The 57,471-nt window shown below is 40.4% G+C and overlaps 4 protein-coding genes across 4 annotated transcripts; all 4 read left to right on the top strand.

Moving 5' to 3' along the window:
- Window positions 1-1,251: 1,251 nt before the first annotated feature.
- Window positions 1,252-8,169, top strand: marcksa (myristoylated alanine-rich protein kinase C substrate a). The gene is made up of 2 exons (XM_063001750.1): window positions 1,252-1,558; window positions 5,644-8,169. Exons 1-2 carry the CDS (start codon window positions 1,460-1,462, stop codon window positions 6,415-6,417), a joined length of 873 nt encoding a protein of 290 aa, XP_062857820.1. The 5' UTR covers window positions 1,252-1,459; the 3' UTR covers window positions 6,418-8,169.
- Window positions 8,170-10,904: 2,735 nt separating this feature from the next.
- pkib (protein kinase (cAMP-dependent, catalytic) inhibitor beta) lies at window positions 10,905-22,295 on the top strand. Its single transcript, XM_063001031.1, has 3 exons — window positions 10,905-10,987; window positions 19,991-20,163; window positions 20,989-22,295. The coding sequence occupies exons 2-3, from the start codon at window positions 20,019-20,021 to the stop codon at window positions 21,075-21,077; spliced, it is 234 nt and encodes a 77-aa protein (XP_062857101.1). The 5' UTR covers window positions 10,905-10,987; window positions 19,991-20,018; the 3' UTR covers window positions 21,078-22,295.
- A 636-nt stretch (window positions 22,296-22,931) lies between these two features.
- On the top strand, window positions 22,932-32,642 carry smpdl3a (sphingomyelin phosphodiesterase acid like 3A). The gene is made up of 8 exons (XM_063001028.1): window positions 22,932-23,061; window positions 25,753-25,966; window positions 26,861-27,005; window positions 27,456-27,552; window positions 28,485-28,648; window positions 28,989-29,169; window positions 29,430-29,554; window positions 30,850-32,642. Exons 1-8 carry the CDS (start codon window positions 22,959-22,961, stop codon window positions 31,204-31,206), a joined length of 1,386 nt encoding a protein of 461 aa, XP_062857098.1. The 5' UTR covers window positions 22,932-22,958; the 3' UTR covers window positions 31,207-32,642.
- Window positions 32,643-38,828: 6,186 nt separating this feature from the next.
- On the top strand, window positions 38,829-57,028 carry clvs2 (clavesin 2). The gene is made up of 5 exons (XM_063001030.1): window positions 38,829-39,367; window positions 42,374-42,548; window positions 52,625-52,735; window positions 52,883-53,103; window positions 56,694-57,028. Exons 1-5 carry the CDS (start codon window positions 38,979-38,981, stop codon window positions 56,785-56,787), a joined length of 990 nt encoding a protein of 329 aa, XP_062857100.1. The 5' UTR covers window positions 38,829-38,978; the 3' UTR covers window positions 56,788-57,028.
- The last annotated feature ends 443 nt before the right edge of the window (window positions 57,029-57,471 follow it).

The following is a 57,471-nucleotide window of genomic DNA, read 5'->3' as shown; positions in this document are numbered from 1 at the left end:
CATAAAGCAATTAACAGAGTTCGTCAACTCTGTCAACATCAGGTCCTAACTTTGTGATGAGCTTCACAAAAGTGCAATTTGATGTAGCGTTGACACATAAGTCTCTCTTTATTAAATAGTGACATGCAAAGATGCATACATTTTTGTAAAGGGCACAACATCTGGATCCGTAAGCAGTGGTGAAATGAGTATGTAAAGTGGAAGATGCACTGTGGCATCTGATTGAAATCATTAAAGCAACAAATATGAGAAAAGTTTCCACACAAAGGTGCCCCTTATGGTGCAAATCGTCTTTTCTAATACAGTTTTAATATTCCATAATGATAACGGCTACAGTCAGGTCAATTAAAGCTACTAAAATTGCCCTAGGTGTGTGTGTGTGCCCTGTGATGAACTGGTGACCTGTTCAGGATGTTTCCTGTCTTTTGCCCAATAGATTGGACACACTGCAACCCTGACCAGGTTGTTTGTTTGTTTGTTTATTAGGGTTTTAACGTCATGTTTGCACATATGGTTACATTCATGACAGAAACGGTAGTTACTCATTACACAAGATTCATCAGTTCACAAGGTTACATCAAACACAGCCATGGACAATTTAGTGTCTCCAATTCACCTCACTTGCACGGCTTTGGACTGTGGGAGGAAACCGGAGCACCCGGAGGAGAACATGCAAACTCCACACAGAAAGGACCCGGACCACTCCACCTGGGGATCAAACCCAGGACCTTCTTTGCCCCTGACCAAGATGAAGCAGTGGTAAAAAGGACAATGAATGAATGAAAATATACAGAATTATTATTATTATCATTAAATTTGTGAAGAATAGCTGATCCATGTTTGTATCCTGCATTAAGACAAATTAAATCAAATAAACACAAACAACAGAATTAATTCATTTTGGAAAATGGATAAATAAATAAATAAAACGTTGCAATTGAGCAGTTACATTGTGAGGAACATTGTGAGGAATATTGTGAAGAACAGTATGATGGACGTTGTGAAGAACAGTGTGATGAACACTGAGATGAACATTGTGGTAAACGTTGAGAACAGTGTTGGGATCTATTGTTTCTCTTGTATGTTTAAACCCCGCCCCTGATGCGAGGCGTGATTCTGATTGGTTGGTTTGTGGAATTTCAGTTGGAGGCTAACTGGTGATTGGCTGGTTTGTTCTGATGACGCCAGTGGCGCTTTCACTGGGCGTTGGACTCGCATCTTCATCTCAGTCTTGGTGATTTCTCCATTTTTCGTTGCGCGCTCTTGTCGGATTTTATTTCACCACACTGCTCCTCTGCTGGTGTACCTGTGAGCGAGTGTTTATTGCTCTCATCCTGACCGTAATTAGGAGGACTAAGACTTTTGGAGATTGTGTGTGTGTGTGAGCGTGTGCGGGAGCAACGGGGATCTGCGGCAGTTTCTTTGTGTGAGTTGGTGCGTGTGTCTGACCGAGCGCGCAATGGGAGCGCAATTCTCCAAAACTGAGAAAGCAGGAGAAGCTGCAACAGCTACGGCAGCTTCAGAAGCAGCAGGTTCTCCATCCAAAACCAACGGGCAGGTAAGAAAGAACTCACCTGTATCGTCTCGACAACGTGTTATTGTAATAATTACAGGCGCGCACTGGAGGGGGTGGGGGTGTGATCTCCCAGCATCCCACTGTCTTCTCACCATTCACCCAAAACTGAGCTCTGTGGGTCAACCATATTGCCTTGGAGGTTCTTTAGTTGGCTCACAGTTCTGTATTGCACAGGTTGTGCGTAAAACCCTTCTGAGATTTAAATGCGCTCTGAATTGTTCTTGTGCTATAAATGGATTTAACAGATGAAGCTTTTCTCTGTAGAATCTACAGGTTGGCCATTGTTCCAGATGATCGTGTCAGACAGGCGGTCCCTGCACCCACCCCCCCAAAAGAAACAAAACAATTCAGTAGAATGGTTAATCTCAGAACCCTTATTTTAGTATTTATTGAACTATATGACACCATTGTGTAGTTGTGCAGGTTTTGTACCAGAGTTACAAATATAGAACATATTCTAAGTCATTTGGACCAGATAAAGTTCTTTATTAGGAAGAACGTTATTGTTCCAGAAGGTTTTTTCCCCTCTCTACTAGATTTTCTAATCTAGGACAATACAATACATCTAGAACTAAAATACATCTAGAAGATTTGGAGATGCTCCAAACTGTTGCAACTACATGCATAGTCCTTTTAATGGCTTTAATTCTTGGAGGAATATTTGCAAATTTGCACATGGAACTATTGCACTATTTACACCAGCACAACAATAATGTATATATTGTATATATCTGCTATACTTATATACTCTACTTTATTTATTCTCTACATTACTCATTCTTTTAGCCACTTTTATTCACCTTTCATTAATAATAATATTACAATTAATATAATCTGTACAATCAACATTACCTGTTTAATATTCTTTAACTTGGTCACTTCTGCACTTTTACTGTATTATATGTAAATAATCTCTATATCTTGCACTTCTGGTTAGATGCTACTGCATTTCATTGGCTCTGTTCTTGTACTTCTGCACAATGACAATAAAGTTGAATCTAGCCTAATCTAATCTAACTGAAGATCTAATTGAAGGACTATTTGAACATAGTAACTGTGTGCTGAACCTAAAAATGATTTTGTTCAAGGCTTCTAATCGGCTGTTTGGTTCACCATGAAACCCAAAGATAAACAAAGATAAAATTCTTTATTCGAAAGAACGTTATTGTTTCAGAAGGTTTTTTACCCCTCTCTACTAGATTTTCTAATCTAGGACTAAAACTACAATACATCTAGAACTAAAATACATCTAGAAGATTTGGAGATGCTCCAAACTGTTACAACTACATGCATAGTCCTTTTAATGGCTTTAATTCTTGGAAGAATATTTGCAAATTTGCACATGGTACTATTGCACTATTTACACCAGCACAACAATACTTTATATTGTATCTGCTATGCTTATAAACTCTACTTTATTTATTATCATTCATTACACTTTTATTAACCACTCTGTAATTATATACTAGTGTATACTCTCTACAATCAACATTACCTATTTAATATTCTTCAACTTGGTCACTTCTGCACTTTAACTGTATTATATGTAAATAATCTCTATATCTTGCACTTCTGGTTAGATGCTACTGCATTTCATTGGCTTTGTTGTACTTCTGCACAATGACGGTGAAGTTGAATCTAATCTAAGTAGACTATTTGAACATAGTAACTGTGCTGAATCTAAAATGATTTTGTTCAAGGCTTTTGTTCAGCTGTTTGGTTCATCATGAAACCCAAAGATAAACAAACAGATTAGATTATGAAGACTCTGTGATGTAGCATCCAATGGACATAATTAATGGTAGAAAACGTTTTCCAGCCCTGAGAAAACATCTGTTATAGTCTCAAACTGTAACATATCAAGAAAAAGTTGTACATCCATACTAATTGTTCTTCAACAGACTTTTGGAGGGTCAGTCATTTTAGGAAAATCTAATTTACTTTAAGGAACCCCTGAAAGATTTGAAGCTGGTGGTGGTCCTGGGGATGGTGGTGCTGTGGGTGGTGGTGCTGGGGGTCGTTGTTTGATGTTTGTTAAAGAGAATGATGAATAAAAACAGCTGCATGACTAGATTTTGGAGGAATGTTTCTTTTTTTTTTTTTCTCAAAGTTTTTTTTTTTTTTTTTTTTTTTTTCAAAGAAAAAAATTTGAATGTTTCCCCTCCTGGGGTTCTCTCTCTCACTCACGGTATGACGTCACTCCTCTGACGTGATCGCTTTGATGATGCCGCATCGTTACCTCAGTTTGGAGTCCCAACCGCAATTGTTTGGTGTAACACTGATGCTGCAGCTCCTCATGCAGGTCATTATGAGTCACTGCAGCGTCCAATATTATTCAAAGGCAGAAAATCTTCAACCCTTCAGAAAATCAATGAAGCAGCTCTCTATTGCAGTGGCAAACATTATTAACCTGTTTAGTTAAAGTTCTACATCCATGCTAATGGCTCTTTAGTAGACTTTTGGAGGGTCAGTCATTTTAGAGAAATCATATCCTCTTTAAGGACCCCCTAAATATTTGAAGTTTTATTTTTAAATCAGGGAACTGGTGCTGGTACTGTGTTTGGTGCTGTTAGTAGTAAGGGTGGTGCTGGGAGTTCTGGTGCAGTTGCTGTGGGTGGTGCTGGTGGTGCTACTGGAAATGGGGGTGCTGGTACTGTGGGGGGTGTTGGGGTGCTGGTACTGTGATTGGTGGGAATGCTGGTGCTGGTACTGTGGGTGGTGTTGCTGGTGGTGGGGGTACTGGTAATGTGGCTAGTGGTCCTGAGGGTGTTGGTGCTGGTACTGTGGGTGGTGCTGCTGTTGATACTGGTACTGGGGGTGCTGGTACTGTGGGTGGTGGTCCTGATGGTGATGCTGGAGGTGGTTTGATGTTAAAAACAGCTGCATTATCACTGTAGATTTTGGAGGAATGTTTCCCCTCATGGGGTTCTCCCTCTCTCACGGCATGACGTCACTCCTCTGATGTGATCGCTTTGATGATGCCGCATCGTTACCTCAGTTTGGAGTCCCGACCGCAATTATTTGGCGTAACACTGATGCAGCAGCGCCTATTGGAGGGCATTATTAGTCACTGCAGCATCACAACGTTAAACATGTTGATTATTTACTATTTATTTAATTTTAATGATTTTGTGAATCCAATGAGAAAGTGATAGTGTGTAGTGGAGTTAATAATCAGTTCCTGGGCACTTGGGTGGCATCACTGGTTTAGACTGGACTTCTGTACAGAATCTACTGTGTGCATCATTTTATTCAGCAGTCGAATATCAGGACAATTCTTACACCCTGTAGAAATGAGCTGAATAATCGCTGGCACTCCTCATTTGTTAAAAACATTAATACTGAAACTTTTCTCAGCTCAGTAAACCTTCAACATTGTTTTGTAATTTTATTCAAATTTCTTTTATTCAAAGTTTTTGTTTAATTCAAGTTTTTACACTCATTTCAAATGTATATCAAATTGGCGGCTGGGAACAACTGCAATACTAAACAAGTCTGAAAAGCAACTTGGCTTTACTGATCTACATCAGTACAGTTGATCCACTGTGTTACTGGTGTTACTATTTGGGTGGTAACTGGAGTTTTGGCTGCTCCTTACTGTAAAATTGGGAATCCTAGTGAAGTTTAAAATAATCCTAACATTTGGTCTTTTCCAAAACTTTTTGCTTATCCTAATCAGGGTTGTGGGGGATGCTGGAGCCTATTCCAGCTCTCAATGGGTGCAAGGCACACAGAAACATTCTGGACAGGTCATCACTTCATTGCAGGGCAGTGCAAAATCAACAATAATAAATTATATTGGTTAATACACTCTGTGTCTGACTAAAACTGTAAGAAATGCTGGATTTTGATTATGTTTTAGGTTTGTTTTCCTGTTGGAATTTCCAACCAGCACTCATAGATTCTTAAACTAGGCAAACATAATTAAAAATGTTTTGCTTCTCTTACCATCCTCCTCACTGTGCTGTGGTTTTAAACTCACGTGTTACACTAATAACATCAGTGTTTGTAATAAGGGAGCAATATAGAATTTCTCATATGTTAACATTGTGTTTTACTTCCTGCAGGAGAACGGCCATGTGAAAGTGAATGGCGATGCAGCGGAGGTAAAGGAGGAGGTGCAGGCAAATGGCAGTGCAGCAGCTGAAGGAGAACAGGAGGAGAAAAAAGAGGAGACCAAAGAGGAACAGAATGAGGAAGCAGATAAAGCTGAAGCAGCTCCTGCAGACACAGAGGGAGAGAAAGAAAAAGAGGCTGCTGGAGAATCTGCCAGTCCAGCTCCGGCTGATGAGGAGAAACCTTCCACCAGTGAAGAGACACCCAAGAAGAAAAAGAAACGCTTCTCCTTCAAGAAGTCCTTCAAAATGAGCGGCTTCTCCTTCAAAAAGAGCAAGAAGGAAACAGCAGAAGGAGGAGACGGGGAGGAAAAGAAGAAAGAAGGAGAGGAAAATGAAACTCAAGAGGAGGAGAAGAAGGAGGAAGGAGCAGAAGCAGCAGCAGCAGAGGAAGCCAAAGCCGAAACAACAGAGGAAGTAAAGACTGATGAGAAGAAAGAGGAGACAAAGGAGGAGGAAAAAACAGAGGAGGTCAAGGAGGAGGCACCCAAACCAGAAGAGGCGGCACCAGCAGAGGAGAAGAAACCACAAGAAGAAACTAAACCAGTGGAGGAGGTGAAAACAGAGGAGAAGAACACAGAGGAAGTGGAGAAAGCAGCAGAGACAGAGGAGGAGGAACCAGCTGAAGTTCCTCCTCCCAAGCAAGAGGAGGCACCAAGCGCAGAAGAACCAGCTCCAGCTGAACAGGGAACACCTGCACCTGCTGAAACTGCTGCGGAAGAGTAACACACACACACACACACACACACACACACTCTCTCTCTCTCTCTCTCTCTCTCTCGGCACAGCTTAATTTCACTGAGTAAGGGGCGTGTCTTCATTCCATAGGCGGAACTTAAGTTAAATCTAATCAGCCAATTAGAAACTAGACATCATTACTGAGTCTTCATGTTAGATTTTGGTTGGTTTGAATGATAGTGATTGAGGTAAAAGTTATATGGATTGAGCTAAACTAATTCCGTGACAAGTTTTGCTATCTGACTCACTAATAATACTATTATAACTAGTATGATAAAATGTGGTGGGCGGAGCTTAAGTCTGATCAGTTGCATACAATACATAGATGTGCCCAGGTGTAACCATAATGCTGGCGTAATGTTAGCAATGTGTTGGCTTTAGATAGCTAAAGATGACCATTATGTAATTTAACTCACACACAGAGTAACGTTATCTAGGCAAATAGTGAACGTGACTAATATCAGAAACCTACCGAGATAATATTATTTAGGCTGTATTGCGAATGTTAGAATGTTAGCTCAGCTCTGCAATTAGTTAGATAGATAGTTGGGTACCTAAACTATGCCAAACTAAAATAATGTGCCGGTCTTACAGTTTACATTACTACAACATTGAGATTAGAAAGGCTAACTTGCCCTCTGGCTAACTTTGGTGTTAGTGTTATAATAGCTGACTAGTTTCGAGCTGACCTTACGTACCTTACCTAACAATGTATCAGGCTAACATTAGTGCAGTTCAGCATTTTGACAGCTGGCTAACTTTAAACTTTTGTATTGTTTCGTTGTTGTAAGTATTCAATGCGACTAGAAGAAAGGTTATACATGCTGGTTATGACATGCATATATGACCCAGTTTGTGATTGTCTGATCAGATTTAACTTAAGTCTAGCTTAGCATGAGCCAGGAATGCCAATCTCTCAGCAACATCAGAATGTGCCAGCGGAAAACATTCCGAACTGACTTTTTCCTGGTCAGAATTTGTCTGTAGCTGGAAGATTTTGACTTTTTTGATAAATTTCCTCCTGATTTTTAAAACTTTAGCTAGGTAACAAGTGGGCGGGGCCAAATTAGATAACAAATTACACCTTTTTCAATTCAGTATTAATTTTATTATTTTTATAAGCTGTTTTATACAAACAACAAAAGTGAAGATTAAACAGAATTGGTGGAGGATATGAAAGTGGGGGGCTGGGATGCAAACGATGGGGTGGAGTTACTGAATGAGACTAAGTTGTGTATTTTGTCTAAATAAAAGTCACCAATAAACACTAAATTTTGTACCAGGTGAATCTTTTAGCTGGTTGTTTTTAGTGTCAGGCTGGGGTGCATTCAACGTCAGCCTGAATTTACTGTGTAATTATGTATAGGAGGGGCGCATTGAACTGTGATTATTGTACAAATAATAAAATCAATCTTCAATCTCAGACCAAACACATTCAGTTTTTACAACCAGGCTCATTTTTGTAAGATAAATGAAATTTTAAATTCATTCTAAAGTGATTTTTGAACTTGACTTCAAGCTGTGACTCTTTCTACTGTGGTATGATCTTTCTAAACTTTTACGAAGTTCTCAATCCTGTCGCTCTGGCAGTTTCTCGTAGCATTTTCCTGTCTTTTTTTTTTTTTTTTTTTTTCACTTTGTAAATACTGGAGAAGTTTTTCTACCGGTTTGATTTTGAGATTAAATGTAACTTTTTGGAAATGTTCAGGTGTCTGTCAGCACAATAAAGAAAAAATAAATGTGAATAAAATTTCAAACAAACTGCTGTTTGATTTGTTTTTTTTATTTAAGTCGTTTACTTGATGAAGGTTAGACTGGTAGAAAATTCCTGTTGGTTTTAAATTTCATGAGTGTGAGGAGAAAATGAACATCAGGAGAACCTGGACAATTCCTCTTACAGTAAAACAGAGCGAGAAAACCATCCAACAATCACATGAAGCTTCATCCATGTAACTTATAAGTGACTTTCTGTAACAGCTTTTTTGTTTATGATTATTATATAACTGGTGTTCACGTTTGTCTGTTCTTTAAAGCAAATTATAGACATACATTGCACAATTTACTTACAATGTTAAAAAAACAATATAAATAATATATTGTGACATAAAGGCAATTAAGTCGTTTTAATGTAACGACTGTTTGGCTAAAATGTAATAATAATTACAGACCTACAGCGACTTTATAAAAAAATAGTTTCTGTGATTTGAGGTCTAGTGATTTGTTTTTGATAACTGAATTGAACTTGAAATTCAACACTCCAGCAGATTTTTCCAATACTTTCCTACAGTATACACACACACACACACACACACACACTTGCACATACGTCGTATTATTGTGGTTAAGCTGTGAAGTATCAGGTTTTCCTACTGACTGGGAAATATAAGAACTATCTCTCTCTCTCTCTCACACACACACACACACACACTTGCACATACGTCGTATTATTATGGTTAAGCTGTGAAGTATCAGGTTTTCCTACTGACTGGGAAATATAAGAACTATCTCTCTCTCTCTCACACACACACACAGTGTTACGTACAATAATTGGCGCCCCCTGCTGGACTTGCTGTATCACCACTAGCCAAAGACAATAGAGTCTCAGCTCAAACGTAGCTTTCTTTATTGACATGACACATAAGAACATTCGCATTGCCAAAGCATAGTTACATAATTAGGAAAAATCCTAAAAAGAAAATAATAACAAAAATAATAATATCTAAACAATAGTTACAGATATACATAAAAATTTAAGAAAAACAGTGCGACTAGTAACAACATCAACAATGACAGTAATAATACTAAAGGTAATCAGTAATAAGAATATACATTTGTGTGTGTGTGTTTGTGTGAGAGGCATAATCACCCACTGTCCCTCACCTGGTGGCAGACCTGTGTATAGTGTTCTCTCTGTGCTCCCCCAGCAGGTGGGGCAGTTTGTCAAGGTCTGGTAGTAAGTTAAAGCTGGGGATGATGGTCTCTCTCTTGGGATGATGGGCTCTCTTTTCAGTGTACATTGAGTTAATCAATAACCAACAAGTGAATCGATTATTTGATTAATGCTGATGGTTGAAAATGTCATTTAAACTCATTTTCTATCAGCTGACATTTGTTTTCAACCGATAGAGAAGTTTCAGTCAGTACAGCGCAAGAACACTGATTCGAAACACATTCTTACCCAACCTCAGTGCACATGAGTCAGCTTTGTGTACCGCCGTATTAATAGTTTCTATTCTGAGCTTTTTATGCATTTATGTCAGTTACATAATGAACAGTGTAACTTCACACAATAAAGTAGTTATACACAAAGTAAAGTAAGTTTGTGTCTGTGTTGAGGTGAACACATGGATCTGTGTGGAATGATGTGATTTTGCATCATGTTCTAGTATACAGGTAAAAACTCTTGTTAGCATTATATATATACAGTATATATATATATATATATATATATATATATATATATATATATATACAGTATATATATATATATATATATATAAATAAGCATGATAATGATTCACAAAGGTTGCATCTCTATTGTATTGTTTTTAATATGAAAATGTAGATTTCCTATTTGCTTTAAACTGCTAAGAGACGTGTACAGCCTTATACCTTATATAACCTTGTATAGTGTTGATTTTACAGATGTAAAGACCACACACAGTTCAGTCATTATAAAGTGTGTGTGTAGATGAGTTATGTTAGTGTGTGTGCTTGAAACATATTAAATGCACGCTTATTATAAGTTGCTAATCAGAGTTTCTACCTTTATACTGGAACATGATGTAAAATCTCCACATCATCACACAGCTCCACATGTGCAGACTCTAACAAGCAGTCTGACTCCATACCGACGCAAACTGGCCTCGCTGTTTGTGATTTTTTTTTAATTGTGTGAAGTTACACTGTTCATTGTGTAACTGACATAAATGCATAAAAAGGCTCAGAACAGGAACTGTAAATACTGTGGTACACAGCTGACTCATGTGCACTGAGGTTGGGTAAGAGTATGTTTCGAATCAGAGTTCTTGCTCTGTACAGACTGAAACTGATTCTCTAGGTTGAAAATGAAGCTCAGCTACTAGAAAAGTAATTTAAATGACACTGCCCCCTCCACACACACACACACACACACACACACACACACACACACACACACACACACACACACATCAGCACTAAGGGCAGTAAGATACAGTGTTTTTAAGTGGACACTAAAACATGTGCATGGTGAATGACATAACTACGGCTTGCTACTGATTGGAGGAGTCTGCAGTATACCAACTTAACCCGGTCTCCCCTCTCTGGCTCTGGATACCAGGCTTGGCATTACATGGCATCCTTGTTTACAGTTCGCATGGCAAACGTGTGAGGTCGCGCGCATCGAGGCACCTCCACACGTGCACGCGCGCTTAGATGAAACGCTGGAGCGCACCGCGGACTCGGAGACGATCAGACGAGGAGGAACGATGTTCTGATGTTCTGATGGTCTGATAACGATCACTTTCTCTTCGTTTGGATGATCCAGAACTGCAGAAGCGTGACACACGTTCCATAGGTAAGTTCAGATCTTTCTTTGTCTGCTGCGGGTTTGTTCGGTGTGAGATGGGTAATGTTGGCATGACCATACAATTGGCAGAGAATGGAAACTACTGTACTGTGATGACCAGTGGAAACACACGTGTTTTTTTGGGCATTCAGGCAATGCCAATGTACGTCCTGCGTCCAGCCATTCATTTCTAATAAAGCACGTACACACACCGCACCACACAGCCTGGCATGGACTGAATTCTTATTGATCTTCCACAGCATTTTATTTCACCTTACTCCACTAATTAACACGACTGGATACACATGACAAAAACGTAGGTGTGTCATAGAGGTAAAATCGGGCGCACATGCCGGGTGACCCTAGAAGAGCCTAAATGCGGGCTTATTTAGTCAGCAGGGCAAGTCGTCCCGTCCTAATCTATAAATAGACTTAATGTGCTTAATGGACACAGCCTGGTTTCTATTTGTGACAGAAAACACTGCACATCGCACTGACCTTGAACCGTCAGCCAGAGTAAATGCATCATTACTGCGTTTTACTTTGTACCATTAGAACCATTATATTACACTAATGATGTACCGTTTGTTGGTTCTTACCACAATATAAGGGTCCAAATGACTGATATCACAGAAAGCACATATTCATTCATTCATGTGTCCATTCATGTATCTCTTTATCCATCCAGTTTATCCTGGCTAGGGTTGCAGTGGGTCTGAAGCATGTCCCAGAAACATTTACAACACCCCTTAGCAACAGAAGGTAGATGAGACATTAAGTACCTGTAGATGTACATCTTACAACCACCTAAGTGTTTAATAACCACATCAGGGTTATTATGGTGTGAAAGCAATCAAGCCATGTAACCATTCGGTACTTTATTCACTCATTCGTTTTCTTTTACGGGCGGCACGGTGGCTAAGTGGGTAGCACTGTCGCCTCACAGCAAGAAGGTCCTGGGTTCGATTCCCAGGTGGGGCGGTCCGGGTCCTTTCTGTGTGGGGTTTGCATGTTCTCCCTGTGTCCGCGTGGGTTTCCTCTGGGTGCTCCGGTTTCCTCCCACAGTCCAAGGACATGCAAGTGAGGTGAATTGGAGACTAAATCGCCCACGACTGTGTTCTATATAACCTTGTGAACTGATGAATCTTGTGTAATGAGTGACTACCGTTCCTGTCATTAATTTAACCAAAAGTGTGAAACATGACGTTAAAATCCTAATAAATAAATAAATTTTCTTTTACCTTGTCATCCTGGTTAGGTCTGGAGGGTTTTGATACAACTCTTTAAATGTTAATAACCATGATTATTATTATTATTATTCATTTCAATCAACCACTTTATCCTGGTCAGGGTGGCGGCAGGTCCAGTTCCACGTGGTGGAAAGTTCGAAATACCCTGGGCAAGGTGCCATCCTATCAAAAGGCTCTGGCTTTAGTAAATGTTTTACTTTGTGGTTTATTTTGTTTTAATGTGTGAACTAAAGCCACCTTGGTGCAGCTGACAGAGTGGGTGTCACACTAACATAGTTTTTTAGGACCCGGCGCAGTGCAGTGGGTGTTTTGAATTGCCACTGAAGTGTAAATGTGTGATGCCCTATATGTGTCTGGGTAGCACGTAAACACTTGGACCCTGACCAATGAGTAAAAATGAGTGAGAATTAATGAATTAGCTCTAGGGTTTAATCCTGAGTGTAGTTACACTCTCTTTTTAATTTGGCATGTTCTTTTTAGTGTCTGCATGTACTTTTTCCAGATACTCCAATTTCCCCCTACGTATAAAAATAGGCCAGTGTGTGGAATTGATATTTTAAATTGCCCCTAGGAGTGAGAGAGTTCAACATAGCATTGTCCTATTTCCACATTGATTTGTGATGTCATCATGACCTATACTAACCTATACTTTGATATCATAATATGTTATTGTGGCACAGTGGCAAGCGGATGCCACACAGCAACATGGGTCTTGGGGACCTGGGTTTGATTCTAGGCTTAAGTTATTTACTGCCAGGAGTTTGGCAGGTTCTTCTTATGTCTGTGTGTTTTTTCCCCACCTCCTAATACACCAATAGAAGATGGCTACGCTGCTCTAAATTACCCGTAGGTGTAAGTGAAAGTAAATGTGCGAGTGTGTGGCCATGTGGCACCAGATCCACTGTGACCCTAATCAGGTTTAATTGGATGTTGAATATAAATACATGAATGATGTACTCATAGAAGAATTACAGATATACTGGTACATCTTTCATCAGATTTTAAAGTGTAATTATATTGTGTTGTCTTAGCGCATGAGCCACGGTCCCCTTATCAGTCTCTGCCCCAGTGGGGGAGTGTGTGCTTTTGCTGTGCCACCCAGGAAAAGCTAGATTTTAATTGGCCTTGCTGATCATAACAGAAACGTTGAAACTATGAGCACCTGCTAGCAAAATTAATTGTGCCCAGGAGACTAAATAGTTAAAATCGGTCTGGTTTATTCTGGCCCTGTTTTCACACTTACTTTATACTTTATGTTTTCAGTACTATGGTATGGTGTAACTGTGTGCACAGCTGGGGTCGAAGCACATTATATTCCCAAAAGGTGTTTGTGTGTGTCTGCCCTGTGATGGAGTGGCGACCTGTCCAAGGTGTTTCCTGCTTTTCACTCAATGAATCAGACCTTGGCCAAGAAAATGACCCTGACCAGGATAAAGCAAAATGAATGAATTAACAAAATGCTTACTAGGGTTTGTAATGTATCTGTTTACACCTTATGGCTTATCTGATGTTTTCTCCACTGATTTACACCATCTGGAGCTGCCAGCCGGCGTCTGTTGTTTGCAGAGGTGCGTGCAGATAAATAGGCTGAGCTTTTGTGTACGACCTCCGAGACCTGGTCGTAACTCACATATTCCTTCACTTAATCAGATGGGAAATATCTCAGTCGTGCTGGTGCTTCTGAGCGATGAGATTGTGTCCCCTTGGATATGTTACTTTGCACAGACATGGTTCCGGTTTCCTTAATAAAGATGTATGACTATTTATCAGGATATTAAAACTGTATCAAAAACTGTATATACACTATATTGCCAAAAGTATTCGCTCGTCTGCATTCACACGCATATAAACTTGAGTGACGTCCCATTCTTAATCCATAGGATTTAATATGATGTCGGCCCACCCTTTGCAGCTATAACAGCTTCAACTCTTCTGAGAAGGCTTTCCACAAGGTTTAGGAGTGTGTTTATGGGAATTTTTGACCATTCTTCCAAAAGCGCATTTGTGAGGTCAGACACTGATGTTGGACGAGAAGGCCTGGCTCGCTCTAATTCATCCCAAACGTGTTCTATCAGGTTGAGGTCAGGACTCCACCACTCAAGTTCTTCCACACCAAACTCGACTGGACTTGTTGCACAGGTGGCATCCTATCACGGTACCGCGCTGGAATTCACTGAGCTCCTGAGAGCGACCCATTCTTTCACTAATGCTTGTAGAAGCAGTCTGCATGCCGAGGTGCTTGGTTTTATACACCTGTGGCCATGGAAGTGATTGGAACACCTGAATTTAATGATCTGGATGGGTGAGTGAATACTTTTGGCAACATGGTGTATGTATAAAAAACAGGGCTGCTTCAGAACATCCCTCTGGATAAAGACAATAGAGGAAACCCAGGTCCCGAAGGAGGGATTAAATCACACAGTTACATTGAGAATGCCTAGAGCTTCCCCAGCAGGATCTGAGGTTTGTCGATGGGGATCTTTTTAGTCGACAAAATATGAAATCGGTTGAGATAAAACTGAATAAAAAGAGATTAAATTACATTAAACATCAGACTAATGTATAAACGTGTTTCAGTGAAGGGTACAAAATACGAAGGTAATGCTTTTTTCTGTTTACATTTATTTACTTACAGTAATCCACCATTTATAATTTCAATTATTTGACTTGTGCTAAGATTTTTATATCAACAAAGGCCAAATCCCAAATCACTATGTATGCTTTTATTTATTTATATTTATTTATTAGGATTTTAACGTCATGTTTTACACTTTGGTTACATTCATGACAGAAACGGTAGTTACTCATTACACCAGTCGTGGGCAATTTTGTATCTGCAATTCATCACACTTGCATGTTTTTGGACTGTGGGAGGAAACCCACACAGACATGGGGAGAACATGCAAACTTCACAAAGAAAGGACCCAGACCGCGTCACTCCATGCTTTTTAAATACAGTATAACACTATGTTGAGGTAGAATGTACATAGTGGACTATATGCATAATAAACCACCACCTTTATTTCTCTCAGAATTCAGTCATTACCAATTCCCAATTGCTGATTCTTCTCTATCACATGACATCTACCAATCTGGTATTCTTCCAATTATGGCTAGCACATGTTTCCTCTGAGACATGTAAAGCCAGTCACTGCTTGTTTTTAATTCACAGCTTATGTGTCATTATAGGGCTGGTCAGTCACTTGAATGACCAGAATGACTGTAATTAGGAGCAAACCCCCTTTGCCACTATGACACCCACTGATCTTCTGAAAAAACCTTTTAAATTGTCTTTAAGAATTTTTGCCCATTTAATTAATAAAAACAGAGGGTGACCTAATACTTTTCACCATTTGTACAACTAAATCTTCTTTCTTTATGAAAATATATAATAATAGAAGTTTAAGACATTGACAGAGTAACTATATAATTTTTTACTGTGTATTAATTGGGCTCATTCATTTGATTATTAGGCTGTTTTGTGTGTGTGTGTGTTGGCGGCAGTTTGAAAAGGCCATTGGGCTGTTTTTCTTTACCCAGACCTTGTAAAACTGACCTTTCAAGCATAGTTGCTTTATTGATCACTAGCGCTTTGCACTGCAGTGTAAAGTAAAATTGCCTCATGCAAACTGCTTCTGGATATTTTCACTTTATTCTTAAGATTGTTATTATTTCCTTATTATTCTCATTATTTTTGTTATTTATGAGAAAAAATGTTGTAATACCACATGCTTTGTTCATTGATGCCACATGTTACACTTTCTGTTTTCTTCTAATTTAGTTTCTAATTTCCAACAGTATAAATATAGTTGTGCTATTTGTCATAGACAAAAATTCTCGTTCTTAAGTTACATTTGTTTATGCCTGGAAATTTATATGGACACATGTGAAGTTACTTGTTTCTTCTTTACACCAGCCAGCGATGGATTTTCACAGGCATCCTGTGTATAGAGTCATGTTATGCCCCACGTGTACCTCCAGTGTCCAAAGGGCTCCAACGAGTCTTGTTGCAGCAGTGAGGAGAAAGTTTATCTAACCATCCCTTCCTCTGCCATGTCTAGACCACTAACTCTCCATGTTGATACAGAACTCTACAAGTTAATGAATTCCCTATTTTCTCTTTTTTCTGTTTTGATACACTGGTTTCCTTTGGTTCTCTTTATCATTCCATAAACAAACCTGTAGGTGAATTGTCTACTCTTTGTCATTGGTGCTTAGTGTCCTGCCATATATTGCCACCCTGTTTATGCTGTACTGTATTTCTGCTTTGAAAACACCATTACCCAGATAAGAATGTAGCCTTTACTAAAGCTGAATGATTGACTATTTTACTTACAGCCTAGATTTTAATGACAACACTGGAAGCATCATTGGGTTTAGAAAGTAAAAGATCAACCTAGCTATTTTTTACCCTACCCACTGTTGCACTCTACCCGAGTCATTAATAAGCAAAATATGAGTATTTATTTACTTATGCCTGGAAATTTACTGGTGAAAATGGTTTTTCACCTCTGTGTCCACTTCTTTGTCGTGCAGTGCCTGGTTTACAGTTTGGAACCTTATACAGACCAGTTAGGTGTGCAGAATGTACACAGAAACTCTAGTTTGACCTCATAATGATCCTGAATGTTCTCACTGTTTACTGATCATTTGGGATACAAAACTTGTAAAATTCTAGTCAAATATTAACATTTATTAACATGTTGTTACAAAACCTTCCAACACATAAAATACATTGCCTGAAGCTTCCTACAATCCATATGAAAATCTTTAACATAGATTGTTGTGATTATACTGGTGTATCTCTTCATCTAAAAACACGGTCTAGATGATCTGTGTTCATATACCGTGGAACACAACCAGCTTGAGTTTTCCCCACAGGCCTTAATAAATCATTTATCGCCACAGCCGGTGAGAAATCCTGAATGAGATCAATCAAAGGCTTGCCATGATTGCTATCCCTGCTCTTCTATTGCCATCCATCTTGTCACAGACTATTATCAGTGTAAACAGAGAGATTATTACAACACTGTGTGTCTTCTGATCAGCTTCACTTCCTCAACATCTGTTTATCTGAACATAAATCGTGCCATGTCTTGTGCCATGAAATAGTCCACACACAAAATGTCTTGTTGATGTTCAGCAGCACATTAAAAACGCCCCACAGCCCCAGGTGTGGTTTATTTTTAGCTCTGGTGATGACATGCTCAGATCAGGAGATTTATGACAGCGCAGCAGGTTGTCTGTGAGGCTTTGACCTTAAACAACCCTTGATATTGTAGATTAGCATCAGGTTTTATCATTTTAGCGTTCTTTAACCCTCACTACTCTGAAGGATATGGTTTCATTTGAACAGTCGGTACACTAAATGTCTGAAATCCTGGTCCTTAAGCCAGACCTACTGCCAACAGGTGTATAACATTCACTGTAACCATGAGGATGAAATGAATAAATGAATGAGTTATCGAATGGCCAAAATGCACCATTGTTTTATTCAGCATGACTTGCACCTCTGGCTCATTTTTTGTAAAATGATCATTAGAGGAGAACCTTGAACCTCCATTAAAAGCATTCAAGGCTAGATATGGCACAGATATGGCACTGATATTCAGAAGTGTTTTATAAATAAAAGTCCTATGAATAGAAGTCCCTATATAGCAAACTGTCATTTACACACAGATATAGAGATTTTAATGGTAAATGCATTTTTTGCATAAAGCAATACAATTTAATCAAATTAAAGACTAGATTCTGGTGCCTATACCACCATAGTGGTATGGTGTGCAAAAAGGAGTTAAACATTTCAGCTTGATTTTGGTATCAACAGTAAAAAAGAGACTCACAAAAATGATGAACAAGGTGTTTTACATTGTATAGTTGTATTTTAATTTTTGCATGTGGGATATACCGTATACCAGTGTTTTAAGACATCTGTAAATAATATTAATAAGAATAAATACCTAACTAGTTTTTGGAAGGTTGCTGGTTCAAGCTCTTCCACTGCCAGGGTGTAAATGTTGGGTTTAATTGCTTAGATTGTGTTCAGTCACAAATGTAAATCACTTTCCATAAAAAAGAGCTGGAGCAGAGCTTCTTAAAGCCTGGAAAGCAAGGACAAGAGTTTTGAACTTTGATCCTGGTGGTGACAGGAGGCCAATGGATTTTAGTAAATAGAGGTTTGGTAGGTTGTGAATCAGACAAGAAGCAACACAAATGCTCTTTAACGGAGATGTGGAACTGATATGAAGGCTGATCAGCAAGTGAAAAAATTATGTATGCAAGAGCCTGCATGGGAATCTGAGTGGTTTCTATGACCAGATCAGGATGCATGTTTCTAAAATTGTAATAAACAAATCTGCACCATCTGATCTTTTAGTGAACTGGTTTGTAACTACAGCTTCACAAACCTTCTGTATCAGTACTGATACAAGAATGTATAAAAGGATTCATGTTCTTGTGTTCTCTTTAATAGTAGGGCATACTGAACAAATCCTGTATTGACTGATTTAAGATTTCTAGGCAACACTTTGTATTGCATGAACATGATACATCCTGGTGTAACTGATGGGCCTGGGTACCACCCTGCTGGTGGTGAAGGGTGGCAGCTCCTCAGACAGTATGAAGAAGCATCTTGGAAAACAACCAAGAGCATACAACTGAGTTTGCCAAACCATGATTACACTTTGTCTTAAATGTAGACATAATTTCTCATTTCCAAAAGCTCTCAGTAAATCCTCCATTGAGCCTTTAATCTGCTGTGCTTTAGTGTAAAGCACCCATGGTAGTTGGCATCAGCTGAGATGTGGCAGGATAGATTTGGTTATGGCTTTGCTGCATTAAGGCCATTGTACAGAGAGTTCACTTACAGTTACATAAAATCATCAGCCAATTTCGACCACTGCTGATCAGTTAAAGTCTCGTATCAAGCAAGTATGGACACACATTTCACTTGCAAAACAGCAACAATTAATGAATTGAGTTTCCAAACCATTAAAAGTCCATCAAAGGACCATTAAAAGTGATGGAACCGTAGTAAACGTACCTCTGTCCCAACTTTTGGAGTATGTCGCAGGCATCAAATTTAAAATTTTAAGATGATCAATGAAAACATCGGAAATCTTGATGATATGCTGCATGTATTCCATTGCAGCCTTCTCGATACGACATACCAGCTCCTGTAGTGTGCGTCTTTCAACGAATCCTGAAACTATTCATTCATTCATTCCAATTAGGGTTGCAGGAAGGGGGGGGGGGGTGCTGGAGCCTATCCCAGCTTTTCAATGGGCGCAAGGCACACAGTAACACCCTGGATGGGATGCCAGTCCATCGCAGGGCACACACACACACACACACACACACTTTCACCTATAGAGCAGTTCAGTGTCTCCAATTAACCTGACTGCATGTTTTGGACTGTGGGAGGAAACCGGAGCTCCCGGAGGAAACCCACGGAGGAAAAGACACGGGGAGAACATGCAAACTCCGTGCCACCCCTGAAACTAGTAATATAAAATAAATAATAATAATAGTTTGTGGTTTCTGTTTCTGGTCTCTGTGCCCTGTTCCTTGCTTGTTGTTTTGTTGATCCCCCGGTGTCTCACCTGTGTCTGTCTACTGCTTATGATTATGGATTTTCCTTAAATGACCTTGTCTGCATATGAACTGACCATCGTTTCTGTCTCGCCTCTTCTTGGTCTAACAGGACTCAACTGTTAGCATTATGAATGAGTTTTTTAATGATTAAATATCTGATCTCCTGCAGATTATGATATGAGGAAAAACATCCAGAGATGACTGAAGTGGAGGCTGTTGTCACTGACTTTGCTGCCACGGGACGGACTGGTCGACGAAATGCCCTGCCAGATATTTTAGATTCTACTGCCGGTCCTGAAGCAGCAGACCTGCCAAACAAACTAGCAGACCTTACTGTAGGAGGTATGCTAACCACGTAGCATTTGATCAATGTAGTTTGTCATGTCATTGAGTGAGATTCTGTATCAGGAACCACCTTAAACTAGTACCCCTTATTAACCTGTATTTTAGCTAGCCTGTCAGCTGATTTTGCAGATGATGTGACATTACTTTTCATAATTCACTGACTCCAGGCATGAACAAATGTAACTTAAGAATGAGAATTTTTATCTATGACAAATAGCACGACTATATTTATACTGAAGAACAACAGGTCTACACTGGACAATGTGCTTACTTCAGCAGTGTAAAGGCAAGACGTGGCAGTAAAAAGTAATACATAAAAGTGTTTAGACACCAGTTATTTTTATTGGCAGGGCTTTGTTACAAATCCTTAGTTGGCAATTACAGTGTTGAGGTGTCTAAGATAAGGAAAATGAGGTTTTGTAGCAGTTGCTCTTGGCAAATTGTCTTCAATTCTTCGAAGAAACAAAAGTACATCCAATGGACTAGACTTTTTTTCAATCATTCAAGTCAGGAGACTATTAGGAGACAGAGTTATTCTGTCATCTTGTTGAAATGACTAGATTTAGATTTATTTTCAGGACAGTGAACCCCCAAATTAAATTCTCCTTTTGCATCTCCTGCACACAAACTGATCATACAAACATGTCTTGATGGGCCGTGCCTTGTGCAGTTGCAGATTTTGTGCAACTGATTTGAGAGACATTAGTTATGAATTTGGCTAAAATACATAATCTCAAAAGTTATGGTGGTTTCTGAATACTTTTTGCTTCATAGTGTCTATAAAGTTCACTCACCATGTCCTTTGGTATCTACTCTTTACAGACAATGCCAAGCAAGAAGGAGAAGGGCCATCATCAGCTGACCCAGACAGGGACCCTTCAGAAGGAAAGGACCAGGCAGAGGGCACATAATTTAAACCATTACTGCTTAAAATAGGACTAAAAAGAGGAGCAGAGACAGTACCAGAGTACCTCCTCCTGCCCTTATGACCGGACAACTGCTACACCATAGTCTGTGTTATGCAAGATCAGCATCATCACCTGTGGATGATACACCGCTGAGGGCTGATGGAGGAGCAAAAACATGTGTTTATTAAAAATTCAATTTAAAGGCTCAGCAATTGGGTGGTTTTATACTTGGATGGTAGTCAGAAACATTGCAGCCCACCAGGTCCCATCCCATTAATGGTGGGAAGAGAATATTCTATTTTTTAGTTGATTTAAAAACACAATCGTTAATCGGATAGTATTTTAAATGTTGATCTGTCTGTCTGTTTGCACAATAACACAGCATTTCATTTGTTATCAAGGGGACAACCTGCAAAACGTGGATGCAATCTGTAAAAAGTGGATGCAATTTTTAAACAGATTGGAACACACTTCTTCTATACTCCAGACACCCCACAAAATGACCCAAAAACACAGAGAACAATTCTTTAGCTCATGAAAACATTATTTTTATAAATTTGGGGTTTGTTGTTGTTGTTTATGTTCTGGATGAAGATCAGCTAATATTTTCCCCAGGTGGTTTATGGATGCCCATACAAACACATTTTCTTTCAGCACAAGTTCTGTTTCATGTATTTTGGCAGTCGGGGGCAGGCAAACTATTTATAAGAACACAGAACACATAATTTATTTATATATTTATTATTATTATTTTAACTTATTCAATATTCATAGTTTTCATTTATATAATAGTATTTATTTTCTATGTTGGGCACCAGTACAACAAGCCAAATTCCTTGTATGTGAAAACTTACTTGGCAAGATTTCAAATTCTGATTGTAATTTTGTTGAGTTATCACAATCAATAAAATAATTTTGGAGGCCATGCCAAAAGTAAATAAGCATTTTAGAACAGCACTAAATTATGAATCTAATTTACTTATTACTTATTTACTTTTGTCCAGGCACATTTGCAGAAAAGTAAACATCTAAAAAGAAATTTGTTTTATCATTCAGTCACAAAAAGGAACAGAAATCATATAAATTTTAAGGCTACCGTGACAAACATGACCATTACAAGTGTATGTAAATGTTTGACCTGAACTGTAGGACTCGATCCATGCTGTGAATCCAGTGTATCGTCTGTTTTGAGCTGTGTACCAAATACTGCCATGTTGTTAAATAAACTCTGTATTTAGTTTTTATTTGTTGCTGATTTATGCTTTTGATTTGGGTGTAGATTACAAATGATAATATGAGATCTGCATGATATTTATCTTATTTTACTGTTGCCACAGAAAACCACATTTACTACTTGCTGGCAGGTATGTATTAATTCTTGAATATGTGACTCTAAAGGAGGTCCAGTGAAAATGAAAAATGCTGAAATCACATTTCTAAATCAATACACCTGAAATGAAATCATTATGAGCATTAATATAAGTAGTATTAGATCCTATTTCACATTTTTGCTCAACTAATGCAAATGAATTATTTATGTAAAATAAGTCAGTACACAGGTAACAGGTTAGTCAGGTAACAGGTTAGTCAGTTAACAGGTACGTCGGTGTTACTCAAGTGTTTTTGGTGGACCACAGCCCTTCAGCACTCAGACACTGATGTTAAGGCTAACAGTGGCCTCTAGCGGCTGAATGTGTATAACGCACCAGGTCAGTAAATCCAGTAAAACCAATCCGCGGTGTTTCTGTAGTGGGAAGGAACATGGAGGCGAGGGAAGCAGGGCGTTTACAGTCTGTAACACATGATCACTGTTTACTTCCTCTCTGAGTGCGACTCAGTCCGAGGATTGTACTGCTAACAGGGTCAGAGGTGAGGAATAAAGGAATGGAGGTGATTTTCATCTGCTTTACTGCCCTTACCTTGTTTCAGCAGATCAATACTGCTCCATTAGATCAGGACTTTCTGCAAAGAAGCACTTCAGCTGTTAGTAAGTAAAAGTTCATTTCCCTTGTAAATCTGACTTTAGAAAACCTGTCCTTCTGCATTCAACACTCAAGAGTCACCTGACATGTAAAGATTTCAAAACAGTTAAAAAAAATGCTTTTGTAAGAATTTAAAAATAATTAGGACCAAATTCGACTATTAATGTGACTGTGATTGTTTTTAAAGTGGTATTGATTTGTAAATTTGGTGCCACCATTCTTTATATTCAAATTTAACATCAATTCCAACAAAATGCAGATTTCTGTACACTGTCTTTACATTTAATAGAAAACATCACAAAATGACTTTTATCATTGTCAACTTTAACTGTTTTTTGTAAATATTTTGCTTTAATTACTAATTTAATGCCTGCAACACGTTTCATAAAAGTTTAGACAGGGACGCCTGTTTTGGAACTTTGTACATGTAATGCTAGTAAATCTTTGTGACCCTTGATCCCTTAGATGCCAATTAGGTCCCTTAATGTCGACAAACCTTCTTACTGAACACTGTTTGTTGTACCAGTATATATACGTATATACAGTGTATCACAAAAGTGAGTACACCCCTCACATTTCTGCAAATATTTTATTATATCTTTTCATGGGACAACACTATAGAAATAAAACTTGGATATAACTTAGAGTAGTCAGTGTACAACTTGTATAGCAGTGTAGATTTACTGTCTTCTGAAAATAACTCAACACACAGCCATTAATGTCTAAATGGCTGGCAACATAAGTGAGTACACCCCACAGTGAACATGTCCAAATTGTGCCCAAAGTGTCAATATTTTGTGTGACCACCATTATTATCCAGCACTGCCTTAACCCTCCTGGGCATGGAATTCACCAGAGCTGCACAGGTTGCTACTGGAATCCTCTTCCACTCCTCCATGATGACATCACAGAGCTGGTGGATGTTAGACACCTTGAACTCCTCCACCTTCCACTTGAGGATGCGCCACAGGTGCTCAATTGGGTTTAGTCCATCACCTTTACCTTCAGCTTCCTCAGCAAGGCAGTTGTCATCTTGGAGGTTGTGTTTGGGGTCGTTATCCTGTTGGAAAACTGCCATGAGGCCCAGTTTTCGAAGGGAGGGGATCATGCTCTGTTTCAGAATGTCACAGTACATGTTGGAATTCATTTTTCCCTCAATGAACTGCAGCTCCCCAGTGCCAGCAACACTCATGCAGCCCAAGACCATGATGCTACCACCACCATGCTTGACTGTAGGCAAGATACAGTTGTCTTGGTACTTCTCACCAGGGCGCCGCCACACATGCTGGACACCATCTGAGCCAAACAAGTTTATCTTGGTCTCGTCAGACCACAGGGAATTCCAGTAATCCATGTTCTTGGACTGCTTGTCTTCAGCAAACTGTTTGCTGGCTTTCTTGTGCGTCAGCTTCCTTCTGGGATGACGACCATGCAGACCGAGTTGATGCAGTGTGCGGCGTATGGTCTGAGCACTGACAGGCTGACCTCCCACGTCTTCAACCTCTGCAGCAATGCTGGCAGCACTCATGTGTCTATTTTTTAAAGTCAACCTCTGGATATGACGCCGAACACGTGGACTCAACTTCTTTGGTCGACCCTGGCGAAGCCTGTTCCGAGTGGAACCTGTCCTGGAAAACCGCTGTATGACCTTGGCCACCATGCTGTAGCTCAGTTTCAGGGTGTTAGCAATCTTCTTATAGCCCAGGCCATCTTTGTGGAGAGCAACAATTCTATTTCTCACATCCTCAGAGAGTTCTTTGCCATGAGGTGCCATGTTGAATATCCAGTGGCCAGTATGAGAGAATTGTACCCAAAACACCAAATTTAACAGCCCTGCTCCCCATTTACACCTGGGACCTTGACACATGACACCAGGGAAGGACAACGACACATTTGGGCACAATTTGGACATGTTCACTGTGGGGTGTACTCACTTATGTTGCCAGCTATTTAGACATTAATGGCTGTGTGTTGAGTTATTTTCAGAAGACAGTAAATCTACACTGCTATACAAGCTGTACACTGACTACTCTAAGTTATATCCAAGTTTCATGTCTATAGTGTTGTCCCATGAAAAGATATAATGAAATATTTGCAGAAATGTGAGGGGTGTACTCACTTTTGTGATACACTGTATATGGTAGGAGGAGTAATCGGTCGTGTCTGAGAGACTGAGAGACGCTTATAGTCCGGATTTTGCTCCATCTGATTTACACCTTTTTGGACGCTCAAAGGAAGCTTTAAAGGGAAGAAGATTTTCATGTGATGATGATGTGAGAGCAGCACTGCATCAGTGACTACGAGCTCAACCAGAAACATTTTTTGCTGATGGCATTAACAAGTTGGTAGGACGGTGGAAAAATGCATCAGGAGGTGACGATGTAGAAAAGTGATGGAGTTTGTTTTTGAAATTCTTAATAAATAGAGTTAAAAAGAGTGTGGAAATGGTTTGAAGACCCCTCGTATTATTAAAATATTAATAGTAATTTCAATACTAATAATTATTGTCATTAATAATAATAATCAGTCTGTAAAATCATGTGTCTAAAGCTTGCATCCAAATTTTGTTTTAAATATAACGCTTACAACTATGTGGAGAATACACAATATTAGGTCCTCAAGAAAAACAAGAATCACAGCTGTTCATATTGCAGATTTATTTATTAAAAATTGTTTTTGATTGTTTTTGATTCTAGGTAAATTTTGGCACATCTCAGACCTGCACCTCGATCCTACCTACCATGTCACAGAAGATCACACCAAAGTGTGTTTCTCCTCTAAAGGATTTCCTGCAAAGGATCCAGGACTTTTCGGGGATTTCATGTGTGACTCTCCTTACCAGCTGATTCTGTCTGCTTTTAACTATATGAAGCATGTGGACCAGGAGCCGGAGTTTATTATCTGGACGGGGTATGAGATTTAAATTGAATTCGTTCAGTGCTATAATGTGTGTAATCTGGGTTATTTCTGTTTTTTATTATGAGACATTGAACATTATACAGTCAGGATCAGAAGTTCACATACAGCATGTCAAAGTCCTGGAATTTTTTAGCTGAATCACTGGAACGACTGAAAAAAATTGAGGTCTTTCGTGAGTTTTTTTTCTTAGAAAATATGACAAAATGTTTGGGATCAAAAGTATATGATATACACCGATGAGCCCTAATATCAGACTCTATAAGACATCTGAAGGACTCCTGTGGTATCTAGTTCCAGGATGCTTCTAGCAGTTCAGTCTGTATGTTGTGAGGTGGATTGTCCTGCAGTGCATCCTGGTGCCATCTCTTCCTCAGGGAAGTTCTTGGCGAGAACAGGATTGGTCAGACCAATCAAACCTTCTTAATTGTCCGATTTCTTTGCCTTAATGCCGATTGGAGCATACATGGATATGTTGATTTCTTACTATACTGTTAGCAAAGGATGTGGCTGAAACTCAACCTCCTAAACTTAATTAGGAGAGGTGTCACCAGTGATAGGGCCAGTGATAGGGCCAGTGATAGGGCCAGTGGAGAGGGCCAGTGGAGAGGGCCAGTGATAGCTCAGTGGTTAAGGTACTGGACTAGTAAACAGAAGGTTGCCGGTTCAAGCCCCGCCATCACCAAGTTGCCACTGTTGGGTCACTGAGCAAGGCCCTTAACCCTCAATTGCTCATCGTGTTCCGCTCATTGTGTAAGTCGCTTTGGATAAAAGCGTCTGCTAAATGCTGAAAATGAAATGAAATGAGGTGTCCACATATTTTTGGCAATATAGCATAGTTACGTCAATGAATGTAATAATTTACCTAACGTCTGTTTTATTTTGCAGGGACAACCCTCCTCATGTTCCAGCAGATAAGCTCTCCACCGACACTGTAATCAATATTATCAGCAATATGACCCACACCATACGCCAGTTCTTCCCTCAGCTACCAGTTTACCCTGCACTGGGCAATCATGACTACTGGCCACAGGTATTACACCGTAGTTCCAGTGCTTCTGCTTAATGAGTTTCTGTTGTCTTAGATTATGTATGTTGTTTAATTCTAGTGTTGAGTATTAAAGGTCCACTGGTAAATACGCACACACTGAGCACTTTATTAGGTACACGTATCAGGTACCTACATTCAGGGATTATTTTATTAGCCACACCTACCATAAAGATAAACATTGTGGGTAAACAGTTACTGTCTGAAGCCCTACTTTGCCATTGCTGTGTATCACATCAATCAATCAATCACACTAGACCCCCACTGATCAGATGATGTTTGGACCATGAACCTTTCTCAGCACTGCAAAGACTCATACTATATTAACATGGGAGTGTCTGTTGTACTGATATATGAGTGTATCAGCTGCAGCAGTGTTGTTGGGAGGTCATATAAAATGCAGTTTGGAGTTCAAATGTCAATTCTTCTTGTCAGGATCAGCTTCCAGTGAAAAACAATGACATCTACGAGGCCGCAGCCAAACTTTGGGGTCCGTGGCTGCTCCCAGAAGCCCTGGCTACTTTACGTAAAGGTAGATTTTCTACATATGATAACATTGATTAATAAACAACAAAAACCACAATAGGTTTATTGGTGCTATTTGGAAATAAAGAAACAAATCTGCCACATTAAAAATAACCAGTTTCCTTCAAACATTTTGGACACCTACTTACAGGAGACGAACCCCCTACCTGTCAAAACTGCAACGAGACCCTGACAATTAAACACATACTGATCGAATGCCCTACCCTGCAGCCACATGCAGAAAACATCAAATATCTCTTCGATAAGACCCCACCAGGAAAAATACATAATTACTTAACACACGTCAAACTAGTACACCTTATGTAATAAAGGAAATGATGGGAGTACCAAGCAAGCCGCACCCTGCCCTCTAAAAACATTGTCACCATGATATGAACCAGAAACTTGACATGCCAGGTATATAGCCGTAATCGAGCTGACGTGGCAATAAATCCCAGCTATCATCATCATCAAACATTTTGGAATATTAAGGCCAAATTGTTAGTTTTCTCTTCACACTGAAGACATTTGGGTTTGAGATCAAATGATGATGATAAGAGAGTTTAGAATGTCAGCTTTTATTTCCTGGTTTCTGAATGTTTGTTTTTTTTGTAAAAAAAAAAAAGACTAGATATGAAATGAAATGTTGGTTTTTTGTATGTAGCAGTTGACCAGAACCACACAATTATTATTTAGGCACTAACCTGTAAAAACCTAAAATTAAAGAAGGGTGTACATTCTTTTTTGCATGACGAAAATTCAAGCATCATCTAGCAAACTCCATGCACTTATATTTGTGGTTAAATGTACGAAGTAGCTATAGACACTCTTTCCAAACATTGTGTTGGCATGAATTATAATATTTGTAGCCAGTTTTTCAGAGGGTGCCGGTAGTTCTGAAACTGACTCTAATCTGTATTTGCTGTTTGTTTTATGCAGGTGGTTTTTATTCTCAGTTGATTAAGCCGGGTCTCCGTCTAGTGAGCCTGAACACAAACCTTTACTACAGTCCCAACAAGGTTACAGTGAACATGTCCGACCCAGCGGATCAGTTCCAGTGGCTGCAGGACACACTGGAGCTCTCCAAAACGAACAGTGAAAAAGTAAGAACACAAATTAAGTTCTAGCTTCTGTAATCTTTAATAATCTTTGTTGGTGCGCTGGTGTTGCAGTGGTAAAATAGTGGTTTAGATCTGGGGCTCGAATAACAGCGATGTTGCCGGCCAGTCAGGCATCTAAATGGAGATGATTGACTATGTCTGAAGGGGGGATCTCAGAACAGCCTAGCCATTGTGGGGTGCACTGGCCAGTTTACTCTCAGTTCCAGTCCCAAGCTCAGATAAAATAAGGATCGTTATCAGTCAGATTTTCCAAATCAGTTATGTGGTTCTTTAATAAAAATCATCTTTTTTATTTACCTGTTTGATTTTCTCTTTCCTGAAGGTCTATGTGATTGCACATGTCCCAGTTGGTTACCTTCCCTTTGCTAATAACACCCCGGCCATGAGGGAGAGCCACAATGATAGACTAGTGGACATATTCCGTAACTACAGCGACGTTATTCACGGCCAGTTCTATGGTCACACTCACCGAGACAGCATAATGGTTCTGCTGGATCACAATGGTAAGAGCTTATTCCAGGTACACCAAAAACCTTGTCTGTCTATATGTTATCCTGAAATGACTGGTGTAAAGTCACTTAGTGGAGCAGTTAATACAACACCACAGTAAACACAATCCATGAGTGTGAACAGTGGAAGTTTTATTGTGTCAGACATGTGCCATTGCAGTCTCATGTCTGACACACAAAAAATAATAAAATAAATAAATCAAATTTTAAGCATTTTTAGTAAACACTCTCTTTTGTTTTCTGTGTTTTTAAAGGAAAGCCGGTTAACTCTGCCTTCGTCACACCAGCTGTTACCCCAATCAAAAATGTTTTAGAGCCCTATTCCAACAACCCTGGAGTTCGCATGTACCTGTACAATACACAGGACTTCAGTCTACAGGTATGTACTAGCTAAACATTATTTACACCACAAACTTTGAATGTATAACTACTAATAATAATTGTGGCGCTCAGGTGGCGCAGCAGTAAATCACTCAAGTCCACTCAAATCCACTACCACTCCCACTCAAATCTCAGCAGTGCTATCAGCCAGACATGATCGGCTATGCTTGGGGGTGGCAAAACAGCCTAGCCATAAGTACGTGCACCTGTCAGTGGACTCTCAGTCCCATACCCATGCCGAGACAAAATAAGGAGGGTATTGTCAAGAAAGCACCCTGCCACCAACTGGTGCAGCTCACACTCAGTGTGAATCCATACGTCAGGCCCGCTTGTCAACCAAAAGGTGCCACAACACTTACTCACAATACCAGGATCTGGGCCAGCAGGCTGGTATCACCTGGCATCATAATTTTAAAAGAAAGCAGGTTTCTTAACAAAGGTGCTGGCAAATCTGTCAGGAAGGACTTGAGATAAATAGAAACACTTTCACCTGGAGCAAATTAACACTCAAAATTAAGGTGACACATCAGTGACACAAATGGCCAGGCAGAAAGACATGATTCGGAAATTGTGCCCCCAAATCAGTATATTAGCTGAAAAATTGAATAATTTGCCTCAAATGTTTCTTCACTTCACAAATCAACTAATTATGCAGTTTGTCCAGGTCCCAAACTGTAAATGTGCTAAACATCAGTAATGTAAATGTGAAACTGAAACAATTCACTTCACTTTCTGTCATGTGATGAAGCCGACTAGCTGCAATTTCCCGAAACCGTAAGAAAGGCTGACACTGCAGGGTTTTCCACAGATGCAAAATAGGGTTTGAGATGGAGAGGATGCTTCCTTTTTTTGGCTCAGGAAGGGGAAGAATGAGGTGTTTGGAGAGCCTTTAATCCAAGACTTATGACTGAAACTCATTTTATTTGCAGGACTTTTGTTTTACTGTCACAGACAAACTGGTAGATCATCGGTTATTACAAAAATTATTAAAAGTTTTCAAGAATGTGTTGGTGCATCAGCTATTTCTCTGTTTTTAATACACAATTAGGGAAGATCAGTCATGTTACTACTGTCTGTTGGGAGGCCAGATGAGGTTCTACCACCCAGTGGCCCAGGAAGAAAAGCCCAACGGCTTCGTATCAGATGGGTCGTGTGTTAGTCTGAGGTTCTCCTTAGCCAGCCAGGATGTTAGATGGTTCATTGGTCGTGTCAGTTTTAATTACACGGCTTTTGTTACCCAGTGCTCCTTGCGTTTATACTTTCAGTAAACACTTTCTTCTCTTCTTTTTAAAGGACCTTTGGCAGTTCTACTTGAATCTCACAGAGGCAAATCAAGAAAAAAAGCCCGACTGGAGACTTGAATACGTTATGACTAAAGCTTTTGATGTGAAAGATATTCAGCCGGAGAGCCTGTATGAACTCTCTCTGAGGTTCGATGCACCGCAGAGTAAAGAATTTGAGACGTATTTCAGTCACTATATGGTGAGTTACAGTGACGCTGTTACGTGTGAGAGTCTGTGTAAAACAGCACAGCTCTGCTCCATACGCTTCCTGGACAGTGAATCCTATTCACAGTGTCTGCAGAAGGGAACTACATTCAAAAGGGAACTACAAAACGGAAATACATTCCAGACCCCTTTTTTCCTTTAGTCTTATAGGGCCACTCATGTTTTAGTAGCAGGAATACATGCCTGAGAGACGTGGATAAAACGGTGGATGATTTATTAAATTGTTATTTGGGAATGTCTTAAACTTTTACAAAGCTGTTGGATTATAAATCAATCCAATGGCTTGTGAAGGCAGAGCTAAATGTAATGTGAGTGATTAAAACTGGTGATTAAAAATTGGCTGTTTTACCCCAGACTCTAGTATGATAGACAGTGTGTTTAATTAGAGCAAAATTGTTTGTAGTTACACACTGTAGCATATAAAATGCAAAAGGGGAGTTGTAGCCTTGCGGTTAAGATACTGGACTAGTAATCGAAAGGTCACTGGTTCAAGCACTACCACTGCCAGGTTGCAGTTGGGCTTTTGAGCAAGGCCCTTAACCTTCAACTGCGTAGACAATACACTGTCATGGTAGTGTAAGTCGCTTTAGATAAAGGCATCTGCTAAATGCTGAAAATGTCAATGTAAATGTCACACACACACACACACACACACAACAGTCCACCATGAAAGTGGACATTGTGGATGCACAAAACACATTATGTGTCAAAATTTCAGGGCATAAAATGCCATTTAAGTTTTCTTTAAAGTAGCCGCTCTGTACTGGAGGTAAAAGTAAACCTCTTTAAGATGATTTTGTCTTATATGTGATGTTAAAAGAATAAACAACTTTGCACCTTATCCCATTAAAAGGCCAAGACTGAGATCTGTACTTAAAGAACTTAAAGAACCTAAAGAACTATATCAAAGGGTAAACCTACATTATTTCTAACCCTTTTATGTTAGGACATTTACATTTTCAGCATTTAGCAGACGCTTTTATCCAAAGCGACTTACACAATGAGCTTAACACAATGAGCAATTGAGGGTTAAGGGCCTTGCTCAGGGACCCAACAGTGGCAACTTGGTGGTGGCTGGGCTTGAACCGGCAACCTTTTGTTTACTAGTCCAGTACCTTAACCACTGAGCTATCACTGGCCCTGTCTAGGACATGTCTAGTTCCTTAAGGTTCTAGCTGTTACTTTCTGGTTATGTCTAAACTATTGAAAAAGCTTGCGAGCATAGTTTTTGTCTGTTTTTATGGAAAAATGTGGTTCTCCAGGTGTGTATTCCTGTTATGAGATCTTGCTTGGCCCTGTAAGACTATAGTAAAATAAACAAGAAATGTTTAATTCTCAGGGAATTAAATTTAAAGGGAGTATCACTGTTTTCAAACAGGAATTTGATTTTTAAATATATTGTCTGATGCTGGAAATTATCTTTGAATCCAATCAACTCAGTTACCTTTTCTAAATGAGTTTCTGCAGGGACTTGATTTGTATTTTCATGTTTTTACAGCTAAAAAGGGGACATTTATTTTTTCTAGACCATTTATACCTATTTTTCTCAAAGTACAACAAATAAAGGAATCAAATAAAGATTTCTGAGTGTGTCTGTTGGTATTTATGCTCATCATAAATAAGAAACTAGCTTTGCAGATACAATTGGTGTTAACTGGTGTTAAAAAGGCAGGTAAACCAGCCAACTGTTCTGTGGAATGCAAACACGACCCCTTGTGGTAAGACTCTGAGCTGCACGAGTGGTCATTGAGCCAATACAGAATCTAATTGATTGAATGAGGAATCGATTCAGTCACCGTGAGTGTAAATATAGGGTGATCATGCTCGATAAGCTAGTAAACTGAACCACATGAATGATTTCTGGTTAAATTAAATGCTACTGCTACACGTCAGTTCTAATTCACATGGACAGCTGTCTGGGTTTGTTTCTCATCTGTCTGAAGTTTTGCATGTTCTTTCTGGGCCTTTGGTGTGTGTGAGTGAGTGAATGAGTGTTTTGTAAGTTCTTTCGTAGGCCTTAGGTGTGTGTATATGTGAGTGAATGAGTTGATGAAGGAATATGTGTAAGTATGTGTGTGAGTGAGTGAGTGTTTATTTAATTTATTAGGATTTTAATGGCAGGTTTTACACACTTTGGTTACATTCATGACAAATTCATCAGTTTAAGTTTTTAATATCAAACACAGTCATGGACAATTTTGTATCTCCAGTTCACCTCACTTGCTCGTTTTTGGACTGTGGGAGGAAACTGGAACTCCCGGAGGAAACCCACACAGACACGGGGAGGAATTGAGTGTGTATGTGAGTATGTGGGGGAGTGTGTGAATGAGGCCGTGAGTGTGAATGCGAGTAAATATGTGTGTGTGTGTGTGTGTGTGTGAAAGAGTGTAATTCTCTTGATGTTTTGGGAGGTTTGGGAACTATTATAGGTGCATTTAAAATCCCTCTGAGCACCAGCGCTAGTCTGTACTTACCATCTGGCTGAGCGATAAGCTCCTCAGTATTTGCTTTAATGGGTTCCTGGTTTACCATTAAAGGCTGGAGCAGTGATCTTCACACATACACACATGGGACCAGTCCAGTCAGGCTGTATTGACCCCTCAGGGCATTTGTTTAATCTATTCAGCTGCTAGCTGTCCAGTATTCATCACTGATTCATCGTGCTCCAAGTTGCACTCAGTAATATCATAAGTACAGATTTAAAAATGGATCACACACAGAAATCGTTTCGTACAACCTTTTTTAAAAACCTTAGAAAGGTTTATAATCACAACCCAACCTCAATAAATGCTTTGTGTTATTACAGCCTGCACTCCAAAAATATCTGGAGTCTTCCTGTGGGAATTTATGCCCATTCAGTCCATTTGTAAAATCACTAATGCTAGACGAAGAAGCCTGGCTGAAAATGTATAATCTTCACTGGGTCAGAAACAATTCTCTCTCACACACACACACACACACACACACACACACACACACACACACACGTTTTTGTGCTGTGGGAGGAAACACACAGACACAGGGAGAACATGCAAACTCCACACAGAAAGGACCCAGACTTCTCCATCAGGGAATCAAACCCAGGACCTTCTTGCTGTAAGGCGACAGGGCTACCCGATGAGCCACCGTGCCTCCACTTAGGATTTTGAAATGACTGGAACATTTTAAAACTACTTGTTTTTTTTTATATTAATTCCTGCTTATAATGGTTTAAACAATAAAATCATAAAACTCACTCTCACTCACTCTTTTTTAACAGCTTATTCAATTAGGGTCGCAGGGTAGGGTGGGGTGGGGTGGGGGGTGCTGGGCCTATCCCAGCTTTTCAATGGGCACAAGGTACACAGTAACACCTTGGATGGGGCACCAGTTCATCGCAGGGCAGACGCACACACACACACACACACACACACACACACGCACACACACACACACACATTCACCTATAGGGCAATTCAGTGTCTCCCACTGACCTGACTGCATGTTTTTGGACTGTGGGAGGAAACCGGAGCTCCCAGAGGAAACCCACACAGACACGGGGAGAACATGCAAACTCCACACAGAAAGAACTCAGGAACTTCCTGCTGTAAGGTGACCGGGCTACCCACCGAGCCACCGTGCCGCCCAAATCATAAAACTGTCGATTTTAAATTTAATTACTAAATTGCCCTTTTCGACATACTGTATATCTGATAACATTTACAGTGAAATAATGTATTACAGTGTCTTTACATTCAGAGGTTTCTGTAGAATATGATACATCAAGCTTTTAATAAATTATTTAAATTATATTAATTCTGATGCAGAGTTTTACTGACGTATCGACCTGTACATACTGTACGTGTGCTTATCGAAATGCAAAATGTATTAATGTGTCAGTAAATAAACACAGCACAAAGAAAGACTCAATTATCATAATATTTGAACTGGCATTTTATAAATAGCCTCTTATTATGCAGCTGACCATATCAACACAGCCATATCACTCTACTGTCAACCTTATCTTCCTTTAAAAACCGACAATCTAAACCCTACAAACAGCAGAAATGACCGACTGACCCATTTTAATTGACAGCTGCTTTTGAGTAACAAAGCCTTCCTGACTGTGGGGAGCACCGTTCATTAAATTTCCTCTACATTTCCCAGATTGGGCTACTGAATGTAATTATCGTTCTTCCATCTCGCTGTCCCGTGGGAACCCTTCCCCCCTCTCCACCCTGCTCAAACGTGTGTCCCCGGGTCCTCTGCACCTCCCCGTCTGCATGTTGTATTTCACTTAATGCCCTGCTTATCAACCCCCGCATCCTTTCGCCGGGACAGCTGTGCTGCTGATGCAGTTGTTTAATTCCACACACTGATGCAGAATCAGCATCACGTTCATGAAATATTTACAATGTAAAAAATGTTTGTTTGTTTGTTTATTAGGATTTTAACGTCATGTTTTACACTTTGGTTACATTCATGACAGGAACGGTAGTCACTCGTTACACAAGATTCATCAGTTCACAAGGTTATTTCAAACGCAATCGTGGACAATTTTGTGTCTCCAATTTACCTCACTTGCATGTCTTTGGACTGTGGGAGGAAACCGGAGCCCCCGGAGGAAACCCACACAGACACGGGGAGAACAATCAAACTCCACACAGAAAGGACCCGGACCGCCCCACCTGGGGATCAAACCCAGGACCTTCTTGCTGTGAGGCGACAGTGCTACCCACTTAGCCACCGTGCCGCCCACAATGTAAAAAATGTGCTTTACAAGTGCAAGGTTTAAATATATACAATATAAGTTGGAGGGTCATTGCTCGTGCACTCTCCCTAGTTATATAGGCATCAGCATCTATTTTTAGGATCAAATTTTCTTGCTTTACACTACAGCCATGTTTTTATTGAGTATATTCTTCGTGGGTGTTTTAATGATGCACTATATGACCAAAGTATGTGGACACCTGACTTGGAGCTTGTTGGATGCCCCATTTCAATACCAATCTATCTGGTGTGGCTAATATACCTTCTGCATGATTTTGGGAGGTAGAAGGCAACTGAAGAGAACATCCAGACCAAAATCCAGGATTGCACCCATGCAGGTCCCTGGGACCCATACTGGTTTACTTTCCTGCTCTAAACTCTAATGTAGTGGCTGCTCTAAATAGTGCTGCACAGCCAAAGGACTTTGGGAACCAAGGTTCAAACCTCATAGCTGTTGGGGGGGGGTTGGCATGTTCTTCTTATGTCTGCATGTGTTTTATGCAGGTACTCTGGTTTGACCTTGAAAATGACATCCATGCAGCGATCAGAAAGTGGTCTGACTGCTCTAAACTGCCAGGTGGTGTTGCAAGTAGTGCAAGTGCTGCATAGCACTAGAGTTCGAGGGACAACATGCAGAAGGTGAATTGGCTGCTCATATTTACATTTGCTGTATTCAGTGGACACTTACAATTATGACTAAATACAATTTAAGCAATTGAGTTTAAGGGCCTTGCTCAGGGGCCCAACACTGGCATTTTGCAGTGGCAGGGCTCGAACTGGCAACCTTCTGATTACAGGTCAAGCTATCACTCCCCCATTGCCTCAAGGTGGCATTAAGTAAATCGCTAAATGTGTGATGCCTTGTGACGATTTGGCACCTGGTCCTACATTCCTGGCTTGAGTCCAGTGTTAATAGGTGCCACCAGAACCACTCCCACTCTAACAGGATGAAGTGGTTATAGAGGATGAATACATGAATACATGAATGCAGCCTTTTCTGTAAAACAATCATCTTAACGCAATAAGCCAGAACTCGATGTGAATATGAAACCATGGTTACTGAACACTACTCCATCCACTGAGAGCTGCAGAGGATGCTGATGCCTTGTCACAGATGGTACTTGAGTGCAGTGATTGCTGCTTTTTGTCAAGAGTCTTTTTGAGTTTTCTGGATGTGTGCACAAAGGGCCAAAAGTCTGTGGACACCCCTTTTAACGATTACGTTCAGGTGTTTCAGCCACACCCATGCTTTCAAATTTGTGGCAACGTTTTGAGACATAAAAACTTCCAGTGTTTTAAATTACTAAGCACTTCAGCTGACATGTACTTAGTAATTCTCTGATTTATTTCTTGCATAAAAAACCTCTTAACAAGGTTTCAGCAGATTTGTATTCTTGGACTGTTGTCTAATTAAACTAGAGTAAGGTAATGTTTACTATGGAAGCACGTATGTCAGTCGCTCTGGATACCAGCGTCTGCTAAATGTAAATGTAAAGTTTTTTTTTTTTTTTTTAATTTTCTATTTCCCCCCCCCCCCCCAATTTTTATCCCCCAGTCTAGTCGTGTCCAAATACCCTGATTGTGTCCTCTATACTGATTCGACCCTTCACCGCTGACTGAGGACGCCTCTCAACTGACATACGCCCCCTCCGGCATGTACAGTCAGTACAGACTGCATTTTTCACCTGCAGGAGTCGAGTTCATACACTGACGAGCACTGTGTACGGAGGGCCACACCCCCATAAGCATTATTCCTCAGCCCTGTGCAGGCGCCATCAGTCAGCCAGCAGGGGCCACAGTTGCACCAGTTATGAGGACCTATGATCCGGCTTTCTTACCCTCTAACCCTGAACAACAGCCAATCGTTGTTCATGCAGCCGCCCAGCCCAGTCAGAAAGCAGAGCTGAGATCCGATACGATGTATTCGAAACCCCAACTCTGGTGCGCTAGTGTACTTTACCACTGCGCCACCTGAGTGGCATGTAAATGTAACCTTACAACTTTATTGTGATTTGGAAATATTGAAAATTGGCAATACTTGCAGCACAGCAATCAACCTGCTTCTGGGGGTTCTGGGATCCACAGCTAGAAAAAGATCCACAGAAAGGCGGTGCCCCCATTCCTAATTGTGACAGGGAGTCTGGTTTGATACATCAGTTGCCCATAATGGTACAATCCCAATCCAGTGCACCCCTTTCCGCCATGGGTCTTTCTTTTTCATTTATGACAAACCAATCAGGATGCCAATATGAATCCCAGTATACAATGTCGTCATGCCAGTATCTGGAGTAAAGGTTGATTATTACAGAGAACACTCACTTTGAATATAGCAGGTGCGTTACAGGGATGAGATGAATAAAAAGGGGGGTCTCCTTTACCCCTCCTCCCTTCCCCACCACCTCCTCCTGCTTCTCCTGATCTTCATCCTGCTGCTCCGCCTCCGTGTGGCAGATCGACAGATCGGACTGTGACCGGAGCCGTATGTTTTTTTTGTTGTTTATCAAATCATTCAGTCACACCATCACCGCCACCACCATCACCAGCACCAGCAGCAGCAACAAAGCATCCACAAACCAGCACTAACGCAAACCAGCTCCCAGCATCCAGCACCGACACCTTCTCCGAACACAGGATGGAAATGAGCAGCAGGATTCGGGATCCACCGGGATGCTTCATCCGTGATCATTCCTGAGGACTTCATTTTTGATTTTTTCACCTTCGCTTGAGATGAACGACAAACGGAGAGTTGTAACAGGACTTGCTGCAGGGTGCCGCATTGCCCGGGCGCATCTTTTGCGTGGTGTTGAATAATCGCGGATTGTTATAGTGAATGGTGATCGCTGCTTTTGGTTGTCGACATGGTAAAGAAAAGGCTTTTTTGCTTTTTGAATTGATCAGATCCGTATAATGTGCTTTGTGCCAGCGCGTCTCTGGACCACTAGGCCATTCCGACTGATGGAAATGACGATGAATGTACGACAGATTCAGTAAGGTGTCCTTACAGGTGAAATTCTATAGGCTGGTGGAATAGAATACATTTTATACTCCATTATACTGAGCTCATTCGGGACATGGTCTAACCCCCAACCACATATCGGATCATATAGGATCGGTTTGTCTTTGCGTCTTTCGTTTGGGTGTTTTTGGTGCTTGATTTCTGGCACGATGACTCATTTACAGGCGGGCCTGTCCGCCGAGACCCTGGAGAAGGCCAAAGCTGAGCTGAAGGAGAACCCCGACACCCTGCACCAGGACATTCAGGAGGTACGGGACATGATCATAACGCGGCCCGACATTGGCTTTTTGCGCACCGACGACGCCTTCATTCTGCGCTTTCTGCGCGCCCGCAAGTTCAACCACTTCGAGGCGTTTCGCCTCCTCGCCCAGTACTTTGAGTACCGCCAACAGAACCTGGATATGTTTAAGAACCTGAAAGCCACCGAGCCGGGCATCAAACAGGCCCTCAAGGACGGATTCCCCGGGGTGCTCTCCAACCTGGACAGACATGGAAGGAAGATTCTGGTTCTCTTCGCCGCCAACTGGGACCAGAGCAGGTGATGCTGATGGGGATTGGTGGGGGCGGGGGGGGGGGGGGGGGGGGGGGGGGGGGGGGGGGGGGGGGTTCACAAACTTTCACTTACAATTAGGAATTCAAAGAGTATACAGTGTGTATACAGTATGTCCCACAAGTGAGATTTAAAAGACAATCCACTGAACATGTAGACATAAAACCATTATTTAAAATTAGACAGAAATCTAATCACTGAGAAACACTGATATCAGGTGAAAGACAAGTACATCCCATAGGTATTAAACATGTCACACAGCTATTATAGAAAGTATAGAAAATAAAACATTACAGCCTCACTAGATCAGTGACTTTTTCTGCAGTGCCTCCTTTTTGTAAATGAGAATATTTTTAAGCCCCCCAGTCAGACACACATGTATGTTTTGCTTTTAAAAATTATTTTAAACATTGTAATTCATACAAAACTGCCATTATGTACATTATGTATCTTACATTTTCACTGTGTAACTCTTACAAACTCGTCTTACAAAGTTTGGGCATCCCTGACCACATGTGGCCGTAGTGTCCACTGCCCCATTTAACAGTTTATGTACCATTAAGACCTATTGTGCTGCAGCAAAGCTGAAAGTGGTGCTGTGATCAGACCAGCCTGTATTATTTTTAAAACATTAACAATTGGATGGATGGACAGAAGGCAGGAAAGCTGGATGGGTGGTCGAATGGATGGATAGATAATAGGATGAATGGATAACTGGATGGATGAATGAATAGCAGGCAGGAAGGCTGGATGGGTTGATGAATGGATGGAGGGTTGGATGGATGTTTGGATGGATGGATGATTGGATGGATGATTGGATGGATGTTTGGATGGATGCAGGGATAGAAGGCAGAAAGACTAACTAAGAAATTACGATGGGTGAGGCCATATAAGGGCCATATATCTTACATTTTCACTGTGTTACTCTTACAAACTTGTCGCTCTTAGGCTAGCATTATCCCACTGTAAAAATGTGATGGTGGTATTATTGTGCTATTGCAATGCTTTTTCAGCAGCCTGACCTGACAGTCTGATCAGGATTTATAGAAAAATGATAAGATAAAACGCTTCTTTTAAAGTAGGATTAAAGTATGACTTTCATCATAACACTAAAAAAAATCACACAGCCAAAGCAGCACTGGAGTGGTTTTAAATAAAGTTAACTTATATTTTATATAATATTACACATATTAAATGATTTATTTGCAAAATGGTTGTGAGGTTGAATACTTTCTCATAGCACTGTACTGTATATAAATGTCTTACTTTTGACAGTTGGTCTTCATTTATTTGTAAAATCGGTTTGGATTTAGTTAATAGTTTATTGCTGAAGGATTTTAAGTGTGATTGTTACAGTGAGAGTTAATGTAATCTGGCAAGTTTAATTGGGGATAATGGTGTGGAAAGGACTGCAGGCTTTGAGCTTTGAGCTGTCCTTCAGCACCACTAGAGTCAGTTTAAGCTCTGTGACCAAAAAGAGATTTATTTAACCTAATATTTCTCATAGAATCATACAGAATATGTGGAGTGTTGGCATGCATATTGGATCTAATTTTACATAATTACTCAAATTTTCTTGTTCTTCAGAGTGAATTTTTACCCCTCTCCCTTCAATTTACAGTTACAAAGCAAAGTCTGTTCCAAAATTTAAAAAAACCCAACTTCCCCCCCAAAAAACTTCCCCAAAACAGTAAGAGCAGGATATAAAAACTAGGTTTACAGTAAAAGAAAATGTAAAACAAATATAACATTTAATATAATTTGGTGTTTGTGAATGTCAGTTTGAACACAGACTCACCTCTGCTCAATCTTTACATATCATTTTACCGTTTCCTCTTCTTTTTTGTTGCAAAGGGTTACTTGCAAAAAATAGGCACTCCTGGATGAATTCATTCTTCAATCTGTTTATTCTTAAAGTAAAAAAGGGAAACAATAAAAAAAAAAATCTGCTAATGGTAATGCATAGCTACTTTGAAGATGTTGTTGATATTTAGTGTTAATATATTATAGCTGACTGATTCCAAGTATTCTGGAGTTTATGTGGTTGTATTACTTACAGAAACATGTCAAATTTTAATTTACAAGTTGTCCATGGGATTGAAAATCAAATTCATTATTGGTCTTCTGACTTGACCTTCACATACAAAGATTTTTTTTGGATTTTTTAATAATGTTTTGGAGTGTATGTGGTAAAACCCCTAAATTCCTTGCTTAAATTACTTCCTTTAAGTTCAACAGTTAAAAAAATAGTTTCTATTAAACATTCCACAAACCTCCCAATGCTGTCTTATGTTGTTACTTTCCCAATTTTTTGGAACATGTTGCAGGCATCAAATAAAAAAAACCATGTTTTTGTTCTGTTCTGTTCTTTCTGCTGTTTTAATTAAGTTTGTTTGTTAAGATTCACAAATTTCTCTTTGTGTTTTTATTTGTTAGGCTTTTTAGAATTCAGTTTGTAGTTAAAAACTAAAAGGCGTCCACAAACTTTAAAGGATGTTTACGTAGATTTGAACATAGTGCATTTTAGTATAAAAAGACATTTATAAAAGTACTTATTTAGATTTGTGGCTTGCTGAACGTATACAGTTCATTATATTGGATTAAATACTACAAGTAACTGTTGTTGGACGGTGGACATCTGTAACTAATTGGCAGAGGGGATTTGAATGAATTTTGGCCTATTAGAAGGAGTCACGTACCCACTGCCCCAGTCTGGTCTGAAGAGCTTTTGAATCCATGCCAGTCACAACATTGCTCCTGAGTGGGGTAAAGACTTTTTCATCCTCTCACAAAAACAGCACACAAAGACGGTCAAGATGGGCCACAATTAGTCTGATGGAACTGAAGCTCTTTACAAAGACTTCATTCATTCTTTTTATTCTTTTGCCAAATAAATACCATCCAGTACTGAAGTCACACAGCACACAGCTCTGACCAGAATTAATCAGTAATCGTTATGGGGTAGTTCTTCTAAAATCTTGTTTCTACTCTCAGGTACACGTTTGTGGATATACTGCGAGCCATTCTGTTGTCACTGGAAGCTATGATTGAAGATCCGGAGCTGCAAGTGAATGGATTTGTGTTGATCATCGACTGGAGTAACTTCACATTTAAACAAGCATCGAAGCTCACTCCGAGCATGCTGAGACTGGCCATCGAGGGCTTACAGGTAACAGCACCAGGATACAGTAGAATGGAAACGTTTGGGCATCCTTTACCACATGGGCCTGTAGTGTCCACTGTCCCAGTTTAGTTTATGTACCATTAAGACCTTTTGTGTTATAGCAAAGCTGATAGTGGTGCTGTGATCAGATAAGCCTATGGACAGATGGATGGATGGACAGATGGATGAAGGATGAATGAATGGTTGGATGGTTGGATGGATAGATGAATAGAATGCAGGAAAGCTGGATGAGTAGATGAATGGATGGAGATTGAATGGATGGATGATTGGATGGATGGATGTTTGGATGGAAGGATTAATGGATAGAAGGCAGAACGGCTGAATGGGTGAACGAATAGATGGATAGATAATTGGATGAATGGATAATTGAATGGATAAATATACAAGGCAGAAAGGCTGGATGGGTTGACAAATAGATGGATAGTTGGATAGATGGATGGATGGGTGGACGAATGGATGGAGGGTTAGATGAATGAATGGATGGATAAATGGATAGAAGGCAGGAAAGCTGGATGGGTTGATTGGATGGATGGTTGAATGGATTATTGGATGGATAGATAGAAGTCAGTTTTGACTGGTTCTTGTAAGTCATTGTTTAGATTGTTTCTGCATGAAGAGCTCGGCTCAGATTTTTTACACCGGCAGTTTTGAACGAGGCCTGACCGAATATTACTGCGTGTCCATGATGAACCCACCCAATGCACATTCCAGCGCCTCTTCAGACAAATTAGCTGGTAAATAATTGATCGTTGCCATTAGCATCTTGCCTACAAAATGCGTCATTCACACAGTGAGTGGGTGAGTGCTTCTGTAGTCAAGTGAACACACAACAAAGGAGATGGAAATGAGAAATTAAAAAGGTGCTCCTCTGGATCATGTGTGATTACTCTTTTAATGTCATTACTGTATTTCTGAGCGCTTAGCATGAGAGGTGTTTACATTAAACATGCATATACTCTGATTTAAATCCGCCATTCAAATGAAGTCTGATAGTACAAGAAAGGTAAATCAAAACAAACAACATTAATTATTTAATTCTATTTGATCTGTATTTAATTGAACTATACAATAATATAAATATCTAACGTTCATTTACAGCAACTTTGATCAAATACAATCCAAGCAATTGAGGGTTGAGTGCCTTGCTCAGATGCCCAACAGTGGCAACTCGGCAGTAGTGGGGTTTGAACCTGAAACCTTCCAATCACTAGTCCTTGACCAATACCACTGTTCACCATAATCTAAGGTTTCAACTTATTTACTTCATTGTTGTTGTTTCTTTACGCTAATTCTAAAATTTATGGCTGCACTACAAAACCTCCAACCTACAAAAAAGTTGGGACAGAGACACGTTTAACACTGTTCTACATCACATTTCTTATTAAAATGTTCTTTTATCGTTTGCAAACATGTGGACACCAATTTTTCTAGTTGCAAATATGGATTTATTTTCCCAATTTTTGCTAGATATAAAACTTCAGCCGCTCAACAGTCCAGGTCTTTATTGCCATATGTCGGGCTGCATAAAGCTCCATTGTCTTGTAGAAAGAAGCAAAGACTTTATTAAAATGTTTTCTAGAGGGCATTATGTCTTGTTTTAAAATGCATATGTACCCTCTAACATTAATGCTGCGCGTGTTACCCATATCACTGGCATTAACACACCCCCATACCACGACTGATGCTGGATTTTGAACTTTGCGTTGGTCAATAAAATCCATCTTAAATTACTTTAAGCCCAGAGAAGTCAGTTGCATCTCAGGATGTCGTTTATAAATGGCTTCTGCTTTGTGAGCTGTTATCCTAACCTGCATTGGCAGGTACAGCAACAAACTGTGTTTACTGACAGTTTATTTTCAGTGCTTTACATTTCCACTGTCATTCAAGAATGATGTTCAGCCTTATCCCTATTCTTCAGACTCTCTAAATCTTTTAATAATTTAATGGACTGTAGATGGTGACGTCCATAAATTCCTTGCTGTTGTGTGTTGAAAGACATCATGAACGGTTTGATTGTTCACTCACTTTGTTTTGTTACAAATCTTGCATAAGTCCTTTCCTTTTTTAGCATCAGTGTTTGGCCACAAAGTGAGGTCCATTAAGAAATAATTTTAACAACTTTGGTGTAAATCAGGGTTTTTTAGGCAAAAATTTGCTTGGTTGGGTTTTGTTGTAATATTTGTCGTTTATTAAAGATTTATTGTGCGTGTGATTGTAACGACTCATCCAAGAGCTTAAGGGACAGAAATAATAAGTGATTTGAGTCACAGGGCTCTTCTAACAGCACCCACGCCTGAACCTGCCACATGTTCTGCCATCCACCAACCACCTCACGAGCTGTGTTCATTTATGCTAAATTTACCTCACTGACACCAGAGCAGCAGTGAGAGAGGAGAATCTGTGAAGGTATCAAAAAATATACTATATTTCTTTTATATTAAATATTAAATTTGTTTTATATTATATTTATTAGGTAAAGTTTAGCCATTAGGTTCAGTAAGGTCACGGCTCTGTGTTATGGGCAGCACTAGCTTAGTGGTTAAGGTACTAGATTATTTATTGGAGGGTTTGACTGCTGGTTAAAGCCCCATCACCACCACCAAGTTGCCTCCGTTAAGTCCCTTAGCAAAGTTCTTTCACACATCATGCTAAAATTAGAAAAAACGTTCCATTTTTAAATGTCATTGTTATCTTTAGCATTAATAAAGACAAACCACTAAACATAACATTTTTGTCCAAAACTATGTGAATATCCCTTCTAAATATTGAGGTAAGGTGTTTTAGACACACTCATTGCTAACAGGTGTGTACAATCAAGTATTTAAAGTACTTTTTATCCTTCTAGCTTTGTGGTAACAGTTTAAGAAAGGTTCTTTCCTGTGCAGGCAAGACCGTGGATCAGTGCATAGTGCAGGTGAGGTACATTAAGACAGCTTGAAAATGTAGGTATAAAGGAACTCCAGTGACTCCAGTGATACAGTATTATTTTGTAATAATGTTGTATTAGTGGGCGGCATGGTGGCTCGGTGGGTAGCACTGTCGCCTCACAGCAAGAAGGTCCTGGGATCCCCAGGTGGGGCGGTCTGGGTCCTTTCTATGCGGAGTTTGCATGTTCTCCTTGTGTCTGTGTGGGTTTCCTCCCACATTCCAAAAACATGCAGTCAGGTTAATTGGAGACACTGAATTGCCCTATAGGTGAATGAGTGTGTGTGTGTGTGTATGTGTGTCTGCCCTGCGATGGACTGGCGCCCCGTCCAGGGTGTTACTGTGTGCCTTGCGCCCATTGAAAAGCTGAGATAGGCTGTGACTGTGATTACAAAGGGAAATTACAACCCTCCTTCTGATAATTTACCTTCTGCATGTATTTGAAGGAGGATAAAATTGGATTACCAGGATGAAACCAGTGCTAAACCCCTCACAGATAGTTCAGGATCACAGGACCCTGATGCTCCGCAGCACTTTCACTACCTGCTGCTTAGTGGTTTGGCCCAAGAAGGATTCTTAGCAGTTATTTATGAGTTCAATTCATTAATTCACAAATTTCTTGTGTGTCGTTGTTTGTTTTGAACTTTTTTTATTGAACAAAGCTTAATTAACTTTATAATGGCTTCTAAAATAATTATTATTGATTTTTTGTTGGTCCTACATATAACCTTTTAGGCTTTAATATGGGGAATGGAATGGAAACCCCATCAGAGTGCTGACTGGAATTTTCTCCTATGGCTTTTTACATACAGGTCCTTCTCAAAAAATTAGCATATTGTGATAAAGTTCATTATTTTCCATAATGTAATGATAAAAATTAAACTTTCATATATTTTAGATTCATTGCACACCAACTGAAATATTTCAGGTCTTTTATTGTTTTAATACTGATGATTTTGGCATACAGCTCATGAAAACCCAAAATTCCTATCTCAAAAAATTAGCATATCATGAAAAGGTTCTCTAAACGAGCTATTAACCTAATCATCTGAATCAACGAATTAACTCTAAACACCTGCAAAAGATTCCTGAGGCTTTTAAAAACTCCCAGCCTGGTTCATTACTCAAAACTGCAATCATGGGTAAGACTGCCGACCTGACTGCTGTCCAGAAGGCCATCATTGACACCCTCAAGCAAGAGGGTAAGACACAGAAAGAAATTTCTGAACGAATAGGCTGTTCCCAGAGTGCTGTATCAAGGCACCTCAGTGGGAAGTCTGTGGGAAGGAAAAAGTGTGGCAGAAAACGCTGCACAACGAGAAGAGGTGACCGGACCCTGAGGAAGATTGTGGAGAAGGGCCGATTCCAGACCTTGGGGGACCTGCGGAAGCAGTGGACTGAGTCTGGAGTAGAAACATCCAGAGCCACCGTGCACAGGCGTGTGCAGGAAATGGGCTACAGGTGCCGCATTCCCCAGGTCAAGCCACTTTTGAACCAGAAACAGCAGCACTGGACTGTTGCTCAGTGGTCCAAAGTACTGTTTTCGGATGAAAGCAAATTTTGCATGTCATTCGGAAATCAAGGTGCCAGAGTCTGGAGGAAGACTGGGGAGAAGGAAATGCCAAAATGCCTGAAGTCCAGTGTCAAGTACTCACAGTCAGTGATGGTCTGGGGTGCCATGTCAGCTGCTGGTGTTGGTCCACTGTGTTTTTATCAAGGGCAGGGTCAATGCAGCTAGCTATCAGGAGATTTTGGAGCACTTCATGCTTCCATCTGCTGAAAAGCTTTATGGAGATGAAGATTTCATTTTTCAGCACGACCTGGCACCTGCTCACAGTGCCAAAACCACTGGTGAATGGTTTACTGACCATGGTATTACTGTGCTCAATTGGCCTGCCAACTCTCCTGACCTGAACCCCATAGAGAATCTGTGGGATATTGTGAAGAGAAAGTTGAGAGACACAAGACCCAACACTCTGGATGAGCTTAAGGCCGCTATCGAAGCATCCTGGGCCTCCATAACACCTCAGCAGTGCCACAGGCTGATTGCCTCCATGCCACGCCGCATTGAAGCAGTCATTTCTGCAAAAGGATTCCCGACCAAGTATTGAGTGCATAACTGAACATAATTATTTGAAGGTTGACTTTTTTTGTATTAAAAACACTTTTCTTTTATTGGTCGGATGAAATATGCTAATTTTTTGAGATAGGAATTTTGGGTTTTCATGAGCTGTATGCCAAAAGCATCAGTATTAAAACAATAAAAGACCTGAAATATTTCAGTTGGTGTGCAATGAATCTAAAATATATGAAAGTTTAATTTTTATCATTACATTATGGAAAATAATGAACTTTATCACAATATGCTAATTTTTTGAGAAGGACCTGTATATTACCATGTTTCTACTGTGTGACTAATAAATGTTTATTTTTTACACAATATATTTATGAAGACTCCATGAGGAACGTTAGCTAAATTAACCACTGCATGTCAAATGGGCTCTTTGCTCTAGACATCTGAACTAGCTGTTTAGATTTTAAACTAGCTGTTCTTAAGAAAAGCAATAACAATGACGCTCTCCAGACGAATAAAGCACAGCGAGCGTGAGGCCAGCCCTCCCAAAGCTCTGCTTTTATGATCACATCCCTCTGTTGTTTCCTCCCGTCTTGGACTCGCCTTTTGTCTCCTTCAGTCCTGAGAAATCAGCCGCATTTGGCAGCCAATCAGAGAGGACCATCCTCCCCGTCCCACCCCATACCGAGTTTCCTTGGCAACCTGTCCGACCGCCATGCTATGCACCCTCCAGATGGGCCGCGCTCGCAGAAAGAAATGCGCTCGTGTGACTCGGCCGCCATCGCTCTGTGTGAACGCGCTTCTCTCCGAATAAACGGAGTGCAGGTTTTATACTGAACAGGGTAAAGCTGCTGGAGTCTGGTACAATCTGGTGTATCCAGTGCATGTAAATGACTGGTATCCATTATTCCTTTCAGAGGAACCACACTATAGGGCCAAAAGTATATGGACACCTGACCATGAGCTTGGTACACATACAATTCTTGGCTATAACACCCTTCACTCTTTAGGCTATTGGAGTTCCTTCAAAACAAAATCATAAAATCACTCACTCACACTCACACACACACACACACACACACACACACACACACACACACACACACACTCACTAACTCACTCACTCACACACACTCATTCACACACTCATAGTCACATACACACTCACTCACTCATTCACTCACTCACACACACTCACACCCACACCCACACACTCACTCCTTCCTTCACACACACACACACACACTCACTCACCCATTCACTAATACAGTCACACACACACTCACTCACTCACTCATACTCACCCACTCATTTACTCACTCAGTCATACACTCACTCACTCACTCATACTCACACACACTCACTCACTCATGCACTCACTCACACATTCACTCATACAGTCACACACTCACTCCATTCAGACATTCAAGCTCCCCACATTGATCATAGGCAGAGTTTGACGCCAGCTCCAAGAATGACTCTGGTACTGTGCAACACCCACACTACCAGTTTCTCTGTCTGTGTCTGTGAACTGTCATTCTGAAGTATCTCCACAGACGCTTGATTGAACTTAAGTCTGGACTTTGTCTGGGCCACTCAAGAACATTTACACGACTTTCCCTGAAGCCACTCGCTTACTATTTTGTCAGATTCCATTACATGCTGTTTAGCAAACTCCCATCTCAACGCTGGCTTCCATATTGCCGTTCTGCCCTGAAGGCCTGATTTACAGAGAGCTGCACAGATGGTTGTCTGTCCAACAGGTTCTCCCATCTCTGGAGGTCTAGGGCTCGGATGTTATGATCTGTTTTTTTGTCCAGACAATGCAGTGTAAATTGTAGTGTGTGTCTTTCCAAGCTACAGTATGTTCAAGCAATTTAAATGACCACAGGTAGACACATATTAAAGATGATTAAAGCAAACAAAAACTCTGTCATTATGGGTGATTAAGTGTAGATTGATGGGTAAAAAATGGCAACAACATCTATTCACTTACATTACATGTTCGGCATTTAGCAGATGTTTTTTCCAAAGCGACTTACAGCATACAATCTGAGCAATTAAGGTTAAGGGCCTTGCTCAAGGGCCCAACAGCAGCAACCTGGCAGTGGTGGGGTTTGAACCGGTGACCTTCTGCTTACTAGTGCCGTTATTTGTCATATATACATATACACATATACAGTACGACAAAAATTTTTCTTCGCATATCCAAGCTTGTTTGGAAGCTGAGGGTTAGAGCACCGGGTCAGCCATTGGAGCAGAGAGGGTTAAGGGCCTTGCTCAAGGGCCCAAAAGTGGCTGCATGGCAGAACTGGGATTCAAACTCTCAACCTTTCAATTGATAGCCCGAAGCTCTACCCACTAGGCTACCACTGTCCCACTGTCCTATTCAAAACTCAAGGGGTCTGAAGACCCAACATTAACATATGAATTTAAAAAATATAAGTAGTGTTTCATTCTTTTAGTCACATAAAACAAAACATAAATACAAATAGTTCAGAAGAGATGGAATTGACACTAAAAAAAGATTGGTCTTGTCATGTCCATACCTGCGCATTGAGCACATTCATATTGTTTCCCCTTGCATAGCTTTGTGCTGTAGACCTGGGGATCATGCAGTATTTATTGGGTCAGCTGTAGTTTCCCAGTCCAAACACAGGGGTTAGAGATTGGAGAGATTGGGAGCGGTTATGGACTGTACTGAGCTGTAGTGCAAAACAAATCTGTCTGAATGATGACAGGAGAGAAGAACATCAATCTGGACGTCCAGTCCACAGCAGTCTGAAAAACACCACACACAACAGAACAGAGTGGAAATGATTTAGCTGCTGGAAATGATTTAGTTTTTTTTAAGTTTAGCTCTGCAGCAAAGTGAATCAGTTCATCTTATTGAGCTGAATCTGTCAGGTAGACCAGAACTTAAACCACCTGCAGAGCTTCAGGTAGTAAATTGCTTGTTCCAGTGTGGCATTATTTTTATTACCACGTCAAAAGGAAAGAACATTTTTACTTTCTATGCCACTATCTTGTTCTATGTCACCAACTTATCTGCTGAATGCACATTTTCTGACCTAGCAGATTAAAAAACGAATAAAATAAATTAAATTTGTCGAAAACAAAGAGTACATGCACGTCCCCTATAAGTGTATATAAGCTTTTTTACTTTACTGTATCACTAGGGTAGTAAGATGAACTACAGTGCTTGTTAGTTAAAGCTCTCTGGCAATCCAGTGGAGTTCAGTTGAGACTTTATGCCCGCTTGCTGCCTCTGGTGCCAGGCTTTACCTCTGTAAGCCTCCAGGCTTAAACCCTAATCAGCCCAGTTGCTCTCCACCATCACCACTGGCATCAGAATGCTGGAGCCCTCTCAGCAATTCCGTTTCAACAACAAGTACTTCTATAAAACAAAGGCTTTTATTTACTCATCGTAGGCATGGTCGAGCAGAGGTCATGCCACCCAGCTCAGAGGGCAGAATCTCTGGCACGATTAGCTGGTGTAGACTGTTCAGAACAGAAGAGCCAGAAATGATCAGCTGAGACATATTTAAATTAGAGATGTTCATGATTTACTCATAACCAAGGAAATCAACGTTTGATTAATGCTTTTGGTTAATGAAGTCATTTAAATCAATTTCCATCAGCTATGGCTTGATTTGAATTGAGAGCAGAGCTACAGATCTCTCACATATATGTGGTCGGAACAGCATGCTGCAGTTATGACCCTGAACTTCTATATATTTATTCATTCCGACATTCATGGTCTGTTTTACCACCAATTTATCCTGGCCAGGGTTGCGGTGGGTGTGATCCATTGGGCGAAAGGCAGGAGACACCCAGGACAGGCTCACAGTTATGCGTTTTGTATTCGCGGCATGTCCAGTTTCACCTGAAAACACTGGGCACGATGCAAACATACCCTGGACCAAACGATGAAAACATGTGTTTTAAAGATTTCATTCGGGAAACCAGTGGTGTGCGATACTGCAGAATTTGGTATCGATCCGATACCAAGTAAATACAGGGCCAGTATCACCGATATCGATACCGATACTGATACTTTTTAATAATTAAGGAAGATGCATCATCAAATTGCTCATAAGTGTATTATTGTAATACATCGATTTTTTGTAAGTAGCTGCTCTCAGTAGAGTTGTAAATAAATTCAGTTGTTTAAACCGGTCCGATTTCTTGTTTCTGTGCTTTACTTTCTCATAATGTTACCATCATGGCGTATCACCACCAAGCGGCTAACGCATACCACATAGCTGTGTTTGCTGGGTGAATAAATATGTAAATTTTTATTAGTGACCGAATATGTGTGTCCTTGTTAATTTAAAATAAAAAAAATCGATGCTGTTCTGTTTACATTTATAAGCACAAAGTCAAAAGACGGAATAAGAGCCTCACTACATGCTCCGATTCTGTACTTTACGTACCTATAGTTTACACTATTATTTCCATAAAATTGACCCAATTTCTGTATCTGCAAAGCAAAGTATTCAAAAACTTTCCAATGCCTACCAACATACTGATGTCTGTTAGGATTTTAACAACATAACAACAAAACACAGCAGAGCAGGAGGGAGGAGCGAGGTGTGCATGTAAGATGTGAGAGGAGCGAGTGTGTACACACATGGTCTTTACTTTCTGACAAAATGGGAGAAAGTGCTGAATGTAGCGGAGAAAAAGTAAAACTAAAGTATCGATCCCATCACACTAGTATCGATTCGATACCAATACCAACGTTGGTATCGATAATATCGATATTTGCATCGATCCGCCCACCACTACTGGAAATAAAAGGATGATGATATTTTGATAATATTAATGTTATAGTGTTGTAACACTCAGCTCAGTTACTGAAAGATTGACCAGTTTTCTCAGAGCATATTGGCAAAGCCAGGATAATTTGAAATTTACCTTCTAAATATCAATGCTTTGTTTTTATTTCACGGTTATGTTTCAGATCTCAAATTAACTGCAAACTATATTTCATTGTAATTATGAGGCAGAATTAATGGCACAGTTCAATCAACTAACACTATTTTTATGATCCTCACAGGACAGCTTTCCAGCCAGATTCGGTGGCATCCATTTTGTCAACCAGCCGTGGTACATCCATGCCCTGTACACAGTCATTCGTCCCTTCCTGAAGGACAAAACAAGAAAACGGGTAAGTAAGGGCAGAGAAAGGGGTGGAGGGAGGGCGAAGCTAATCAGTTTATTACAGAAATCAATAGAATGAGAGAGTTTAATGAGAGATGTGGGGCCAGCAGACCACAGAGCATCAGCTGATCATTTCTGGCTCCTCTGTTTGCAGATCTTTATGCACGGGAACAATCTGAACAGTCTACACCAGCTGATCGTGCCAGAGATTCTGCCCTCTGAGCTGGGTGGCATGATGCCCCCCTATGACATGGGCACATGGGCCAGGACTCTGCTCGACCACGCCTACGATGAGGAGACAGACTACTGCCCCGAGTCCTACACCCTGTCTGTTAAAGACCTGGAGAAAGATCTCTCCCCAAAAAGCATGAAGAGGTCAGTTCCACCAGCTCTCCCTCGTTCTTGTTAATCACATTCACATTATTTATGCTGTCTATCAGGAGTTCCTTAACCTACATTATATATTAGAAGTTTGTAAGAGACATGTACACTGGCCAAAAGTATGTGGACGCCAGTAGGTTTTTCAAAACCCTATATTATTGAGTTTCCTCCACCTTTTTAGCTATTACAGCCTTTACTTCTCTTGGAAGGCTTTCCTTAAGTTTTTAGATGATGCTTGTTCCTATTCAGTCAAAAGAGCATTTGTAAGGACAGGCGCTGGTGATAGACAAGAATGTCTGGCTCTCAGTCGATGTTCCAATTCAGATATTGAAGAGGCTCTGTGCATGCCACCGAGCACCTGAGTTTAAATAATACTGGCTTTACAGATATAATTTAAGTACAAACCAAGAAATCCAAATGTATTTGGACACCTGACCATGAGCTTACTGGACATCCCATTACAAAAACACTCACTCTCACTCCCCCACTTTCTTAACCGCTTATCCAATTAGGGTCGGGGGTGCTGGAGCCTATTCCAACTTTTTAATGGGCGCAAGGCACACAGTAACACCCTGGATGGGTCGCCAGTCCATTGCAGGGCAGACAAACACACACACACACACATTACAAAAACAAATGGTATTAAAAATTAAAGTGACCTCTATGTGATCTTTTTAGCTAGACGCTTCTCACAAAACTTTGAAGTATGTCAATGGGAATGTGTGCCCATTTAGTCAAAAGAGAGCATTTGTATATCTGGGCACTGATGTTGGTCTAAAAAGCCACAGTTGATGTTCTGGTTCATTTCAGAGCTGTTGAGTGGGGCTGAGGTCAGGGCTCTGTGCATGTCTTTATAGAGCTTGCTTTGTGCACAGCGGCGGAATCATGCTGGAACAGGAAAGGACCTTCCCTAAACTGTTGCTGCAAAGTACATACTGTACTATCCTTTATATATGATTTTTTACACCTGTTAGCAACTTTTCAATGGGCGCAAGGCACACAGTAACACTCTGGATGGGTCGCCAGTCCATCGCAGGGCAGACACACACACACACACACCCATTCACCTATAGGGCAATTCATTGTCTCCAATTAACCTGACTGCATGTTTTTGGACTGTGGGAGGAAACTGCAGCTCCCGGAGGAAACCCACGCAGACACGGGGAGAACATGCAAACTCTGCACAGAAAGGACCCGGATCGAACCCAGGACCTTCTTGCTGTGAGGCGACAATGCTACCCACGAGCCACCGTGTGGCTAAAACACGTGAATTGAAAAATAGACGGGGTGTCCTAATGCTTCTGTCCGTACAGTGTCACAGACCTCTTCGTTTAAGCCACAACATTGTTCTGACAGTGTTATTAGTTATATTTTTTTCCTTTTCCACACATGGACTGAGTAAAAAAGAAATAAAATTAAAATGGTTTCCCTTTAAGCATATCTCAAGTGTTAAACAACCTTCTTGCACAAAAGAGACACATTTCCGATTTGTAGCACGTTACCAGTTTACTGTTTAACAGGATTATGGATTTCTGTCATTACCTGGTAGATTAAATCACATTTACAGGTCCAGGAGTTCCACTTCATTGTCCTGACGTTCTCCTCAGTGTTGTTTCTGACTTACTGGGCCATGAAATCAGATATAGACAGAAAAGACGCTGCCGTGAGTCTCACTGACTGATTGAATGGAGCTGAATGTTGTTTTCTGGAGCGTGACCAAATGTGATGGAGATTCACCGTGGGGCAAAGATCTGACTTCTGCTTTCACTGCTGCTCGGGCACTGAGCACTCGGTGAGAAGTGACAGAAGAGAAGGATAGCAGCACAGTCCAGGGCATTTCAGTTTTACTCCCAGTGTTTCCTGGTGGAACCGGATCCACTGGAAATTTCCAGAAAAGTTGGGACGTTTGTAAAATGCAATACGACGAGAATCTGTGATTTAACAGTTCTGCTGTCACGGTTCACCACTGTCTCCCTCTGCATCTGTCACACTGACCTGGCCCAGATTTGTCCATGATGAAGGACCGCATGCTGTCCCAAAAGCTGCTTAATCCTCTACTTTAGGAGAATGAGGCTAAAATCGCATGAAGCTGTGCCCAGTGGTGACCTTCTTTTTACTGATTTAAAAAGAAAAAAGACCCCCCACGTCTAAGGTGCATTTGCTGTAAGACTGAAACATTGGAGTTGTTAATTATTTTGATGTTTTAAATTTGAAGGTTTTGTTGATGCAAATTGTAGTGACACAGTCTGAGACCACTTGTGCAAAAGCTTCTATTTGGCCTTTTTTCTCAAATTTTCTCAAAGTTCAATGTTTTTTATTACGAATTAATCAGATAGCATAATAATTTTTTTTATATATATATTTTGTTTATGCATTTTCTCCAATTGCCCGATTGCGTCATGCTTCCTCTCCACCAATGCCGATCCCCGCTCTGATTGAGGAGAACAAAGCTAACCCACGCCCCCTCCGACACGTGGGCAGCATGCCGTATACATTTTGTCACCTACACTTTGCTGAGTGCAATGCGGATCAGCACTGTGTACGGAGGGACACACCCTGACAGCACTCTTTTCCCGTCTCTGTGCAGGCGCCATCAATCAGCCAGCAGAGGTCGTAATTGCATTAGTTATGAGAGAGAGACCCTATCCGGCTTTTTTTTTTATACCCCACCGGCCAATCGTTGTTCATGTGGCCGCTCAGCCCAGCTGGCAGGCAGAACTGAGACTCGATACGATGTATCTGAGATCCCAGCTCTGGTTCCAGCGTGTGTTTTTACCGCTGTCCCACCTGAGCAGCCAAATAGCATAATTTGAGTAAGAAGTTGAATCACAATTTCTCAGTATTTTGGTATGTTCTTCGTTTTGCTGTAATGGCAGCGTGCACTCGAGCTTGCATGGACTCCTCATGTGTGTGCAAAATCTGATGATCCATGTTATTCCAGCATGATTTCAGAATAATCCAAAGAGCATCTTGTGATGTTAGTGAATACTCTTCATCTGCAAAGCTACTGTAACACCTTGGATATGGTTGACCCATGGACACCAATGCCAGATGCAACCACTGGCTTTAAAGATTCCCCTTCTTGTTTCTCTACGAATATTAGACATACAGTCTGACCTAGGCATTGTGGCTGCAGTTTCATATTTACTTCGTTACATCTGTGCATCATTGTGATTAGATCTGTGACTAGTTTATGTTCGTTAGGTTGGGGGTTTGATTTACGGCTCTCCCAAGCAGCCACTGTTGGACCCTAAAGCAAAACTGGGATGTACAGAATAGGAATTTCATTATACTCTGCACATGTATATGGATGAGAAATAAGGGCATTCATTATTCATTATGGATTATGTGTTGTATGTTTCTGTATTGCGCTAGTTCTACAGATGCCACAGGTATAAAAACACTGTGCTCTGTTCTAATCAACTAAAAAATATAAAACATTTGTGATGTTTAATGCTTCTTAAAGCACAGTAAAGCTTTGAACATGTTTACCTACACTTTATACCACTAAAGAAATGTGCTAACCATGGATCTGTGCTGTAAGATGCCCCCTAATGCCGATCATATTTTATTTATGTGTGCAGGTCCCAGTCGGTGGTGGAGCCTGGAGTGCTTAAACGGCCAGAAAAAATCAAAAGTGAAGAGGAGAACATGCAGCCACTGCTTTCTCTGGACTAAAGGCTTTTAATCCCCTGGGCCATGAGCAAACATCAAGGCCTGCATTGAACGCTGGGGTGGGAAGCGCCCAGTTCCCTCGACCGGAGTATAAAAATATGTACAAAGAGTTGAAAGCAAGACGGAGATGTGAGATGAGCCGAGACTTTGAAAATACTGACAAGAGACAGCAAAAAGCTAATGGACCACATTCGTATGTAATTGTTAAGTGCCAATTTAAATCTGTACATACACTTCAGCGTAGGATTTGGAGAGTAATTGTGACATATAAAGACTCTGAATATTTTATGTGCTTTTTGTGGTAGCAGGGCTTTCGGTGTTTAGGTTGGCCAAATCACATCCAAGTGACGTAAAGCTCAGGATTTATGGTCATGGTTAGGACATTAGAAAGGTGTATGGCTATCACTGTCTATAGTTGTACAAACATATGATGCTTTTATTTATTAAGCTCATGATTAAACATCCTGTGTGCAGGTTTAGTCTTTAAAGCAAAACCCCCTTTACACATCAGCAAGGCTTTAAAATATTTTACTTATTTATTTATTTTTATTAGTAATTAAGAAATTTCAGCACAGCCTGAGCTTTTCCAATAGAATACACTGACTGAGAGCCTGAACGTTTATTTATCTTTTATTCAGGGCACTCTTAGCATCTTCAGTTTATCTTGCATTATCTTATTTATACACC

Source organism: Trichomycterus rosablanca, chromosome 9 (assembly GCF_030014385.1).
Source record: "Trichomycterus rosablanca isolate fTriRos1 chromosome 9, fTriRos1.hap1, whole genome shotgun sequence".
In the NCBI taxonomy this organism is placed as follows: Eukaryota; Metazoa; Chordata; class Actinopteri; order Siluriformes; family Trichomycteridae; genus Trichomycterus; species Trichomycterus rosablanca.
This window is presented reverse-complemented; position numbering and strand designations above follow the sequence as displayed.

Coding starts and splice junctions, on each gene's coding strand:
- marcksa (XM_063001750.1), top strand. CDS start 1,460: ATGGGAGCGCAATTCTCCAAAACTGAGAAAGCAGGAGAAGCTGCAACA. Junction 1,559..5,643: donor CATCCAAAACCAACGGGCAG/GTAAGAAAGAAC, acceptor TACTTCCTGCAG/GAGAACGGCCATGTGAAAGT.
- pkib (XM_063001031.1), top strand. CDS start 20,019: ATGACTGAAGTGGAGGCTGTTGTCACTGACTTTGCTGCCACGGGACGG. Junction 20,164..20,988: donor AGCAGACCTTACTGTAGGAG/GTATGCTAACCA, acceptor TACTCTTTACAG/ACAATGCCAAGCAAGAAGGA.
- smpdl3a (XM_063001028.1), top strand. CDS start 22,959: ATGGAGGTGATTTTCATCTGCTTTACTGCCCTTACCTTGTTTCAGCAG. Junction 23,062..25,752: donor AAGAAGCACTTCAGCTGTTA/GTAAGTAAAAGT, acceptor TTTTGATTCTAG/GTAAATTTTGGCACATCTCA. Junction 28,649..28,988: donor CCAAAACGAACAGTGAAAAA/GTAAGAACACAA, acceptor TCTTTCCTGAAG/GTCTATGTGATTGCACATGT.
- clvs2 (XM_063001030.1), top strand. CDS start 38,979: ATGACTCATTTACAGGCGGGCCTGTCCGCCGAGACCCTGGAGAAGGCC. Junction 42,549..52,624: donor TGGCCATCGAGGGCTTACAG/GTAACAGCACCA, acceptor TGATCCTCACAG/GACAGCTTTCCAGCCAGATT. Junction 53,104..56,693: donor TCCCCAAAAAGCATGAAGAG/GTCAGTTCCACC, acceptor TTATGTGTGCAG/GTCCCAGTCGGTGGTGGAGC.